The sequence below is a fragment of the Melitaea cinxia genome, chromosome 19, assembly GCF_905220565.1.
Source record: "Melitaea cinxia chromosome 19, ilMelCinx1.1, whole genome shotgun sequence".
In the NCBI taxonomy this organism is placed as follows: domain Eukaryota; kingdom Metazoa; phylum Arthropoda; class Insecta; order Lepidoptera; family Nymphalidae; genus Melitaea; species Melitaea cinxia.
The window spans coordinates 7,344,760-7,416,848 of NC_059412.1; the positions used below are offsets into that span (position 1 = coordinate 7,344,760).

The window sequence follows — 72,089 nt, forward strand, 5'->3', positions numbered from 1 at the left end:
CGAATTGCCGTTTCGTTATCCATCGTTTACGTCCACACACCTTCACTGACGAACGAACACTACGCGCGCGGCAACCTCGTTCGCGCGCGGCAGCAACACGCGGCATTCATGCGCGGCGGCCGTCCAAACACAGCGCGGAAATCGCGCGCGGCATGCCGCTCACGATTGCCGCGCTATGTTTGGACACGCCTTAAGCTTAATACTTACTAAAATAAATAAATAAAAACATATATTTCTTTGATCACACTGCTTTGTTATATATTAAAATAATAAAAGTTAGGAAATTCTTCTGATATAAACGAAAAAAAAAGACAATCTAAACCAAAACACGTACGAAAATTCTAAAACCTTTAGTTCAATAAATCTAACATTTGGTACATGTAATATTTTTGAATGTGTGGCCCTTACAAATAAAAAGTAAGCACTTGCTACAGTTTTTGGTACATTTTACATCCCTTTTACGATCGCATAAATAACACCTTCTTCTCTTTCGGCTATTTGTTTGGGTGTCATTGGGAGCAATCTCTTCTAGGTCTTCCTCTTGATGTTTCTTCAAAAAAATTTCCATTCTCTTTCTAAGGTCTAACGAAAAATTTGAAGTTTCCGTCATCATTCTGTTTTTGTAGTTGTTTGAGCTGGTAACGTGAGCTGAGATGGACTGGTTCGAAGGCGTTGCATGTAAATCCTCATTGGGTCCTATTAATACATAATCAAAAATCGTGCCGAAGGCTATAGGTTTCCCCCGGCCTAACGAGACCTTAGTCCCGTCCAGAACTTGGCCGAGAACATCAGATCATTCTGTCAGATGATCATCATCATGACATGGACATAGGCCTCCACAAGTTTACGCCAAAAATAACGTGAACTCATGTGTTTTGCCCATAGTCACCACGCTGGGCAGGCGGGTTGGTGACCGCAGTACTGGCTTTGTCGCACCGAAGACGCTGCTGCCCGTCTTCGGACTGTGTATTTCAAAGCCAGCAGTTGGATGGTTATCCCGCCATCGGTCGGCTTCTTAAGTTCCAAGGTGGTTGTGGAACTTTGTTATCCCTTAGTCGCCTCTTACGACACCCACGGGAAGAGAGGGGGTGGCTAAATTCTTTAGTGCCGTAGCCACACAGCACGATCAGATGATGACAACTAACAAAATATGGAAATAAATAAAAGTGAAATATTTATTCAGAAATGTTAATAACAAATAATAATATTATGGATTAATGAATTTTAACAGTTGGGCTGATATTATATAACTGAATATTTAAGAAATCTATACGTATTTAAGATATTTTAATATTTAATTTTTTGAGATGTGGGTAATTGTATTATTAAAACCGGGTGTTGTCGAGCTAGTTTTCTTGGGTTCAGGGGACTATTTATCGATAATCGGTTTCAGAGAAGACTGTATATCCATAGGGTATCTCGGGGGCTCGAAGACCAAAAAATGATAGGGGCTGGGCCCTTCACATCGAACGATGGGCGGAATGGGTAGGTAAGAAGGGTAAGGTGGACTGTATAATGGACTGAGGAAAGGTGTTGGAACTTACTTGGTGGTGCAGGTTGATGAGGCTTTTTTTTTTTTTTTTTTTTTTTTTTTTTTTTTTTTTTTTTTTTTTTTTTTTTTTTTTTTTTTTTTTTTTTTTTTTTTTTTTTTTTTTGGGCGGTAGGTGTAAAATAGTCAACACGTTTTATAAAAAGCTCTTCAAGTTTTTATTAAATTTAATTATATTGTTGCATTTTTAACACACATAATGCACTAAAACTTAACATACCTACCAGCAGTTATTTCATTATTAATTTTTTTTTGTACAAAACTAAGTAAACTGTGTGTACCTTTGTGTTATTTGATTCTTCTTCAATACGAATTACAAAATGGAGTCAATCCAGCACTCAACTGAAGAATTAACTCAACATTTTAACTTGAAGATGACAGAATTCCAACAAAGTCTACAGGCTTCAAATCTTACTTCAAGTCCAGCTTCAAATATAGCAGCACAATTCTCCACATTTCGCACATTTGTACTTTCTGCTCTTGATTCTCTTCAAAAACAAGTTGCAATTCTAACCAAGCAACAAGAATTTTTTGAGATACGAAGCAGGAGGAAAATTCTGTTAGTGCGTGGTATTCCAGAGAAGACGAAAGAAAACACAACTTGTATTGCCATTAAAACGTTGAGTGAACACCTTAGTATGCCAGATCTTTCTTCCAATGATGTGAGTCGCTGTCATCGCTTTGGAAAGTTAATTAAAGACAAGTCACGGGCCATACTTCTTAAATTTAAAGACATTTCTATAAGAAACCAAGTATGGTTCAACAAAGTTAAACTTAAAAATTCCGGTGTTACAATTTCTGAATTCCTGACTAAGGAGCGTCATGAGGCATTTCTGTGTGCAAGACAGCAGTTTGGAATATCAAAATGCTGGACCAAGGATGGTACCGTTATCGTCTCTGGGACTGATGGTACTCAACATCGAATTACTTCAAAGGCTGAACTGCACAATATTCCCGGGTTTGTTACTCAAGACCAAGCTGGTGCCTCTTCCCCCGTGAACTCTACACCTGATCAAAACCTCAAGCAAAGTAAAGCAGCTCAAGCTTGCAGGCCCAAAAGAGTTACGAAAAAATAAACAAGTAATTATGTCTGTCAATTACTCCTTCTGTATGTTAATTCACATCTTAAGACCTTAATATTTGCAGTTCGTTTTGGTATAAATTATGTAGTATTAATTAGGTTGATGTCTTTAATTAAGTTGATGTCTTTTGTTGTAATTGGGTATTTTTATTTTTTTCTTTTTTCATTTATATAATTACTCAGCTGTAAAATTTCTTTTAGCACACGTTCACTTACAATATTTTTATTTTTTATTAACTTAGAGCAAATCTACCCATCAATAAACATTAATTTTATTTGACACCCATCACATGTATGACAAATGACATTAACATTAAGGTTACTCAATCACTATTTGTTTTGCCTTGGATTCTTGCTTTTCCGCCTTAGTTAATATATTATTATAGTAGTGTATAGTATACCCAGATAAACTGTCTTATGGGTTATTAGGTTTAGAATTCTTCATGTCTCTTTGTTAATAGTTATTATTTCTTTTAATGTTCCTTTTTAAGTTTCACTTTGTTATTTTATAATATTGTTGGTAGTTGAATTTTTCCATGTTATTTTTGTACTATTTAGAATTAGTTGAATTTAGTACTTTTACTGCCGGTAGGTAACATAATGTTTTGTTTTTGATATTTTGGTATATTAACTTATAAAAGTATTTTTATTATTATTATTTTAATTTATTATATTTATATATATATATAAATTTATATACATTTATATTTTATTATTATATTATACTCTTTATAATGAATGATATTGATGAATGTATTAGTAATCTTAATGATGGCGTATCATCCCTTAGTGCATCCACTACAACAGAAGATAGCTTCCATAGTATGTCTTTGTCACTTGATTCACTTTTAGATTCTACCTTTTCTACTTCTTCCAAAAATTTTAACCTGGTTCACATAAACGCGCAAAGTATACCTTCTCACTATCACGATCTTTTAGCAAGCTTTAATGTCAAGAATATACATGCTATACTAATTTCCGAAACATTTCTGAAACCAAATTTGCCTTCTACCTCGTATGCTTTGCCAGGCTTTCACTTAATTCGAAACGATAGAACTGGAAAGGGTGGCGGAGGGGTTGCGATCTATTTGCGCAGCCACATTTCATTTTCCATTCTTGACAAATCTCCGTCACAGTACTCTGAATCTGCTGAACATATTTTTATTGAAATTCTTTTTGGTAATCTCAAAGTCTTACTTGGTGTTTATTATAGTCCTTCTATGCATATTAGCTACTTTGATACATTTGAGAGCTTGTTGGAAAGGTATACTTTATGTGTAGATCACACAATTATTATGGGTGACTTTAACACTTGTATATTAAGAAATGATCACCGTGCACATCGATTAAAAAATATTATTAACAGTGCGAACCTTTGTCTTCTCCCTACCAACGCAACACATTTTTTTCCGAACTGTGTGCCGTCGCAATTGGACTTGATGATTGTTTCGGCTCCGGAACGAGTGCACTTACATGGTCAATTTCCTGCTGAGGGTTTTTCGTATCATGACTTAGTATACTTATCTTATAAAATTCGTGCACCCAAACCAAAACCAACTGTTGTGATGCGAAGAAGTTTTAAGAACTTTAATACTGAGACTTTTCAGCGTGACTTGAGTGGTATTGACTGGACTCGTGTTTTAAGCGCTCCAGCCGTAAGTGATAAACTTAATATTTTTAATTCTCTTCTAACTCAATTATTTGATATTCATGCTCCTTTACGTCCAGTCAAACTTAAACATCTCCCTGCACCGTGGTTAACTGAAGATATTAAGGCACTTATGGTTAAACGCAACACATCCAAGTCGAAATTTAAGCTTAACCCTACTGAAGATAATCTCACTAGATACAAAAAGCTACGAAACCGATGCAATAGAATCTGTAGAGATGCACAACGCAATTTTATAAATAATTCCATTAACAACAAAAGTACTTCTGATGTTTGGAAGTTTCTGAACACATTAGGGATTGGGAGGCAACGTGATAATATTTGTAAATCAACTGATCTTGACACACTCAACAACTATTTCACCACTGTTGATGTTTTGACTCCTAGTGTTAGAGACAATACTATTGCTGAAATTTCTCTTCGGTCAAAAATAAATAATACTCCATTCCGTTTTCATTCTGTCGATATAGAGGATGTCTACAAGCATGTCCAGGCTATTAAATCGGATGCCATTGGTTGTGATGGAGTGAGCCGACGAATGATCACTTTATCTATAAACACAGTTCTTCCTATCATTTGCAATATTTTCAATCATTCTCTTTCATCTAATACTTTTCCTGAGTTATGGCGTCTTGCTCATGTCATTCCTATTCCTAAGCTTTCCAACCCCTCCTCACACACTCATTATAGCCCGATTTCCGTGCTACCATTCTTGTCCAAGGTTCTTGAAAGAATCGTTCATAAGCAACTAACGCACTACTTACATGAGAATAATATCCTCAGTCCTTTCCAGTCTGGTTTCCGCCCTGGGCACAGCACTGTTTCGGCTCTTGCTAAAATATGTGACGACATGAGGCTTGGGATTGATAAGCAGCAGGTCACAGTTATTGTTCTATTAGACTTTTCGAACGCATTTAACACTGTTGACCATGACATTCTCCTCGCAATTTTCGAAAACTTAAATTTCTCACCAGATGCTGTTAATTGGTTCCGTTCCTATCTTTATGATCGCGCACAAAGAATTCGAACCATTGACAAGCTCTCTTCATGCAGCCGTCTCAGAGCTGGAGTACCTCAGGGTGGTGTTCTTTCCCCTCTTCTGTTCTCCATATTTATTAATTCTTTAACTTATATTCTTTCTCTTCCTTTTCATTTATATGCTGATGACTTGCAGATCTATCTGACAACTCCTGTTGACGATATGGCTTCAGCAATTGGTCGTGTTAACCAGGAACTTGCAGTTATATGTTCTTGGTGTAAATCGTATGGACTGTCGATAAATCCTAATAAGTCGCAAATTTCCATAATAGGTAATTCTATACAGATATCCAAAATAGATGTTTCCTATCTTCCTCCTGTCTGTTTTGGTGGCTCGAAATTAGAATTTCATGATGGTATCAAAAATCTAGGCCTTATTCTAGACAGCACACTTTCTTGGAGACCTCAAGTTGCTGAGATCAGTCGCAAAATATATGCTGCAATCGGCACATTGAGAAAGTGGAAAAATTTCTTGCCTATCAAAACTAAAATATCACTTGCCCACACACTTCTTTTCCCTATTCTTGATTACGCTGATGTCTGCTACTCTGACCTGTCTGAAACTCTCCTTAATAAACTTGAACGCCTTCAAAACATGATCATCAGATTCATATTTGGTTTAAGAAAGTACGATCATATCTCAGATTATCGAGCACAGCTTAACTGGCTTAAAATAAGAGAACGCCGCAACTTACATCTTCTATCTTTTCTCTACTCTATCCTTTTCCATCCCACTACTCCCCCATACCTAAAAAAATGTTTTACTTTTCTTGGCTCGGACGTGCCCAGTACGTTGGGCCTTCGTTCTCAGGGTGACAACAGACTTAAGCATCCTATATCGCATAGTCAATGTTACAGCAAATCTTTTTGTGTTAAGGCCGTAAAACTGTGGAATGCCCTCCCGTGAGACATTCGCCAAGCAGAGTCCATTGATATTTTTAAACGACGTGTTAAAAAACATTTTCTATCTACATATCGTTAATAACATTTATTTATATGATATTTATATATTATTATTTGTAAATAATTATTGTTAATGTATATTTTATGTATCTAATTATTTTTTTTAATGCATATTTTTATGTAAATATATGTATGCCTCAATGTAATTATGTGTGTGTATGTTATGTTATATGTATGTATGTATGTATGTGTGTATATATGAGTTTCATACATTATATACTAAAATATTTACTTATTTATATGTTTTTTTCTTTTCTTTTTTTAATAATTATGTAAGTTTATCATATCGTAGTTTTTACCTATTTATAATTGATCTTTACTCCTTAATTTGTGCACACCTTAACCGCTGCTACTGTATCGTGTCCTGTACCCAAAGGTTATCTGGAAGAGATCGCTATTTGGCGATAAGATCGCCTTTGTACATCTTCTATTGTGTCTTTCTTTATATGGGTCTGTATTTTGGTGTACATTAAGAATAAATAAATAAAATAAATAAATGAGGCGGAGCAAGTCCTTGGACTCGATGGCGCGGGTAGGAAGTCGCACTCCTGAGTTGATGCTTCTTCCGATGTATTTAACTACACTTGTCGTAAATGCATATTCGCTATATTACGAGAGACCGGCCGATAATATTAATGAGCGGGGTGAAACGCGGGCGCGCGCCTTGTACTACAAGAATTAACTTGTCTCGTCGGCGTTTTTATTTGAACTGTAATCACTGCGCTCGCGTCGAATGAATAAGCGAACGAGTGTACGATTCATACGTCGCGCTTAGTGGCGCGAACATGCTACTTTCCATAAAATAAAACCGTTCACCGATGAAATATTCATTAGAGCCGAAACTATAACGCATGACCATCGTTGAGTTCTTCTAGCTTCTGATTAATTAGCACATGTCTAGTCTACAAAGGCATCTACGCCTCCTTTAGTACTATTATAAAACGTTATGATCTCTGGTTTACCACTAATTTGTTCGATAGTCTTGTCATGGTGCATTGTTGACATCATGACTACGCTTTTTTTTCAGACATATGAAGACTAGTGTTTTGTCGATGGTAAAACCAAGTAAAGAACGACCCTTCAGAACGCGTTCTATAGGGCAAAAAGTCTGGCGGAACCTCCCGTTTATTATTGCGCACTGTTCCAACATACATCTTTCAATCCATCTTTTTTCAGCTTGTCAACTAGTTCGATTGACGAAAACCAGTTATCACCAGTAATGTTTCTATTACTTCTCATTACAGGTTCAGCTAATTGCAAAGTTTGCGTAGGTATAGAAAGTTCGCCCTTTCTCCTCGTACCAGATTTTCTGGTGTAAATAAAGGCATTATACAAATAATGAGTTTTGGCGTCACATAAACACAATACCTTTAGGCCATGTCTAGCTGGCTTAGATTTCATATGTACTCGAAATAAGCATCTGCCTCTAAATGGACATAACATTTCATCTACAGTGAAATATCCGAACAACTACATATAACATTTTTGACAGTTTTCAATGAACTTTTTGAATATTTCAAAAAACAAAAGCAGCTCTGTTATTCTCTTTCTTTCCCCTCGTATCGATTTCATCAAACCGTAAAGCCGATAAAAGAAACAAAAATGCTCTCATTTCCATCAAATTTACATAGTATGTATGCGCTTTGTCGTCATTGTACTTCTCGCGAAATTCAGTGATTTTTTTTGTTAGAAGGAAGAACTATAATTTCTATCAGTTCATCGAGAAATAACAATTGCCAGGATTCAATCTTCGACATATTTGTTTTCTCACATGCCTCTCCTATGAGACCCGGAAGATGTACCATTATGTTATGTTGTCTTACACGTGATGAAGCGAGGGGATTTTCAGACCATTTGAATCGATTTTTACCTGCATAAAAACCAGAAGTCCGTGTTGTATCTTGTTACTCCTCGTTACTTGAACTCGATGGTTCCAACGTCCTCATCTCTCACCAGTTAGTCTGCTTTAGGACAAGACGGCTCTTCTGCTTCCTCGCAATTTTTGTTTCGCTGATTCTTTCCCCCTCGCTAATTTCTTCATCATCACAGGCAGTTAACGTGGCATTACGAACGGGTTCCCAGTCTGAACTATCGCTTCCATCCTCTAAAAGCCGTGCAATACGGTTGTTGTCCATAACGTTAATATTTCACTGAAAAAAAAACAAAAAAGACATTACAAAATGAATTTACAAAAATACAACCATTTCCGGAGTCGAGGGTCAATTTCGACCCCACATACATACGTACCTCCGCATCTAAGAAAGTTCAAGCGACGCACGTCCGTTACTCGCCACACCACGCGACGTAATGAGGTTGCCTAAATGCACGGGTTCACACGACGTCGGATTGTAAAGTTATTAAGTGAAATAGGTGTCGCTGAGGTAACTTATGACCCCCGAGACTACAGTTAAGGGTTAAGTAAAATATCTAAAAAGAAAGGTAGATATTACCCCATGATTTCGTTTGAACTTACCAGAAGGTTCACATCCTAATTCACAAGGTCTCGACATCTTGATATAATGCTAGCACAAAACAACACAATAGAATATTATAGAGCATCATTTTCGCAAAACAAACACGTTCATTTATCAACGTCTTTTGGCACTTCAAATTCAATACCGGCCACTTTGTTACTTCAGGCTGCGAATTGAAATTTCGAATCGGGGCGAAGTCCTAGCAGTTATACGGAGGAATACGAAGCATAACTCAATGCAAAAACTCTAGTGATCACAACCAAAAAGCCACAAAATTGAACAAGAACAAATAATCGTGCATTCGACTCAATAAACACTGCGCTGCTGCTGTGTAAGCTAACATACTATGGTATCGATCTCCACGCTGTAAGATGGTTTCACAGTTATCTGCAGAACAGGCAGCAGTATGTAGAATTGGTGAGAGCTGATGGGTCACGGTATCGGTCGGGAGTTCAGTCTGTAGGTCGTGGGGTCCCTCAGGGCTCTATACTGGGGCCGATCCTCTATGCGTTGTACAGTGCCGACATAGTAGAATGCATCACCTTTTGCAAATACCATCTCTATGCTGACGACCTGCAGCTGTGCTATTCGTTTTTGCCAGTTGATTATGACTCTGCTATTGATAAGGTAAATATCGACCTAAAGACAATCTCAAGGTGGTGCAAAACAAACTGTCTTGTCCTGAACCCCAAGAAATCCAAGCTCCTCGTAACTGGTTCTAGAAAAAAGATTGCTCTGTATGATAACATACCCATAAACATAATGATAGGTGGGGAAAGGGTGGAGCGTGTGGTCAACGTTAAGAGCCTGGGCCTGGTGCTCGATGGCGACCTCCGCTTTGAGAAACATATTATGGAGTGCGTCCGTAACTGCTTTTATAGATTGAAGCTTTTATATAACATTAGACCCTATATCAGCGAGAGACTAAGATTAACCTTGTGCGAGTCACTCATACTATCTAAGTTAAACTATTGTGATACCGTCTATGGTCCATGCTTGCTTGTTAGAACTTCAAAACTCATACAGCAATTGCAAAATGCTTGTGCACGGTATTGCTTTGGTTTGTCCTCGCGAGCTCATGTCACACCTGTATTAAATAATAGGAACATACTGAACATGGAGTCTCGCCGGAGGATGCACTTGTCTACAATGATGTTCGACTTACTGAGCACTGGCACACCGCAATATCTATTTGGCAAATTGGCGTGGACTAAGGTGCATGGAGGGTACCCCAGGCGTGCTTGTACTAGTGTTTTCGAGACGCCGGCGCACAGAACTGCTGCCTTTCGTGGATCGTTCAGGGTTGCGGCCTCCCGGTGCTGGAACGATTTACCGCCCCCAATGCGCGAACTAAAATCCAGAGTCACATTTAAACGTCTTATAAAGATACAGTTATTAACTTGGCAAAAAACCTAACTTACCTACGGGTCTACGCGACTTGCCGGGGCGGACTTTGTCTCGGTTTCCGGGGGGTTTGCACTCCTTGACTGGTCCCTACTACGCTCTATAACCTATGCCACGTCATGATATATAATTCTATTGTCCACGTCACGACCACGTTGCAAAAATACAACAAATTTTTTGTACAAAATATGTCGTCGTAACTCTTATTTGATGACAGTGACGTGACTTTTTCTCGCGTTAGCGGGTTGTCGCTCTGGACGTGTGCGTTTTTGGTGACAGCCTTGACAGAAGCTTGCACTCCGTATACGTTTTCTTATTTATGTATTTATTTATTTATTTATTTTATTGATTTAATGTTATTATTTATTTTATATATTACATATATATCTCTTTAATTATTTACTATAAGTATATTATTGACTTTGACTGTTAAATATGAGTGAGCATCTTTTGTGTGAGTCTAGTCAGGCTGTATGACTGTTATATTATTATATATTTCTTTTCTTTTTTTTCTGGAATATTTTTATTGTTACTTCTGTTATTTTTTTCTCATTATTAAGTTTTTTTTTTCTTTTTTTTTACGTGTCTATCTTTCGTTGATTTTTATTTTATATTCTCTTTTTTATTAAGCACATTATGTTCTTGTGGCGTTTGGCGTCTGAAGTCGCCGATGCAGGCTCTGACGGAAGAGCAGCGCCTTAGCAGTAACAATTTGCTGCTAAGCAATGCTGAGGCAGAGACCTGGTTGGCCTTCTAACTTAATTGTATTATTAAAATTTTAAATGATAATGGCCAATAAAGAACTTTTCTTTCTTTCTTTCTTTCTAATCACGATTACACGCTATGAGTTCTCGGAATTTTATAAAAAAATAATTCGTACACTCTTTGATATAATTTTTAACGGCTAACATTTGATTTTGATTTAAATTATTATCTGTTTTTATCTGTTCACATTTTATCGGAATCATAAAACAGATGGCACCACTTTATATGAAAATGAAGGTTACTATGTAACTGGCCACCCCCTGGTCTAATGTCTTTAAGACATTTAAACCTATAAATCTATCGTAGTATATTTCGGATCAAAATCAAATATTAGAAATTTATGTATGTATGCTCTTATTTTGTATTCTGTAATTATTTCTTTTGATAGGTCTGATATTTTATTAGTAGCAGTCAATGCTGACATGACACGCTCATGATGGACAACGCTCCCCTTCTTCTGACATTAATATCATCATAATCATTATAACAGCCTATACAGTCCACTGCTGGACATAGGCCTCCACAAGTTTACGTCAAAAATAACGTGAACTGATGTGTTTTGCCCATAGTCACCACGCTGGGCAGGCGGGTTGGTGACCGCAGTACTGGCTTTGTCGCACCGAAGACGCTGCTGCCCGTCTTCGGCCTGTGTATTTCAAAGCCAGCAGTTGGATGGTTATCCCGCCATCGGTCGGCTTCTTAAGTTCCAAGATGGTTGTGGAACCTTGTTATCCCTTAGTCGCCTCTTACGACACCCACATAAATATTAATAAATAAGATCAAATCTAAAATTTACATTAACAATGATAATTTCAAATATACTACCACCATAATTAGCACTTTTTTCAAATAATTGCGATACAGTTTGTTGTTTTATTTTCGCTAATTTTGAAAAGACAGAAATGGTTTCTAAACTTACGATATCCTCCTCTTGGTTAAACTAAAATATAAATATTTATTGTGTATAGAATATAATTGTGAATTTATTGTAAAGTTTGTTTAATATATGTGCTCCAAAAAATATTGCAAACAAAAAATGTTACCTGATTAACTACATCCTCTTTCTTTTCACAAAAGCTATTGCTATCAGAACGGCTAGTATTTGATTTTGATGGTGGTAGGAACTAGGAATGATACTGATAGTTTTCTTCTGCATTATTAGTGATAGCTTTCTTAATATTTGTCCTATTTTATGGAAAGTTGGGAATATGCATATGCATGCTGGTGTTTACTTTTTAAGTGGGTCGCTAAGTTAGTTGTATTTCCACTGCTTTTGTAACTTTTTTCTTTTAGTATTAATTTCATAGATTTGTTCAATTTGAGAATATCTAGATATCTTTTTACAAGAAAGACCGCAAGTTTGGAGCTGAGTACCCTGCCTATGGGTCTGTTTAAAAGAGAGACCTTGAGTTTGGGGCTGGCTATCTTGTCCATTGGTCTGTTTGGGAGAAAAACCTTGAGTTTTGGGCTGGTTACCCTGTTCATTGGTCTGTTTGGGGGAAAGACCTTGAGTTTGGGGCTGGTTACCCTCTCCATTGGTCTTGGGCTTAACGTGAGTATCCATTTTGATAGGAATAGACTGACCCGTGTGATACTTATACGGGGCAGCAATTAGTTTAAATTTTTAGTTGTGTTATTTATATCATATTCACCTTCAACTTCATCATTGCTTCATAATCTACGCGGGAACCTGGTTAATAATTAATCGGCGTGGAAGTTGATTGATATGGTGTAAATTTTTTAGGTCCATTTGAATAATTTTTATTGTTGTATTCGCGGAGCCTACAATTTTCAAGGTATGCCCGATTTTCTTACAGTATCTACAAAACGGTGCTTCCTTAGAAGAGGAAAGGGCATATTGATTATCATCATTATAATTATATTTTGAGCGGGGTTTATTGTTAAAATCGTTTCTTTTGAGGCATTCGATTTTTGTTTGAAATTATTACGAAAAGACAACTGTTGGATTTTTTCTTCTGATATGGCACAATTTATAGCATCATTGAGAGCCTTCAGATCCCTGCACCTTACAAGGTTAGAAATTCGGGGATGTGAACAGTGTGAAAGTATAAAGGTCCTCCATAGCTGCTAACCTACCCACCAGCTCCATTTCTTGGAATTAGAAATTGTGACCTCTGTTAATAGTTTCTGTAAGCAAGTTTCTACTATAAGGGTAAACTGGGTAACAGGTTCTAGGTTACCTTGCTTACAGTCTTATAGTTCTGAGAGTTATCTGTGTTTGTGCTATTGTTTTCAAGATCTGGTATTAATTATGATATCTCTTTGTCTGCAAATCTGTTTTCACATCGCACGTTTAAAACTTCTAACAATTCAACAGAAGCAGTCGTTTCTTTAGGGACATTTTTGCTTTGGGACTTGAATTCTTCAGTCAACGATAGACAAAAAATTAAGGTTCGCTCCCTGCAACCCGCGCACACATCTTGAACCAATTTTTTCCTGTTTTGACAAAACGCTGCAACATAAGTTTGCAGCGTTATGACAAAACAGGCAAATGGTGCACGCGCTTTTCCTTCGCTCGCATGTCGAGACTTGTCGCGATAGAATGCTGCAATTCGGCTTTAAGTGTTTTGCAAAATTACGAGATTTAAACTTTGGATTACAGTATAGTTGTTATGTAATATATTTTTCACTAACGGAGCTTCCCCCGGAGAATGTAGGTTGAACAGGTATTAGGTTTGGTCTGTCTTTATGTCTAACAGAGGAATATTTTAATAAATAAAATCATTGATGAATATGAACATGTAACAAATATGAAATCAAATTATTATATATTTTTGTTAGTATTTTCCTATTTTTTTCTATAAAAAGATAAATTAACCGAGTTACTTACGGTCACTTTTAGGAGTGTTAAAAACAAATTTTTTATGAGTATAATTCTTCAAATTACCAACAGCCTCTAAATCACTACTACGACCATATTCTCATCTTTACCAGGTTCTAATAAAGGCTGAAAGTCCAAAATTTCCAAATTTTGTATTTCAGATACAACAAGTGGCACTAGTTCCAGTAGGCCTCCCATATCACCGCCGAACTCCACTGTGAACCTGCTACATAATGCACCTAACATGGATGCTACTCGGTCCAGTGCTTCATCTGGAGGGATGTACAGTCCCTGGCCAAATTATTAGACGCACTGCAAGATATCATGTAAAATATTAATTACCGAGTGATATTGTACCGTTTTATTACACCGGCACACAAAAAAAATGAAGTGGAATGTGCATTTGACCGGACCTACTTACGGGTACGTATTTTGGTCCGCTGAATCCGAATTTGAGGTCAGTTTGACCTGTACACCCTCAGAATTTCGAGAAAACTTAAAAAAACCGTAAAAATGATGAAAATCGACAGTTTTAATGATGTAAAAAAATTTTTAGAACTAAACTAAGAGTGATTTTTGTGTATTTCGATCCGCTGAATATGTGTCGAAACTTTATTGAGACCATGGGCCGCTTTAAATGCAAAAAAATCGCAGAAAACCCTCGAAAATTCCAAAAAAAGGATTTTTTTTTGCTTTTTCACTTTTGTTTTTGACTTTTGAAGGCTTAATTGCTTGTGCCTGTAACCAGGGCACCTCCACGTGGTGACGGTGGGCAACAGAACCATCTGGCAGAGTCCCTGGGTAAACGGCGTGTGTGCCGTCATGGCAGGTACAAGTGATAAGTACTTTACGATGCAGGGAGTCGGAACCCCAGTATCGGCGTCTGGTCAGAGTGAGAAAGCAGGCTCGCAGGCGTCGTCATCAAGCGACTGCAGCTCTTTAGAAGTGGGCAACTTGGCTACTGGAGAGTATACTATTACAAGAAGTAATTCTCATCTGTGTAATAAAAATCCTGATTCATTTTGTTACATTTGTGGCGAATTCAATTTGGAAAGGAATCGAAGATCGTTATCTGATAAGATCAAACAAATTTATGAAGAATGTTTTGGTCTCCAAATTACTAATTTGGATTCAGCGTGGGTTCCACATAAGATTTGTAGTCGATGTAACATGATGTTAACCCGGTGGGAAAAAACAAGAAACAGGAAAACTTGAAATTCACAATACCAGTGATATGGTCTTCACCAACTGGTTTACAGAATTGTTATTTCTGTATGACAGATACTACCGGGTTTAACTGGAACACAAAAAACAAAATTGTATACGCCAATGTTTCATCAGCTATCAAGCCTCAAAAAATAGAAGTTGCCAAGGAAATTAATACGGTTGAAAAAATGGATGTAGAAGAAGACGAGACGCTTTCATCATTTTTACGGTTTTTTTAAGTTTTCTCGAAATTCTGAGGGTGTACAGGTCAAACTGACCTCAAATTCGGATTCAGCGGACCAAAATACGTACCCGTAAGTAGGTCCGGTCAAATGCACATTCCACTTCATTTTTTTTGTGTGCCGGTGTTATTTTAAACTGATTTGTTTTTTATTTTTATATTATCCAATCAGTTACCGATTTAATTGACATAAATAAAATAGTATTAATTTAGAAAAGCATAAGTTTATTTAGTTTAAAAAAAAAGTGAAATTAATTTTAGTAAAAGTCTATATTTAGTTGAGCCGCCTTTAGGCGCTATCAAAGCTTTAATTCTGCGCGGCATGCTATCAATGTAAAACTGTACTGTCCCTGCATTTGAGGATGATGATTCCACACATAAATAATCTTTTCTAGAAGCTCGGTTTTGTTGGTAATCACATCTTTAGCCACTTCTTTTTTCATCGGCTCCCACACATTTTTAATGGGGTTCATATCGGGGCTATTACCCGGCCAATCCAACAAAGGGATTTTTTTTTCTGCCAAAAAATCTTTAACAGACCGAGCAGTGTGGCAGGGAGCTCCATCTTACATGAAAGTGAATAGTTCCCCATTTGGAAACCATTCTCTGAGCTGCGGAATTAACAGATTTTGTAAGACTTATTTGTACTGATCTTGCCTCATTATTCCTTTGACGACGTACAGACGTCCAGTGCCTTTGCCGCTGATGAGTGACCAAATCATCACTTTGGTGGTATGTTTAACTGTCGGGACGACACAATCAGGATAAAACTTTTCTCTTTGACGACGACGCACATACTGAGCTTTATTCTGCAAAATTTCGAATGTGCTTTCGTCACTGAAGCAGACTAGTCAAAAATAGGAAAAAAATAAACTTCCATGTTTGTTTGCATTATTTAACTAAAAATGATATCATCATTCATCATTACAGCCTAAACAGTCCACTGCTGGACATAGGCCTCCACAAGTTTACGCCAAAAATAACATGAACTCATGTGTTTTGCCCATAGTCACCACGCTGGGCAGGCGGGTTGGTGGCCGTAGTACTGGCTTTGTCGCACCGAAGACGCTGCTGCCCGTCTTCAGCCTGATGATATGATATGAAAAATGATAACAATGTATCAATTTTTGGTTAAATTGCTGTATCTTACTGATCTTCAGAAGTTCACATCTTTGTCTTGATATTGTTTGGCACACTTCAGGAGCTTTGATTACGTTGCAGCTGTTAACTTGGGCTTCCTGGCGGGGCGACAGGCCTTGAAATCTAATTCTTTCAATTTTCTTCGAACTGTGCGCTCAGAAGAATTTACGCTAGCATACTGGAGTTGTGATTTTATTACCTTTATCTATATATATCTGTTTTCTAGACAAATTTTCTTCAAACATCTCGTTACGTGAGTATTGTATTATATTTAATTTAATGCAATTTTATTATATAACTATGTATATTAAAATAAAGCTCGCAATATAATATTTTAGATAAATCAAAATCTCAAAAATGTCCGTTTCCTCCTTTGCCTTTGTCGTTTTTATCGATAACTATCTACAAACAAACCGGTAACAACACTATCGCTCGGCGACAGTGACTTCTCGGAAATAGAATTTTGACGAAATAGGTCCCACCTAGTCAAAAGTTCTGAAGTAACATACATTAACCTTTTAACCGCGCGACTTTTTATCAGTTGTCGTGCTCCCACCGCCGGGCACATTGAATCGTAGATAAATACCTACAATAAATAGTGTTGTTGATAGGTAAATTTTTCGATGTCGATATTTCGTTATAATTATGATAGTTGTATTTATGAGCTTGGTTAACTAACAACTGCGTACATACTTAACTATTACTGTATACTCTATGAAAATATCCGACATTTTTGTAAGCAAATAAAACAGCGAGCGATTTATTAGTTGGTATTTAATTAAATTAACAAAATTATATCACAATAATCTCTTATTAATCGACTAGTAGACAAAGTTTTTTTTTAATTTTAAATTAGCCTTAAATCAAATTTATATCACAATAATCTCTTATTAATCGACTAGTAGTCAAAGTTTTTTATTTTAAATCAGTCTTAAAATTATATCACAATAATCTTTTATTAATCAACTAGTAGTCTAGACTACTAGTTTTTTTTTTTTTTTTAATTAGTCTTAAATCAAATTTATATCACAATAATCTCTTATTAATCGACTAGTTATTTTTTCCTTTTCTTATAAATCCTAACCTAGAATAAATCTTTGAATCACAATTGTTTTTTTCATCACAATTGGCTACTTGACAGTTTTCGGAAAATTAATTTAAAATTTTCCTAGGTTTATTTTATACCTCTTACAACTAATCATCTTTCCAAAAAAGCCTTATTTTATAGAGAAAATCAAAACTTTCATTCATTGATTTTAAATTCGCGCCAAAACTGTCAGTCACGTGACACTTGGGGGCTGTGACGTCATATTTCAAAAAACAAAACAATCTAATACGACGCTCTAATCGAGTACATTGCATTGCTCTAAATAAGCTCTAACGTGTATATTATTTTGAGTACAAATTTCAGATTTTATAAATAATACCTACTGAAATGACAAGTTATAAGACGTGTGGCGTCCCTATGTGCAAGAGTACGACAATTAAATGTCCTAATAAATTATTTATACACGTCCCAAAATGTCCTAAACGTCGAAAGCAGTGGATACAGTTAACACGCCGAGACCCGCAGTTTACATCTGATAAATCTGCGATTTTCTTTTGTGAAGACCATTTCGATGTAAGTATTAAGAAGAAATGAACTTAACCTGTTATCTTCAGAAAATAAACCTAACCTTTTTGTACCTAAATCAGTGACATGAATAAAAAGTAATTAAATATATTTTTGTGTCTTTTTACAGCTACCTAATGATATGGAAAATTACATTGAATACAGTGTTATGGGTTCTGTTGGTAAAATAAGAATGAAGCCAGATTGTTTGCCGTCAAAATTTCAGTGTCAACCAGACAGAATAAAACGTACTGCACCTCCACAGCCTCGATCAGCTGTAATCAAAAGACGACGTATGGACGTGATGCAAGAAATATTTACTAAGGAAACTGAAATACCATCAATATCAGGCATGACGAGCAATTGCGGTTAGTTCAGTGATTTAAAAATAGATTTGTTTTTCAAGTTTCATCTGTATTAATTACCTAGTTCTTAAGTTGTAGAGCACTTTGGCCATGTATACCTTTACATGTTAGAAATAATATATTTTGATTTTTTTAGATTTTCTTTCTGCTGCCACAAAGGATGACTGCAGTAATTTTCAAGATCAGGCAACACAAGTATGTCCTGAAACAACTGATAAATTAATCCAAGCATGTTTGTCTGCAAAGATTAGAAGCAAGTTTGTACAAACTTCTAATCAAGCTAAGGATAAGAATACTTCCCCTTTAAAGCCTGATATCATGAGCACTGCAACATCACCTTTTAAAATAAAGTCTCAAGTTAAATCTGCAAGCAATACAAACGTCAGGAGAAAATTACTGCTGAGTGAAAAGTTAGAAGTGTCATCATCAAACAGTTCATCGCCATCAAAATATTTACAATCGAATACTGACACTTCACCGTCGGTTCAGTCCTCACTTATAATGACAGCAACTAGCAGTGACCAAGAAACTCAAAGTGAATTATTGGAATTAAAAAGGAAAGTTGAAATAGAAAATCTATGCCGTGTGTCTATTGAAAATACTATAAGATTAATTAAGAATAATCCACGATATTATATAGGAATTTCGAAGGATTGTTATTTTTTAATTGACATTATATTAAAACATACAAAGCTTCCTGAAGAACACATATTATAATGTTTGAAAAAAATTAGATTAAATACACCATTTTCTGAGCTTGGAGATCAATTTAGTATGTCTCTATCTTATGCAAGTAAAATTTTCATGAAATCTGTAGTTCTTATTGCAAGTGTATTACATTCATTTATAATTAAACCAAATAAAAGGTCAGTAAAACGAAATTTACCAATGGCGTTTAGACATAAATACCATAATGTTTACTGCATTATTGACTGTTTTGAAATTGAAATACAGAAACCATCAAAATCTGTAGAGCAGGCTTTAACATGGTCAGAATATAAGAAAGCAAACACTGCCAAATACTTGATCAGTAGTACCCCTGATGGTATTATCAATTATATTTCACCTGGATACAGTGGCAGAATAACTGATGTTTTATTAGTACAGAACTGCAGCTTTTTAGATTGTTTAGAACCAGGTATGTCTATACTTGCAGATAGAGGATTTAAACATATAGAAGAACATTTACTGCAAAAAGGAATTCATTTAGAAAGACCTCCAAGTGTTTCATCTAATTGTAAATTATCAAAACAGGAGGTAATTAAAACAAAACAAATAGCGAGTTTAAGGATTCATATTGAGAGAATTATAAGACGTTTGCGAGAATTCTCTATGTTAAAACCTCATTCTTTAATTAATATGAAATTATTGAAATATTTGGACGAATGTGTTGTTATTGCATCTGCATTGATTAACCTACAGGATAGTATAATTAAAAATAAATGATTTTCAAAAATTAAATCTTTTTATTTGGTACTATTATATAATAGTGGATAAACATTTTTTTTCCAGAAAAATTCCAATTTACAGAGTAAATCTATTACATATTCAGAATTGTAATCTAGAGGCACAACATTGATCTCATTATTCGTTTCAAAATTCCATGATGCCACACAGAATAAACACTTTTTTAATCCAGTTAAGTACATCTGCAGTTGCACTTGTGCGAAGTACTTAGCAGTGACTTGGTTGTTCGAAACATATGTTTTTGAAGTTTTTTCATTTATTGGACATTTTATTTCTAATACAGTATCACCATTCAAAATTCCATCAGGCGATGCTGCTATCATAGGGTATTCTTGACATATGAACAGGCCACACTGAGAAATCTTACCAAGTTGTTCCGTTAATATATTTTTTACGAGATCTTCTAACTTTCTGCCCCTTTTCATAGCTACAGTATCAGGCACTTTTGCACCCATTAATATTGCAATTAATGAGCCATCTGATGTTTTACAGCGAGTCACATCAAATGCTTTTGATGCTGTAATTCTCGCATAGCGAAGCTCATACCATGCTGGACTTTTATGCTGCAGGTATGTTAGCCTTTCTGCTTCACTAACATTCTTTTCTGTAAACACTAAACGTATTTTGTTTATAAATTGATTACAGTCATTTTCTGAATTAAATTTGTGACTCAAATTGTGCAATGAGAGCAACTGAACTATGTCATCTTCATAATCAAGCTGATGTTTTAAAATTTGACAATTCTGCAATTTCCTTTTTTTACTTTCTGTTAAAAATTCACAGAATACACTTCCATCCTGTTGGATAAATAAAGAACTGTTATTGCTAGCCATTTCTTTGATTTTCATATATTTTAGAGTGCTGCCCACTTTAGACAGTTTCGATTTCTTCCAATAACATGCAACAGCTGTGCACGATGGCTCCTCACTTCTTCTATGAGTCCACATTAAAAAAGCCACTGCATGTTTGCAGCCACCTTTAGAGGCAGGGCAGTCAGCACACTGGACACTTTGTACTATTCCTTCTTTTTCATCGATGACCATGGACACTGAGTATGGTTGTTGACGAACTTTGTGTTCAGGACAAATTTTGCACTTTATTACACACAAGTTTGCCTTCCGCTTTAGTTGGACATACCCTATAGCGTCATCACCATAAGACTCTCGCGACGATCTGAAATTATAAACATAACCTACATGTAATATAAATTATTTCACAAAATATTAACTGAATATTATATATAACTATCGTCTTTTACCAATAAATTATATACTATTACTATTACTTTCTATAAATCAATACTTACACAGAAGTTTTTGCATTCCGAAACTCGGCAGAGCAAAAGTCAGGATTGCATGAAAAATAATTTGCGACCATAAATGAATCCAGTTTAGGCAAATTTGTACTATCAGCTTTTATATAGCCTGACTCCATTTCGTGGATTCTTCTTACGAGTAAAAATCAAAATATTTTTATGTATTTTCTCAGAAAATCGGGAACGATCAAACGATGTCAAACAAGTTTGTGAAATGTGACGTCACACGAGTGTTAATCATGGCTGCCCGCGTTTCGAACCGTGGCCGTCTTGCGTTTCGATTCACTTAGTTTATTTTCCAAAAATAAAATATTAACAATGCATTTTAATGCAAAAAAAATATTGTGTAATTACTTTTTACCCATAAGCTAGCTTATAACATATATTTTATATTTTATTGTTACAACTGTCAAATAGCCAATTAAACAGTTCTAGTAATAGTAGGTACATGATTCATAAAATTATTCGTTGTCTGTATTTATCAGACGTATTATAGTTGTCACAAAATTTATATACGTTTCTATAAATTTATTCCTGCGAGTCACATTAGTACCGAAGAGTTTTTCGGCTAATATTGTTGCCGTTTTTGAAATTAGATCAGTGCTGGCATCGTATTGTGTGCCTACAGATGATGTTTTTATTAGAGTTTGTGTTCCTCTTGATACAAATAAATCAGGCGTACTATCTGTACTGCGTAAGTCACCGTCATGTGGTACATAGTAACAATATTGAGATTGTGCTATCGGAGAAGGCAAACATACATCTATATTTTCAAGATTCATTTCGTTTTGACTATCATTAGTTGGATTCAAAATTGATTGACTACATTCCTGAGACTCGTCTTATTTTCCTTAAAAGCAATAAAGTAAATCATAAGTACCGAAATAAAAAATCAAAATGGCGTATCAATTGGCACAATTTACTTACTTTTCGATGTCATTTCGTTTTCTATCAAATTCAAATTTAATGTTGAACAAAAATGTGACGTTCAAAGTGTATTTATAACTAGGTTACAATTCACATAACACTTGCACTGAACAGTATAAAAAGACGTGGGCTCGGTGTGTTTGACACGGACAAAGTAAAGAAGCCAGGCAAGTTGCCTCAGTGAGGCAACCAATGAAAGAAAATTAGTGACAGGATGATGTACCTACTTAAGTGTCGATATTTAGTCTATAGTTTCTATCTATGGTACTCAGCAGCACATGTGTCAATGCAAAGATAAACATTACACGTTACACACATAAACCGCGTGTGTGATCTTTTATTCTTAGTCGCGCACACTTTACAACGCTGACTTTTGCCACTGGGAATTCTTACAGGAAAATGTACCAAAGCATCGTTATGTAGACTGCGAAGAGGATTGGACTGAGTACGAGAAGTGAATGCTCGTCTAGTATTTGCAATTAATCTTTTATTTTTTTTCTAAAAGTTGCCTTATCACATGTAATTGAAAATCTGCAAAACATTTTTTGTTATTATTATTTTTTAAGATTCTGAACAAATAAAAAGCATTAAGCATAAACTAATCGATGATGTGAAAGCCTAATTTTTTATGCCACTTCCTCGTTTTCCTTATACAGCCTAAGGTACTCATCATCATGTCGGCGGTGTCCACCGAACCCATATTTTTACTATAATCTATTACACATTGCGGTTTTAATTTAGGCACACCAGTAAATTTATCCAAACTATCTGACGGAACAATTTTGTCATCATGTATGGTAGACAGCATGATAACAGCTTTTTTGTCTTGTCATTTTAACGCTAAAAGAGGAGGAGATGAATATGCTTCTATTTCTCCACGCTTAAGTTTTTGAATTTTGGCATACCTTTCCTATTATTTTTAACGGTACCGCATGCATAAATGCCTCTTCGTTTTAAATACAGAAAAAGTCGCGGACTCGAATACCAATTACACTGCACAACAGCATGTCTGATGATTGGGTTATGTTACATGATATTAGTCCAATTGTTAATGACGTTTTCAAATCTGTAACTGAAATTTCTGTATCAGCTCTAGTTAAAAAAATATTACACATAGGTCTTTTTATAATAAAACACTATATATTTAAAGATAATCCTATTTTATTTAGTTTTTAAGTTGAAAAATACTTTCTTTTATTTGATTTCCTTTTTGAAGCTGAAGGTAGAGAGCTGTTCTGAATGCTCCAACAATAGTCAGCCATCATGTGTGCGTTCCAATAGCCTTGATAGCGTTCCACCATCGTACGAAGGTCCTGGTGGAATCGCTCGCCCTGTTCTTCACTTAGATCCCCAAGATTGGCGGGAAAATAGTCCAGGTGGTTGTGGAGAAAGTGTAACTTGATGCTCATGTTACATCCAAGCCTTTGAAAGTGACTCATTAGTTGTTCGACGTGTTGAGAACTGTCAGAACTTTTCTTATTTCCCAAAAAATTTTGAACAAGCCAAACAAACTCATTCCATGCCTTTTTCTCAATCTCTGTCATAATGTCCGTAAAATTTGAGTCTTTTATTAACGATCTTATCTGTGGACCGTCAAAAACGCCCGCTTTTATCTTTTCTGCACTCAGTTTTGGAAACTTTTTTGATAAAAAACGGAAACAATTTCCATTTTTGTCAAGACCTTTTACGAATTGTTTTATAAGCCCTAGTTTTATATGTAACGGAGGCAAAATTATACGATCCCTAGAAACTAAAGGTGGGTTTATCACGTTCTGTTGTCCTGGAACTAGCGCTTCCCGAGTAGGCCAATCTTTTTTAATCCAATGTTGATATTTAGCTCTACTATCCCACAAGCAAAGAAAACAGGGATACTTTGTGTAACCACCTTGTTGGCCTAAAAGAAAGTTTACCATTTTTAAATCAACACATATGAGCCAGTTGTGTTCCACATATTTTATTTTGTCCAAAACCAGAGCAATAGTTGTGTATTCTTCTTTTACTTTTGTAGAATGTGCAATAGGCAACGACCCTAATTTATTCCCATTGTGTAAGAGAACACATTTTAGACTCCGTTTCGATGAGTCTATGAATAGACGCCACTCACTAGAAACGTAATTTTGTAATCCCATTGCAGCCATTAAACCAGGTACATCTTTACAAAATACGAAGTCATCTTCTTCAGCAAAATATTTGAGGAGATTTTGTTCTCTTGTGCGGTAAAAAGAAATTTTAGTTTCTTTTGTTACTAAGTTTCTTTCTTTTAGCCTAGAAGCCAAAATTTCTGAAGCAGACTTTGACAGTCCCAGATCTCTGATAAGGTCGTTTAAATCACCTTGGTTAAGTGGTTTTGGCGTTTCCAGGTCACATTCAAAGTCACTATCACTACTGTCAGTTTTCGCCTCAAAATGCACAGGCTCCTCCTGTGGTACATCAGCTTGAGGTTCAGGTGATATCTTAGGGCTCAAAACACGTCGTGTGTGCCGACCGTATGCAAGGATATTCCCATTTGGCTCGATTTTTTCGGTTAATGCCAGTTATGTTCACCAAACAAAAATAACAGTCGTCGTGGTGGTTCACGGGTTCATTCCAGATCATAGCGGTTTCGTACCGAAATTTATTCCTTTTCTTATTTGTTCACAAACGTAGAAACTCAACACACGTTTTGCATACCTTTTGCGGAATCCAAGGCTTATTTTTCATTTCCAGCGGGTGACCAAAGTAGTTTTTGTAAGCCTCATTTACGAACGCTGTCACGTTTAAACGATATTCTTTAAACATATACTCTCCGCAAATGAAACAAAAATGATTCGGATCATTCACACAAACTCGACTTGACGATGCCATATCAAATTATATTAAGAAAACTTAATTAATTAATTATTATCAGCAAATTAACAGTGTAACACAGTGAATTTTTAGTGGAAGCTAGAACTCGTAAACAAGAACTGTCACAACACAAATGAGGGTATATTTAGAATCAGTGAAGTCAAATTAGTAAACATGTGATAAAATTCATTCATCAGACAAAAGTTGCAATTTTGTTGTGCAGTGTTATCGACGTGTAGCTCACGATTACTATGATAATAGCCTTGTAACAGTTCAGTGACTACTGTAGTGCTATTCTGTAAGAACATTTTCGTGTCTCGACAGCGGATTCCGCGGTGAGATATCAAATTCGTATTCATTAAAACTCGACAGTCCCGTAGCGCCACACTTGTGAGTGCGGCGACGAGTCGAACCCTGTTGCGTGAGAACGTTGACATTTAATAGTATGAATTCGGTATTCTGTAAGGCGATTAACCGCTTCACACGTCACAATTCGAGACTTGATTCGACACTTGACTTCATCCACATATTCTAAAATAAAGTCATAAGAAAAGAATATCGATAAAATAAACACAGCTCTAAATTGCCGCTCTTCGATTCGACACTCACTTCACATCGCTTGTGCGTACGGAATGTTTACAGAATTCCAAACCAAGGTGAAGTGGGTTCGCTTTCGAAGTGAGCGCTGTCACTCAGGTGAAGCTCGATATCGAAATTGTTATTTACAGAATAGCCCTGCTGATCCTGTAATACCTAAATTCGGTACCTCCACTATTTGTGTTTGTGACCCACAGTAAACAATAAAATCACTTATAAACCCAGATTCGACATCACACAAAACAAAAAGTTTGATTCCAAATCTGTTTCGCTTTTTTGGCAAATATTGCTTGATTACCAGACGACCTTTGAAAGGCACAATGCTTTCATCAATGCATAGTTTGCCTCCGGGGACCAATGTATGTTGAAATTTTGATCGTGCGTGGTCAATCATCATTTGTATTTTATACAATCTTGACAAATTACTAACATCCACGGGTACTTCAGAAAATGAAAGCATAGCCAGTATTGAGCAATACCTATCTCTAGTCATAATATTGTGAAATATGGGACTATTTAAAAGGGGGTCTACAGACCAATGTTCCTCAACAGTGATCCTTTTGTTTCTGGTAAAGAGCATCGTAAGTGCTAAAAAGATATAAATATCATGAACACTCACATCTTGCCACTTTGTTAAACGAGCGTATACCCTCAGATCCGTGTGCCTGACACAGTGTTGATGGTATTTGTTAGTAAAATTATATATTTTTTGTACTAAATCATTGCTACAAAAGTGTTCAAAAAAATTCACTTCCGAGGAGTCGCTGCTCAAAGGTACTGAAGGTGATACCCCTGAAATAAATTCGTCAAATTTTTCGATATCAGGTGCAGTTATATCTGATGTCCAATTAATGTTTTCATATTCCTCATGATCTGAAATGACAAATTAAAATAACATTAGGTCAAAATTACATTTCGAATCCCGCTGGAACGGTCGGAATTTTTGATATGATATTAAATATTATAATTATTTATGAATCACATAACGAATCGAACCCACAACCTCAAATGACCCTCATCAAATGACAGCTGGATAAATGATAATGGCAATGATGATTTATTATTTTTTCCATTATTAAAATACATAACTACTAGGAATAAGAGATGAACTCAGTTCAAGAATATACACAAGTAGTCGATAAGTGGTCAGACTTGGAATTTAAAGAGAATTTAAGATTGCCAAAATGTCTAACACTGCGGTTAATAGGTATTAATATTATTTAATAACTTTTTAATTTTTTCACAATATACGCTTTTATAAGTATTTTTATAAATATTTAATTTATTAAATTATATTATTTTAGACAATAGCAATGTTTTTTTTTATATTTTTAATTCATTATTCACACTTAGGTTAGAGTAATCTAGTATCTAATTAAGATATATTTATATAAAATACATACATAACACACACTATCCAATACAGGAGTGAGGTGTTGTTTCAGCTTCTTTTTAAAGGAATAATGGAAGGACTAACATTAAATGCACATCAAAGAACTTATAAACCATCAATTTATATTCATCAATTAAATAAGTTAGTATTATAAACCTGCCTACGCGAGTCTGACAGACTGATTTATCTAACCGTGCCGGTAATATAATAACAGAATAACATCACAATAAAAAAAACTGTCGATTCATCAAGAAGATACCTAAACCCAACAAAAGTCTTATTTATATTAACCATTACCTATTGAATAATGAGCAATTAACATAAGAGGTAATTGAAATAGGTACTTGCCTCATCATCACTTTCGCTTTCTTCGACAGATTCGAATAATTCCTCTTCGTCGTCACCTTCTAATATTCTTATTAACTCCTCAGTAGTCGTCATTATTAAAATGGGACTATTTTATCGACAGTGCACAAATACCAACTAACAACATTAATGGAAATTTCCACACGTTTGATCCGCTTGTGACGTAGGCAGTGGACGTACTAAAGTGACAGCCGCGTTACACTAACTAGAGAAATGGTCCGACACGGCAAGTCGGAGACGCGGGTTCGAACCCCGCTGGAGCGGTCAATTTTTGATATGATATTCAAAAATGTTTAGAATTCCTAATGTGGGTAACACAAAAATAAAAATCTTAGATATTAAAAATAGCACGGTGTCGTCTCCTGTCAAAGATTTTCATTGTAATATGAAACTTTGAATAGTTACGGGTTTCTGTAAAGAGCTCACTATAGACGGCGCCACGGTTCGCTTAAACCGAAAATTAAAAATTATCATATCGAAAATTTCGCTCGAGCGGGTGCATCGTTCCATAGCTTAATTGGCTAGAGCGCCGACACGGCAAGTCGGAGACGCGGGTTCGAACCCCGCTGGAGCGGTCAATTTTTGATATGATATTCAAAAATGTTTAGAATTCCTAATGTGGGTAACACAAAAATAAAAATCTTAGATATTAAAAATAGCACGGTGTCGTCTCCTGTCAAAGATTTTCATTGTAATATGAAACTTTGAATAGTTACGGGTTTCTGTAAAGAGCTCACTATAGACGGCGCCACGGTTCGCTTAAACCGAAAATTAAAAATTATCATAGAGAAATGGTGTTGCAAACATAGGCGTCTAGGGATGGGAACTAACGTCAAATGTTGTCGATAGTATCGTAGCTCGAGGGATATTTTTCTTATGAATAATAAGGAAAATAATTAATAACACTAGGTACCTAATATGTTAAATAAACTTTATTTCGTATGACATTGTTTATTTTATGCTGAATGATGCATTATACCTGATTATTTAAGTGTTTGTTATTTTGTTTTTAAAATGAGCATTGCATTGTATCCCATCCCTATGCGATATATTTATGCGACGCTCGCGACAGACACCGAAGAAAAGTCCAATCTTTCGATTACTTATTGTTGGTTTATATGAATAAAATATACAAAAAATTAGCTCCTTATTAAAATAGTTGTGATTATGACTTCCTTCAGAAGAATATAAATTCACTGTAATTTAATAATATCTGTTCAGTTTATAACTACGTCTTGAAGTGTTAACATTGCAATATTGTAACTTCCTAGTGCCTCAAAATTAAATCAAATATTTAAAAGTGAAGTGTTTTAATTAATAAACCCAACAGGTTATGGGCCCAGAGGCTTTAAAATCATACGATCTTGTCGAGGTGTTTTTTTTTTCTATCTACCTACATTTTAATCATCAAGAATGGAGAATTTAAAATCAAAGAGAAATATAGCACTATTTAATGGTGAAAAGTATAGCGTTTGGAAGTTTAGAATACGCGCGTTACTAAATGAAATGGACTTTTTAAATGTGGTTGATGAAGAACCGCCCAATACACCTTGCCAGGACTGGGAGAAAAATAACCGGATTGCAAAAGGTATTATTGTTGAATATCTTTCTGACTCGTTTCTTGGTTTCGCTAAAGAGGAGAGCTCAGCTCGACAAATTTTTATAAGTTTGAACGCAATCTATGAACGTAAAAGTCTAGCGACGCAGTTAGCATTGCGCAAGAAATTATTAAGCTTGAAATTACAAGGCGATACAGAATTAATAAAACATTTTACAATTTTTGATGATCTAGTCACGGAACTGTTAGCAACAGGAGCTTATTTAGACGAAACTGACAAGGTTTCTCACTTATTACTTACACTTCCTAATACCTACGACGGTATTATTACTGCTATAGAAACTCTGTCAGAGGACAATTTAACCTTGTCGTTTGTTAAAACGAGGTTATTGGACCATGAAATAAAGATAAAGAATGAAAGTAGTGACACAAGTAATAAAGTACTATATATAGAAAACAAAAGAAGAAAATTTGAAAACGAAAAACCGTTAAATAGTTACCAACAAAATTATAAATTTAAACCAAAAAGGAAGTTGTCAAAAACTACAAAGTGTCATCATTGTGGAAGAAAGGGTCATGTTAAAAAGGATTGCTATTATTATAAAAGACAACAGAAAAATACACGGACAGTTCAAGCAATTGATACAACACGAGGGTCGACGTCGCAAGCTAATAATTTTTCAGGTTTTGCATTTATGATGGGACGACAATTTTTGGGACAAAGTACACAAGAAAATAAATTAATATTTTTACTAGACTCTGGAGCATCGGATCACATTATTAACAGGGAAGATCTCTTTATAAATTCTATAAATTTACAGGTTCCGATTAAATTGTCTGTTGCTAAGCACAATGAATTTATTTCAGCTACCAAACGAGGAAATATTAATGTCATAAGTGATATGGATGTACAAGGAGTTCTGGAGGATGTGCTGTTCTGTCGTGAGGTGCCGTACAATTTATTATCCGTTTCAAAGATGCAGCGAGCTGGAATGACGGTCTTCTTTGGTAAAGATGGCGTGCAAATACTTAAAGATGGTAAAATCATAATGCGAGGTAAGAATGTAAATAATTTAATAGTTATAGAATTCTTATTACCTAAAATCTGTCAATTAATTTCAAAATTAAGTAATGACAAACACAGTTATGATTTATGGCATCAGCGCTTGGGCCATATTAGTAAAAATAAGTTTTTAAAATTAAAAGGTCATAGAATGGTCGATGACTTGATACAAATAGAATCTGTAATTCCTAATGATACTTTATGTGAGGCTTGTATTAGTGGTAAACAGTCAAGATTACCATTTAATAAAAGTAAAAATAATAGTTATGTTAATCGGCCATTGTTCATTGTTCATACGGATGTTTGCGGGCCTATCACTCCTTCTACCCTCAACAACAAAAATTATTTTGTATTATTTGTAGATCAATTTACTCATTACTGCGTAACGTACCTAATAACATATAAATCGGATGTGTTTTCGGTTTTTAAAGATTTTGTTACAAAAAGTGAAGCAAAATTTAATTATAAATTAGTAAATCTTTATAGTGATAACGGTAGAGAATATTTATCTACCGACATGAAAAATTATTGTATTGAGAAAGGAATTACTTACCACTTAACTGTACCACGAACACCACAGCAGAATGGTGTTTCAGAACGAATGGTTCGAACTATAACTGAAAAGGCTCGTAGTATATTAAATGGTGCGAAATTAGAAAAAGTTTTTTGGGGTGACGCGGTATTAACTGCTGTATATTTAATTAATATTACTCCAACAAAGGCTTTAAAAGAATTTCGCACACCATATGAGTTATGGCATAATAGGAAACCTACAATAAAATATTTAAAAGTATTTGGTTCCACCGCTTATGTCCATAACAAAACCAGTACATCGAAATTTGATGACAAATCTTGGAAAGGAATACTGGTAGGCTATGAACCAAATGGTTACAGAGTGTGGAATGTAGAATGCGAAAAATATGTTACTGTAAGGGATGTTATTGTTGATGAGACAACTTTTATGGAAACCAGGCCAGCTATAGGGCTTGAAAGGAATAGTAAAGAATATTCCTGTAATGAAACTGATGCATTGAAATCAGTGTTATTAAAGTCTCAGGAGCCTAGTAGCTCTAAATCAGATGCAAATAAATCTGATGAAATATATAACAGTCCCATAAAAATTCGCAAAGTTAATACTAAAAATGTAACTTCACAATTAAGTAACAATCAAAGTGAAAACTCAGTTGACACGCAGGAACTTAGAAGGAGTGATAGATTAAAAAATAAGCGCCCTATCCGTTATGATAAAATTGAAAATGATTATCTAATGTATGTAGGATGTAAAATACCTAATTCATATAGTGAAATAGAATCTCGTGATGATAAAATCTTATGGGAAAATGCTATCAAGGATGAGTTAAATTCACTTTTAATCAATAATACTTGGACTTTAGTTCCTAAACCGATAGGTAAAAATATTGTAGATTGCAAATGGATTTTTAATGTTAAAAATGATGAATTTGGAAAACCTTTAAGATATAAAGCTAGATTAGTGGCTAGAGGTTTTAGTCAAAAATATCTTTGCGATTATGATGAAACTTTTGCACCAGTTGCCAGAATAGCTAGTTTTCGTTTTATCGTTGCCTTCGCCAATCAATTTAGTTTATTAATTCACCATTTAGACGTAAAAACTGCATTTTTAAATGGTGAACTAAGTGAGGAAATATACATGAAAGTACCTGAAGGTATACAAAGTAAAGATAATTATGTATGTAAATTAAATAAAGCTTTATATGGTCTTAAGCAAGCGGCTAGATGCTGGTTTCAAGTTTTTGAACAATTTATTAAAGAAAAAGGTTTCCAAAATTCATTAGTAGACAGGTGTATATACATTTTAGACAATAAGAATATAAATAAAAACGTTTATTTAGTATTGTATGTTGATGATTTAGTGATAGCTTGTGGTGATATTATTATAATGAATGATGTAAAGAATTATTTAATGAAAAAATTTCAAATGACAGATTCACAAGATATCAAATTATTCCTTGGTATTAAAGTCACTAGAGAAAATGATAAAATAACTTTGGATCAGAGTTCTTACATAAAATCAATATTAAATAAATATGGTATGCAGGATTGTAACCCTATAGGTACTCCATTAGAAACTAAACTTAATTATGAAGCATTAAATTCAGATGTCGTATGTAATGCGCCGTGTAGAAATTTAGTAGGGAATTTAATGTATCTTATGGTATGTACTCGTCCTGATTTAAGTGCAAGTGTAAATATATTAAGTAGATATACCAATAAAAATAATGAGGAATTGTGGAAATGTCTAAAACGGGTATTAAGATACTTAAATGGCACAATTAATTTAAAACTGACATACCGAAAATGTAGCAACTATGATAATATACTAAGTGGTTGTGTAGATTCTGACTGGGGTGGCAATGATAATAGTGATAGAAAAAGCACTACAGGATACTTGTTTATGTTATTTGATCAATGTACGATTACCTGGAATACAAAGAGGCAAACATCAGTAGCTGCTTCTTCTACTGAAGCTGAATATATGGCTTTATATGAAGCTGTTAAAGAGGCATTGTGGCTCAAGTCACTGGCGAACAGCATTAATTTTTGTATTGAAAAACCTATACCGATTTATGAGGATAATAATGGGTGTATTTGTATTGCCAGTAATCCAAGTAATCATAAAAGATCAAAACATATTGATATAAAGTATCATTTTTCAAGAGAGCAAGTAGAAAGAAATATAATTAAAATAAATTATATTCCCACAGGTCAGCAGCTTGCAGATATCCTAACGAAGCCACTTCCAGCTGTGTCTTTTCAATATTTAAGACCTAAAATTGGTTTAGAATAATCCATTGATTTATATTGTTTAATTTATAATTACTGTTATAAATGATTTATGGTCTGGTCAGGTTTTCCCTGGTTTTCCTGATCCTTGGCAACAAATGTTGGACCATTGTAAATATATTTTACTCCCAGGGTAGCACTAGGAAGATAAGATTGATATAATATACAAAAATTGCATTGTAATAAATAAGGATTAATTTTTGAGGGGGCGTGTTGGTTTATATGAATAAAATATACAAAAATTAGCTCCTTATTAAAATAGTTGTGATTATGACTTCCTTCAGAAGAATATAAATTCACTGTAATTTCATAATATCTGTTCAGTTTATAACTACGTCTTGAAGTGTTAACATTGCAATATTGTAACTTCCTAGTGCCTCAAAATTAAATCAAATATTTAAAAGTGAAGTGTTTTAATTAATAAGCCCAACACTTATATTTGTTGCTTTTTTAATAAATATTGAGTTACGAGACATAATTTTAAGTAATTGTTATGGATAATATCTCTATTTAATAATGGTTTTAGTTATACCACGCAGTTAATAGGATGAAAATAGAACGAAAAAATCATATTTCTCTGTTGTAGAAATACGACACTCGCGGTAGGGGCACGGAAATATGTTTCGCATAAATGCGACACCCGCGGTTAAAAGGTTAAAAAAATACAGTCGAATTGAAAACCTCCTCGTTTGCCTGCTTCACGTACTTTAACAAAATGGTAGTCATATTGATGGACTGCCCGGTTTTACCAAGGAAACTTTGGCTGCTTTAAAATATAAAGTCAATGCCAACCTAGATAATAAAATTTACTATACTTTGGTTTTCGATGAAATGAAATTAAAGACAACTAATTTGACTGACTTCTAAATTTATGCAGCGTTTCGATGCGTATCGCAGCATGCTTAATTCGCTTCTATTATGTAAAAAATATCTCCCGTTAACACGGGAATTAAAAGTTAGGGGTGAGCTATCCACTAAAGCACTAATACTTTAATGCACTCATTTGTATGAATTTCATTTCGGCTTCCTCGCCGTATCGATGTCTGAATATGCTTGCTTCAGGTCACGACGGGTAGATTCGAGTCCTCGAACGGGGCTTGATAACCACTAGGACCGCTTCTATGTGACAGCTCTAGGATCCTACCGACTGCGCTAATTATGTCTTCTTTCTGGTTTCTTGTAAAAAACAAATGGGAATTAACACTTTCGTTTTTTCTCGGAATAAAATACTCTTTGAATTTAGTTATCACTTTTTCATAGTTGCGGGCCTCATCTTAAGCAAAGTCAAAAGTAGCATGTATGTCTTGAGCTTCCTCACCCAAGCAGTGCCATAACAATTCCGTCTGGTCCTCACTGGATTTACTTTTAGCACCTAACGCTAATCTATATATTTCCAATCTCTGCAGAATTTTTTTATACTCTTCCATGGACAGGTTTTTTAAGGCCCGTAGGGGTTTTTAATCCCTTTATTCCACTTGTTTTTGTAATTTCACTTTGTGCAGACTCCGCCATTTTTTACTCAATAGGGCCCGGAACACCGAAAGCATACAATTACTAGTTTGTTTCACGAACCTTTTCTTTTAAATTATGCAGCGCTATTTTATGATGTTTATTATTAAAACACCCACAGAAGTCTTCAACAGGTTTATTATAATATTGGAAATTACATTACAAGGATAACAAGTCGATGGGTGCTTTCTGTCATCGTCAACCAAAGTCTGGGGATATTACTGTCATAACGAAACTATAAACTACAAATAATACTCAATGATCGACTAGCTCATATATAACACAGGCAAAAAAAGAAGAATTTCTACTCTAACAATAGATAAGTATAAGCCATACATTAAAAACGGATACACAAGACAATATCCAGATAATAGCTTAAATGGGGACTTTGTGGTTTACGTAGAACATTTAGATAAAGAAATCAAACTTGGTTATATTGAATCCCTGGAACCTCTCCAAATATTTCAAAAATATCAAGGGGGTTCGTGAGAGAGCAAGAATGAATTCAAATAAAATTCGTTTCTTTTAAACAGGCAGCTTTAGCCAACAACTTCCTTAAATCTCGATGCTTATTAGAACATAATATAAGAGCATATATACCTGCATCCTCTGTGGAAAGGGTTCGTTATTAGCTATATTCCTAAAGAAACAGGAAACAAAGAATTGTTTAAAAAAAATGCTATGACAGAGACGTTGTTAGAATGCGTAGATTTATGAAACGCGAAAAATACAATTTAATCCCATTGTTAACCATAACAACATTTTCAGGTACTTCTCTACCTGAATATATTGTTACGTGTTAGGGTTCGAAGGATTTGGAGAGAAAGACCTGCTGACTCTTTTGGAGACTATTCACTAGCACTAGGTCCAACACAAAACACTAGGTTCAAACACTAAGCACTAACGATGTCTTAAGTCGTAGCCAATGTCGTAGGCTTCGCTGGTACCACTCTTGATCACTAGTTTTCACTTTGAAGTCGCCTCGAAGATCGCTCAAACTGAACTCGCTCGCTTCCCTGCGTCTATTTATATCGGCCGAGACGAGGCCCAGATTATTCTGGAAAGGTCGCGCATGTTCCCGGTTTTCGAGACTATACTTCTATATAGTTCCACAGTAGTTCCTCTAACGCCATCTAGTATTGAGTAGAGAGTTTCATGCGGTTTCTGTCTTTGTGTGGTTTCAATGGTTGCCGCTAGTTGGCGCTAGTTTCTTTGTGTGTTCGTAACAATATTTTATTGGACGGATGGAAATATAAAGTACACACTTATATAGCTCCGGTATTACAATGTTTTAAATGCTTAAATTCAATCACTCAGCTAAAATATGTCGTAGTGAACAGGTTTGTTCTAAATGCTCTGAAAATCATTCATATAAAGATTGTATTTCTGAAACGTTAAAGTGTATTAATTGCTCTGGAAATCATCTAGCTATTTCAAAAGATTGTCCAGTAAAATTAGCTAAAATATTAAAAAATAGGCAATCTTATGCAATGGCTACTATAAATAGAGATATTGTTAACTTTCCAGCTCTTCCTAAGAGTAGCATACAGAAATACACAGGAAAAGTTGACGTTGACTGCCACCCGAAACAGTGACGGAAAAAGTTGCCCGGCCATTTCGGAATACAATGTGCCGTTGACAAAGAAAATAGTAATAAATCTTTAGGGCTAGGACCAAATACAAATTTTGAAGCAGGTTGGAAAAAGATTTAAATAATAAACCAATTAGTTGTTCAACAATAAGGTAGTTTAATTTCAATTTTTACACTTACCCTCATGTAACAAAATATAAAAATAAGCCTACCTAGCTAACCCCAAAAACCATCACTTCAGAAATTACAGTCTAAACAAATACTAAGGTTGCTCAGTCGTAGAGAGAAGGTTCTTTAACATTTTTACTACATTTAAAAAAAACATGATGAGTATAATGAGCTTAACGAGTATACCACCAGAAATCAAATAACCTTGCAAACATAAGTATGGATAAAACTAAATAGTGATAAAATCTGTACCTCTTCTTCACTTATTCATTACCAATGACCTCAACTGTCAATTTGCTCTGGGCATCATCCGGGTGTTAAGGTTTCAACAGGAAGTTTCGATGAGCAGGATCTCCAGCCCTGGTGATCCACGGTAGACTCAGCTTTCAAAATATTGAAAATATACCTTCTGGTGTTTTATTTAAATTCCAAATTCAAACACCCGGGCATCGATGATTGAAGTTTAACGAAAATGACAGAATGAAATCGAAATATAATTTTAAGTTTGAGTTCTGTTTGTAACTCATTTAAGTTCCATCTTAATTTCAAGTTATAAATTTTTCATATTTAAATTTTCCTACATCATGGTAACCCAAGTGTATTTTCTTTTAAAGTAATAAATTTGTAGCCTACTTAAATATAAATTATTAGCAATAAATTAAATAATATCATATAAATTTACAACATATTATTTATCTTTTATGTATATTAATTATTTATTATATATCTTTAAATATCTATCATATTTCTATATTTAATATAAAATTATTATAAAATTAATTATTTACATACAAACACACCATACTCGTCATATTTTTATTATACACATATTTGGAATAAAAAATATATCGCTTGAACACGACGCGGCGCACGAGCGGCCGGCTCGATGCCCCTCAGTCCGGATCCGCACTCCCGCGTGAAGCCCGTGTCGCTTATAACCTATTGCTCTTATTATTAAATATTTTATAGTGCTTATAGCTTACGAACTGTACATCCTATCAATAACTTTTCTCCTTCTTTGACTATAGTGTTTTCTTGTGCATATTATAATAACTGCTTATTATTATTTGTGTGTGTTATTAAGAAACTTTAGTTTAATAAAGACAGACGATAGTGTGGAAATTGTGCTTCATTATTACCATCCCACTGCAAACACTATAACTGGTGACCCCGTAGAACACAAAGATGAGTAGTGATAGCGATTCTGCAGGTACCGTCACATCTAGAAAAAGTGAACATGTCACTATGCGTCGAACAAAAAAGAGTCATCTTAAGAGCGGCCGACACGACATATCGTATGACACAAATAAAATTAATTTTAAAGTTCCTCAATTTGCATCTGAGGATCCTGAACTTTGGTTTGCACTTCTAGAAAACCAATTTGAGAGCTACAATGTCACTGATGATTTAATTAAATTTGCCACTGTAATCAACAACTTAGATATTGCACATGCGAAGTCAGTAAAAGATATCATAATGAATCCGCCAGTCACAAATCGTTACGACAAGATCAAGAATGAAATTCTTCGACGTCTTTCGGCTTCCCGCGAACTCAAGGTCAAACAATTGTTAAACCAAGAAAAGCTAGGCGACAGGAAACCATCGCAGTTTCTCCGCCATCTTCAAGATTTGGCTGGCACCTCTGCCACTGACGACCTTATTAAGCAGATCTGGACTAACCAGTTGCCCATCAACCTCCAAACTGTGCTAGTATCCCAGCCAAGTCACTCTCTGGAACAACTCGCGGACTTAGCGGATCGTATTCACGAGCTTACTACACCATTTAATGTCGCATCTACGTCATCAAGTTCTGCGCAACCTTGCCAGCATAGCGAGATCGCAGAACTAAAGCAGATGGTGGAACGCTTAGCCTTGAGATTGGAGAAGCATACTCAAGGCAGACCTAATCATAACAGGAAAGCCGATAACTACCGTTCCAGACCACAGCAGCGAAACCGATCATCTTCGCGACAAAGATCACGGTCGAACTCCAGCTACCGGCGGTACCCTATATGCTGGTACCATTCGAAGTACGGCTCAAAAGCGCATCGATGCATACAGCCATGCGATTTTAATAAGCCGGAAAACTCCAAAGGCGGTCGCTAATGACGACAAACGGCTGCCCTTCTTCTACTGGTCGTCTTTTCGTCACCGACCGCATCTCAAATACCAAGTTCCTGGTGGACACTGGCAGTGATCTCTGCGTCTACCCTCATTCTTCTCTTCGGGAACGTCGAGCCAAGACCGGATTCCAACTCAGCGCAGCTAATGGAAGTACCATCGACACATTTGGTTTTATAGAACTTAATTTAAACTTAGGCTTAAGGCGTAGTTTTGCTTGGCGATTTATTGTAGCAAATGTCACCAAACCTATAATAGGCGTTGATTTCCTTAGCCATTATAATTTAATTGTAGATTGTCGAAATAAGCGCTTAGTTGATAATACTACAACGCTTTCAACAATTGCTTCTGTTGCTAATGCTGATGTTTTTTCCGTTAAGGTTTCTACAGGCGACACGCGCTTTCATGATGTGTTGAGTAAATTCCCGGAAATTACACGCCCTTCAGGCATACCGGTAATTCCGAAACACAACACGGTACATTACATTAGGACTACACCAGGACCTCCTATCTCATGTACCCCCCGTAGACTTGCACCTGATAAACTTAAAATTGCTAGGCAAGAATTTGAGCTTATGCTCAGAAATGGCACAGCGCGTCCTTCTGAGAGTCCCTGGGCTTCACCCCTACACCTCGCGCCTAAGAAGGATAACGGCTGGCGTCCTTGCGGTGATTATCGCATGCTTAATGCTCGGACTATCCCTGACCGTTACCCTATTAAGCATATACATGATTTTGCTCACTCTATTTCTGGTTGTACAGTCTTCTCAACAATCGACTTAATGAAGGCCTACAACCAGATTCCTGTTTTTAAGGAGGACATACACAAAACAGCCATCACTACACCCTTTGGTCTGTATGAATTTCCTTATATGACCTTCGGCTTAAGGAACGCAGGTCAGACGTTCCAGAGGTTTGTTGACGAAATGACAAGGGGTCTTGAATTTTGTTACGCCTATTTGGACGACTTTTTGGTATTTTCCAGGAACGAGGCTGAGCACAAAGCCCACCTGCACCAGCTCTTCAGCCGTATGAAGGAATATGGCGTCCTTGTCAACACCTCAAAATGTATTTTCGGAGCATCTGAGGTAACATTTTTAGGTTACCAAATCTCAGCGTCCGGCACCAGGCCCCTGAAGTCCAAGGTCCAGGCCATCAATGACTTCCCTGTCCCTAAAACAGTCAAGGAGCTAAGGAGATTTTTAGGTATGTTAAATTTTTATAGGCGGTTCTTACCTAATTCCGCTGCAATCCAAGCCCCTTTAAACGCCTTGCTTACTGGTTGCGTTAAGGCATCTCATCCTGTGGACTTGTCTGGCGACACACTGCTAGCTTTTAACAGGTGTAAGGAGAGTCTTGCTAATGCTGCATTACTTGCACACCCGGATTGTCAAGCCAAACTAGCTCTGGTGACAGACGCATCTGACCTGGCAATGGGTGCAGTTTTACAGCAGTTAAAGGATGACAACTGGCAGCCTCTTGCCTTCTTTTCTCGAAAGTTGAGCCCGTCTCAGCAAAAGTATTCTCCCTACGATCGTGAGCTCTTAGCCATATACGAAAGCATTAAATACTTTCGGCACATGCTAGAGGCAAGGCATTTCGTAGTGTTCACTGACCATAAGCCACTCTGTCATGCTTTCAGCGAACGAAAATCGAATTGTTCGCCTCGTCAGTATCGTCACCTCGATTACATCTCGCAGTTCACAACCGACATTAGACACATTTCTGGTAAAAACAATGTTGTCGCTGATCCACTGTCTCGCGTCGAGGAACTGCAGATGCCAGTCGACTTGGACTTACTGGCTGAATCTCAGGCTTCTGATCGAGAGCTGACTCAACTTCTAGGAGGTGAATCTTCGCTCCGCTTAAAAAGGTTGAGAATCCCTGGCTCTAAAGCGGAACTGTACTGTGACATCAGCACCACCTCACCTCGGCCCTTCGTTACTAAGCCTTTTAGGAAACAAATCTTCGACGGTCTCCATAGTCTTAGCCACCCAGGTGCCAACGCTACCGCTAAACTGGTCACTGCGCGATTTGTTTGGCCTGGAGTTCGCAAGGACTGTCGAGAATGGTCTCGAAAATGTTTGGCTTGTCAACGCGCTAAGATCCATCGTCACGTGTCTTCTCCAATGGGCACTTTCGATCTTCCTCGCGCTAGATTTGCGTTTATTCACGTGGACATTATCGGCCCTCTCCCTATCTCGCAGGGATATCGTTACTGTCTGACGGCTGTGGATCGTTTCACACGCTGGCCTGAAGCTATGCCTATGGCAGATATTACTGCTGAAACAGTTGGGAAGGCATTAATATCTTGGATATCCAGATTTGGATGTCCAACAGATATTGTCACTGATCGCGGTCGACAGTTTGAATCTTCACTTTTCCAATATCTTGGAAAAATGATTGGATTCAAACACCGCAGAACAACCGCATATCACCCAGCTTGTAACGGCCTAGTGGAACGATTCCATCGACAGTTAAAGGCGGCCCTAATGTGCCACGCTGATTGTAATTGGGTAGATACGTTACCCTTAGTGCTAATGGGCATTAGGAGCTCATTTAAAGATGACTTGCAAACGTCATCTGCCGAGTTGGTTTATGGTGAGCCGTTGCGTTTGCCTGGAGAATTTTTCCAAGCTACGGTTTCTCACTCCACCGATATATCGGATTTTACCACTCGGTTGCGCCAATTTGCAACGAGATTGCAACCTTCACCAGCATCTCATCACAGAAAAGGCAAAATTTTTATTTTTAAAGACCTTACCTCGTCTAGTCACGTATTTTTAAGAGACGATGCATTACGTGGTTCATTGCAGCCTCCATACTCCGGTCCTTACGAAGTACTAGAACGTGGTGATAAAATTTTTAAAATTTTGGTAAAGGGTAAAAGCGTCACTGTATCTATAGACCGCCTGAAGCCGGCCTACATATTAGTTATTGTGGCGACATCTATCGCGCGAAATACGAACGACTTCAAAACTACGTAATTAGAGACGTAATTACTGACGGAGGGGAGTGATGTGGCGACATCTATCGCGCGAAATACGAACGACTTCAAAACTACGTAATTAGAGACGTAATTACTGACGTATGCTACATCGCGCTATCAGAGTTTTCAAAGTGAATAACTATATATACAAGATCCCGTCAACAACCGTCGGGGCGTTAGCCCGCCAGACACAACACCCGTCTGGTCGGAGGATCCTCCCTTTTCGATGGCGGACGTGATTGTTTACACTACGTTTCACACGCTTCGCCAAACTGGTGACCCCGAGCATGAACATCAGCGCAGCCTTCGCAAGTTACGTCATCGTGACGTCATCATCACTACCTCAAGCTTTCAAGCAGCGAGTTATACAGCCAGCCAGCATCCACGGCTACTACGGGTATCCTGACCACCAGCATGCAGCGGACGCGCATTCCTGGTCATCACCCACAGCCTTCTCAGCGACTTTGGCACAGCACACTGCACTTCGGCCGGTCAGCAAGCAGAGACGCACTTCTCTCCTGGTCGACGCAGCAGCCAGCCACTACGCAGCACTGCACCACTCCGACTCACTGGAGCATATGCAGCATCACCGCAGACAGTTCCGACTCACCGTGAACTATGCGGCATCTGGTTCCGACTCACTGGAACATTCCACTGGCCCGGCAAGCATCACAAGATGAATGGACGACTTAACCTGCTATCGACCTCCGGTCTCGGAGGGGAGTGATGTGGCGACATCTATCGCGCGAAATACGAACGACTTCAAAACTACGTAATTAGAGACGTAATTACTGACGTATGCTACATCGCGCTATCAGAGTTTTCAAAGTGAATAACTATATATACAAGATCCCGTCAACAACCGTCGGGGCCAGTGCCCGCCAGACACAACTTCCGTCTGGCCGGAGGATCCTCCCTTTTCGATGCCCGACGTGATTCTTCACACCAAGTTCCTCTCACATTCCCCAAAAATTTATTCATTAGTTACATAAAAAAATAAAACACAAAAAAAGTAATAAAAACCCTGAAACAAAGAAAACACGTTGTCAAAATTGCGGAATCGAACCGATGCAAATTTAAAAAGAAATGGTTTGAAATCTTACCAGAATAGATTGCATAATTATGTGAAATTTCTCGTTCCCACCATCCCTGAAATCAGATAAAAATCTATTTCATAATGAACAAAACAAAGGAAGCTGTAACAAATGTAAATTACGAGTTAATATGACACCTATAAGCTATCACAAACCAAAGGCAAAAGGTCCCACCAAAATATCGAAATTAACTCACCATTATTGTTGAGATAAAAAAAAAATATTATTCCTCTACTTCAGAGACATAATTTTATAGTGCAGGCGAACCTGGCCAACAAAACACGAAAACGTGAAATCTTTCCCTCGCCATTCCCAATCATGGTCGAAGCGAAAATCCTTTAACCTGGCAGTGTTGCCACTCAAAATTAAAAATTTATCCAATACAGCAAACCGAAAAAAATTATATAAATATTTTTTTATTATTATTTATAAAAACAATTTAGACAAAAACCCTAAGCAATTAAATAAATATTTAAATATAAGAAAGAAAGAAAGAAAGAAAGAAAAGTTCTTTATTGGCCATTATCATTTAAAATATTAATATTACAATTAAGTTAGAAGGCCAACCAGGTCTCTGCCTCAGCATTGCTTAGCAGCAAATTGTTACTGCTAAGGCGCTGCTCTTCCGTCAGAGCCTGCATCGGCGACTTCAGACGCCAAACGCCACAAGAACATAATGTGCTTAACAAAAAATAATAATAAAAATCAACGAAAGATAGACACGTAAAAAAAAAAAAACTTAATAATGAGAAAAAAATAACAGAAGTAACAATAAAAATATTCCAGAAAAAAAGAAAAGAAATAAAATAAAAATAAAAATCAACGAAAGATAGACACGTAAAAAAAAAAAAAACTTAATAATGAGAAAAAAAAATAACAGAAGTAACAATAAAAATATTCCAGAAAAAAAGAAAAGAAATATATAATAATATAACAGTCATACAGCCTGACTAGACTCACACAAAAGATGCTCACTCATATTTAACAGTCAAAGTCAATAATATACTTATAGTAAATAATTAAAGAGATATATATGTAATATATAAAATAAATAATAACATTAAATCAATAAAATAAATAAATAAATAAATACATAAATAAGAAAACGTATACGGAGTGCAAGCTTCTGTCAAGGCTGTCACCAAAAACGCACACGTCCAGAGTGACAACCCGCTAACGCGAGAAAATGTCACGTCACTGTCATCAAATAAGAGTTACGACGACATATTTTGTACAAAAAATTGTTGTATTTTTGCAACGTGGTCGTGACGTGGACAATAGAATTATATGTCATGACGTGGCAGTGGTTATAGAGCGTAGTAGGGACCAGTCAAGGAGTGCAAACCCCCCGGAAACCGAGACAAAGTCCGCCCCGGCAAGTCGCGTAGACCCGTAGGTAAGTTAGGTTTTTTGCCAAGTTAATAACTGTATCTTTATAAGACGTTTAAATGTGACTCTGGATTTTAGATCGCGCATTGGGGGCGGTAAATCGTTCTAGCACCGGGAGGCCGCAAACCTGAACGATCCACGAAAGGCAGCAGTTCTGTGCGCCGGCGTCTCGAAAACACTAGTACAAGCACGCCTGGGGTACCCTCCATGCACCTTCATCATTACAGCCTATACAGTCCACTGCTGGACATAGGCCTCCACAAGTTTACGCCAAAATAAAACGTGAACTCATGTGTTTTGCCCATAGTCACCACGCTGGGCAGGCGGGTTGGTGACCGCAGAACTGGCTTTGTCGCACCGAAGACGCTGCTGCCCGTCTTCGGCCTGAGTATTTCAAAGCCAGCAGTTGGATGGTTATCCCGCCATCGGTCGGCTTCTTGAGTTCCACCAAAGTCCAAGTTAGCCACCCCCTCTCTTCCCGTGGGTGTCGTAAGAGGCGACTAAGGGATAACAAGGTTCCACAACCACCTTGGAACTCAAGATGCACCTTAGTCCACGCCAATTTGCCAAATAGATATTGCGGTGTGCCAGTGCTCAGTAAGTCGAACATCATTGTAGACAAGTGCATCCTCCGGCGAGACTCCATGTTCAGTATGTTCCTATTATTTAATACAGGTGTGACATGAGCTCGCGAGGACAAACCAAAGCAATACCGTGCACAAGCATTTTGCAATTGCTGTATGAGTTTTGAAGTTCTAACAAGCAAGCATGGACCATAGACGGTATCACAATAGTTTAACTTAGACAGTATGAGTGACTCGCACAAGGTTAGTCTTAGTCTCTCGCTGATATAGGGTCTAATGTTATATAGAAGCTTCAATCTATAAAAGCAGTTACGGGCGCACTCCATAATATGTTTCTCAAAGCGGAGGTCGCCATCGAGCACCAGGCCCAGGCTCTTAACGTTGACCACACGCTCCACCCTTTCCCCACCTATCATTATGTTTATGGGTATGTTATCATACAGAGCAATCTTTTTTCTAGAACCAGTTACGAGGAGCTTGGATTTCTTGGGGTTCAGGACAAGACAGTTTGTTTTGCACCACCTTGAGATTGTCTTTAGGTCGATATTTACCTTATCAATAGCAGAGTCATAATCAACTGGCAAAAACGAATAGCACAGCTGCAGGTCGTCAGCATAGAGATGGTATTTGCAAAAGGTGATGCATTCTACTATGTCGGCACTGTACAACGCATAGAGGATCGGCCCCAGTATAGAGCCCTGAGGGACCCCACGACCTACAGACTGAACTCCCGACCGATACCGCGACCCGTCAGCTCTAACCAATTCTACATACTGCTGCCTGTTCTGCAGATAACTGTGAAACCATCTTACAGCGTGGAGATCAATACCATAGTATGTTAGCTTAGACAGCAGCAGCGCAGTGTTTATTGAGTCGAATGCACGTGAAAAATCAAGCAATATGAGAAGGCTGACCATCCCCTGATCCTGGGCGGTAAGCAAATTATCGACGATGTCCGACAAGGCAGTTGCCGTGCTGTGTCCCTTACGAAAACCGGATTGTAACGATGGAAGTAGACTATTGCTCTCAATATAGTTGGTTAATTGGTCACAGACAATAAGCTCTAATACTTTTGACAAGCAAGGTACTAGACTGATGGGCCGCAAATCCTGCACAGAAGTAGGGTCATTAACTTTCGGTATGGGTTTGACCATAGCAAACTTGACCACTGCAAAATCATGGCCAGGAAATCGGACACATCACCAATATTTTTTATAAAAGGCGAGAAGGATCTCTTGAAAATTACTTAAAATTTAGCTCAAGATTATTTAAATATAATAATATAATTAGTTTGAGAATCATATTAATAACCAGTGTCTTTTGTTCGTCTTACCTCTTGCCGAGCTTAATAACTAACGAGGACGGGGCAGTCATTCAGTTATCACACGTAAGTTTACACCGGTGTGCACAGCTAACGCCGATATGCGCTTGCGTTTGCGATGTCATAGCGCTCATTATCGCTTGCGCACGTGCATTGCTGAGAATAGATTCGCTTACACTTAGTTATTACACTACTACCGTCTATTGTACGCTTGCCGAGAATGTAACAAAATTACAATTTAAATCATATGATTTTATATACTTAAAAGTCAAATCATTTTTGCGTTTTTCTTCATTTCTTTGCGCCTGTCTAATGGCGTGTATCGTGGGCTATGTAATTCTTATTTTAGATAAGCATAATCTCACAAACAATTATGTTTGGTACCTACATATTATATGTGCGGGGATTTCGGCTTCGAATAGTGTCTTTTTATTACGCTGTAAATACCTCAACTCGATTTGTTTAAGCTATGTATTACTATCTATCAATAATGGCTTCATTTGATCTTAATATATACTATCAAAATACACGAGGTCTACGCACAAAAACCCATCTTTTCAAGCGAAATCTATTGCTTAAATCTTATGATATTATCTCATTGACTGAAACTTGGTTGCATGATGGTATATATAACAGTGAATTATTTGATGACCGTTATATGGTTTGGCGTAGAGATAGAAATTATATTGCTAACCAAGAGAGATACGGAGGGGGTTTACTGCTGGCTGTACGTCGCGAAATCAGTGCGGTGGACCGCCCGGAGTGGTCCTCGTCGGCTGAAGACATGTGGGTAACCGTTACTCTTAAGAATGGTAACAAAACCTGTAAAATGCACGTATGCACAGTATACCTCTGTAGCGAAAATCATGGTAATTCTTATAACTCACAACTGTTTAATTTCACAGATAATCTTGAACAAATAATTAATTCACATCCAAGTGATTTATTTTTAATTACGGGTGACTTTAACCTTAGCAACGTTAGCTGGTTCCTTGAGTGTAGCACATACCCGCAATACTCCGGAGTAACAGGTGAGTCACAAACTTACTTTTTTGACACATTATCGGAATGTAATCTTAATCAATATAATCTTCACCGTAACATAAATAACAGGATTCTAGATTTAGTATTATGTAACAAAGGCTTGCGAGTTTCTTCCTGTGACGACCCACTAGTGCAAGAAGACCCTCACCATAAGTCCCTTGACATAATAATTGAAAGTGTTCATTACGAGCAACTCCCAACCAAGCCGAGACTGAAGTACTTTTTTGAGGCAGGCGACTATGTAAACATTAGGCAACACTTAAATGATCTGAACTGGGATAAACTCTTGCAAAAAAATTCGGTTGAAGAAGCTGTATTTAATTTTTATAATTGCTTAAATGAAGTGATTAATAAATATGTTCCCCACAAAGTTATAAAAGCTACTAACTTTCCACCATGGTACAATGCCTCTCTGAAAAAGGTACTCAAGGAAAAGTTTAAATTTCTTCAAAAGTACCGTATTTATGGTAACACTGAAGACTATGACTCCTTCTCCTTACTCCGTCACAGGGCTAAATCGTTGGAATCAAATTGTTATGCTACTTATATTAAGAAATGCGAGGACTCGATAACCAAAAACCCAAAGTTATTTTGGTCTTTCATAAAATCAAATAAACAAAGTTCTTGTAATATTCCTACCTCCGTGTCTTACGAAGGAGATACTGCTGATACAGGGGATGATATTTGTACATTATTTTCAAACTACTTTCAGTCCACATTTCTGTCACCTACCACCTCCAGCATTCGGTCTAATACTCATGCTCCGCCTCCTAACCATAGTAATGTAATCACAGACATAGAAATAACCCCCGAAACGATTAGTAAGCTACTAAAATCCTTGGATTTGACTAAAGGGGCCGGTCCCGATCATATGCCACCGTTATTTATTACGAGATGTTCGGACAGCCTAACTAAGCCCCTAGTAATACTATTTACACGCTCATTAAAAGAAGGTATCATTCCCAAAATCTGGAAATCCGCCTTTATATCCCCAATCTTCAAAAGTGGAAATAAGAGTGATGTGAAAAACTATAGGCCGATTTCCAAATTATGTATATTCGCAAAAATACTCGAAAGGATAGTTCATACTCAAGTCTATAGCTTTTTGTCATCTTCGTTTATCCCCGAGCAACATGGTTTCGTTAAGAGACGCTCAACAGCTTCCAATCTGCTGCTCTTTACAGACTATATTACATTGAGTATGGATTCAGGTGCACAGGTTGACTGTGTATTCACTGATTACAGTAAATGCTTTGATCGTATTGATCATCAAATACTCTTGAAAAAACTTTTAGATGCTGGTATTCACGGAAACTTATACAGGTGGTTTAAAGCTTACATTGAAATGAGGTCTCAAGCTGTTGTTCTCAATGGCTATATGTCTTCATGGAACTGGGTACCATCTGGAGTCCCACAAGGCTCGCTGCTGGGTCCATTGCTGTTCAATATTTTCATAAATGATATAGCTTCTTGCTTCAAGCATTCAAAATTCCTACTTTATGCTGACGACATGAAGATCTTTCAAAGTGTACGTATTGAAAAGGATTGTCATCTTCTACAGCAGGACCTCTTAAGATTCGAAAATTATTGTTTCATAAATAAATTAGATATAAACGTCGCAAAATGCTTTTCGATCACATTTTCACGTAAAATTAATAACATCAAATTTAAATATCTACTAAGACAGCAGGAGCTTAAAGTAGTAAATGAAATACGAGACTTGGGCGTTACTCATGACTCTAAGCTGACGTATGAGTACCATATAAACAATATTGTAAAAAAAGCGAATAAGTCAATGGGGTTCATTCTACGCCAAAGCACTCAATTTAATAGTATTAAGCTTGTCAAGATCCTTTATTGCTCATATGTGCGTAGCATACTCGAATACTGTTCACAGATTTGGAACCCACAATATGTTGTATACATCAATAGGTTAGAAACAATCCAGCGTAAATTCATGAGATATCTTCAGTTCAAGTCTAACAAGTTTGACGAATGTTACGAACATAGATGCAAAAGACATCATATCGACACCTCCGGCGCATAAGGTCGTATACAGAATATGGCAAGTTTACAGTATGGCCATTTAAAGTTTACTTTTGTCACTACTCGAAAACGAGAAGGAAATTTAAATTTTCTAAAACTCCTTAATTAAAAGTAATAATAAGATTCTGATTTCAGGAATTTATAAAACTCATATACGTAATTACGATAATGTAAAATATGGGTTTTCAATAAAAAGGGCGTTAAGACCTTATGCGTCGGAGGTGTCGATATATTACCGTTGCATGAAAGGCGTAAAATAGCAGACATTACATCGTTGACCAGGATAGCGCAAAGTGAATTAGATTCTCCCGATCTTCTTAGCAAAATTTACCTAAAACTACCTAAAAGATCATTAAGACATCCCCTCAACTATTTACATGTCCCTAGTTGCTCGGCAAACTATAGGCAAAACTCCTTTCTTTTGAGGTCCGCAGATCAAATCAATAAGCTGAATGACTTCCCCGACTTTGACCTATTCAACACTTCTGTAAAAACAATTAGAACGAAACTGGCAGGGCACTGGTTCGATATGGTATCATAAACCTCTTTTCCTTATTTAAAGTTCATTTAGAGAAAAAAAAAAAAAAAAAAAAAAATTAAAGTGTATGTAGTTATTTTCATGTTGGATTTTTTGAATTTTTTTTTTTTTTTTCAAATTTTTAATTGTAAATTTTTAAATTTTAAAAGCATTCAAAATAATAGATTTGTACTTGCGAAAGCAACTAAATGGTGCTTAGATATTTCCTTTTTTTTTAAAGCAATTGTTAAAATGTATCACTGTATGCTTTCCTAAAAAAACAAAATAAATAAATAAATAAATAAATAGCAGTTTTCCAACCACTTGGGAATTCTCCTTCTGTTATTGAGCGATTAACGATCGCAACTATGGTGCGCAATGTTTGTGGCAGTGTCAGCTGGAGCATGTCTAATGATATACCATCATGACCCTGAGCATTGGAATTGATCCTCATTATAGCCTTCAGAACCACCTCCTCACTTACCGGACTAAGAGAGAAAGTGGATGAGGAGTGACGATGATGCACAAAATAAGTGAGATCAGAAAAGTTAGTTTGATTATCACCCGGTACTGTGAGAAAATGGTTATTGATTGCATCAGGATCAGCAAGGTGTGAAGGTAAGTCAGCAGTTTTGTTTTTATTAGGTAAAACTGTATGCTTGAGGTTTTTCCACAGCTTTTTGGAGTTACCTATGTTGTTATTGATAAATTTATTAAAGTAACTCTTTTTCTCCTCTTCTATTGCCTTGGTTACTATGCTCTTCATTAGTTTATAGGATTCCTTAGTGTTCTCTGTCTTTTTTATTTTATACTTTTTATGATATTTGTTCCTAATGCGCATCATTGACCTAATAGTTTCGGTAATCCATGGATGGGGGGGATATTTTAATTTCAAGTTTATAATGGGGACATGCATGTCAAATATCTTGATTAAACAGTTGGTAAAAGACTCTACCATCTCGCTGACACTACCACACTGCTCAAGCGATTCCCAATCAGTTGAGCTTAGGTCACAACAAAACTGATCAAGAATGATATCTTTTAGTGGTCTTAATGTTCTGTAAGTTGGCTGATACTTTGGCTTTTTAATTTTGAATTCTGCTATTAGAAGGGCATGCGCACCCAGCTCTGGAATATGTTCTACATCAACCAAGCCCACAGGCATGTCAGAGCATATCAAATCTATCAGACTACTGCTACGGGAGGTAAAATGAGTTGGCTGAGTGATTATCTGTTGTAGTGAGAAACAATTCAAAAAATCACGAAATAATCTGAACCTACTGGTATTTGTCTCGAGAAGGTTAATGTTGAAGTCACCCATTAGAATTATTCCGTCATTTCGATGCAGAGCCGCTACGGAATCTGATAAGGCATCTAAAAAGATGCCAGGATCCTGCCAGGGAGGTCTGTACGCTGTACCTATAGTGATGGTTTGGTTTTGTATACGGGTCGTGATCCACATTTGTTCCACCTTGTCAGACGTAGGATATTTACAACAACGGGCATAGATTCCTTTGCGTATGTAGAACCCGACACCCCCACCTCGTCCTCCCTTAATATTGATTGATCTAGGGATGTGTCTCAGAGTGTAGCCCACCAACCTTGGAGCCCTACTCTCTTCACCAGACCTGAGCCAGGTCTCGTTAATAGCCACTATATCCGGTCTAAAATCTGTTATGGCAGCTATAAATTCATCCTGATTGGTCGATAGCGACCCCGCATTCAAAAATCCAACAGCTAGGTTTTTTTTGTTAGTCATTGTTTATAATAATTAGAGACATTAAACAATAAAAGATAGTTTACTGCAATGAACATAGATATATAGGTAACAATGAGAATTATAAACCAGTTGTTATTAGATACCATAGGTGTGGACTTGAATATTGTATGTAGCATGTATGTATAGTTAAAGTAGTGAATGTATGAGTTAAATACTGTTTGTGTGCAAGCAAATGTTAGGTAGTGAGTATAATAGTGGGAACTGCTATGAGTATACAGGGTGTCCCAGGAAAGACTGTCAAGCGGAAGTCCAGAGCTAGAACATCTCTTGGGGATTCCAAATCACCCCTATGTATATGATCCGATTTTTTATAGTTTAGGAGATATGATTTTTTTTCTAATTTTTCAATGTTTTTCGACCTTAGCGCTATTTTTGATCATAACTTCGTAAATAATTGAGATAAATGCCTGATTTTTTTTTAATAATTTAGTTAAACCTTGGGTCCTAACTAATACATACACAAATAAACCCTAAAAGTAAAATCATGCGCTTAAACATAATAGAAGTACTTAAAAAAAGAAAAGTGCAAAAAAAACATAACTTCGAAGATTAAAAAAAAAATAATAGCAACAAAATAATTTATTTAAAAGAATCTTAAAAACTTCCTTAGTTTATCTAGTTTCTACCATAAAAAATTCAGTAAGTTAACTTTATGGCATCATCCCCAAATTTTGGTTTAAATACGACAAGTCTGATATTTGAAAACTTAAGTTTAAAAAATTGTAATAAATTTGGTCGTGTTTACTGGGAGTATGGCTTTGAAAACAGATAAAAAACACTTCCTATCTGAATCTTTTGTATTCTAAGCAATAGTTAAACGGTATGATAGCCGCGCCAGTTGTTCGAAAAGTGACAAATATTCAAAAATGTTTAGAATTCCTAATGTGTGGGTAACACAAAAATAAAATCGTACATATTAAAAATAGCATGGTGTCGTCTCCTGTCAAAGATTTTCATTGTATATGAAAGTCTTTGACAGGAAACTTTTTTAATAGTTACGGGTCTCTGTAAAGAACTCACTATAGACGGCGCCACGGTTCGCTTAAACCGAAAATAAAAATCATCATATCAAAAATTTCGCTCTAGCGGGTACATCGTTCTATAGCTTAATTGGCTAGAGCGCCGACACGGTCAGTCGGAGACGCGGGTTCGAACCCCGCTGGAGCGGTCAATTTTTGATATGATATTCAAAAATGTTTAGAATTTCTAATGTGTGGGTAACACAAAAATAAAATCGTACATATTATGAGGATTATCGACAGCCCAGGAATGGTAATTGTGATGTTGAAAATCCCAGTTCGCTTAAAATGTGATTCTTCAGTCAATAAAATTGTTTTAAAAAAGTTTTCATTGACTGCTTGACGCCGCAACATTTCTTGGCAAAATCTAACCCGTCTGGGGTAATCTTCCGATTTCAATTGTTGGACTCTTTGAATGTGATATGGGTGATAGCCCTCACTCTGAAGTATGCGGTGTGTTACAGATTTTGTTATGGAGTGCGGAGTTCAATGGTTCTGACGCTTACACTGGGCTCTCTTTCTATTTTTTCAATAACTTCTTCTACCAATTCTGACTCTCTTATTAGTGGCAGATGCCCTGTGATTGTTCCTGGTACTCTGCTTTCTCGATAGGCATCGCGAACTTGCAAGATATTCCGATGATTAGGCCATCTTTCAGATGCACGATCACCTCTTCGTTCTACTTGTTCCTGAAACAACCTCGCAGCTTCCGCAGCATTCCCTCTTGCGTACCCGTAAAAGTAGTGCACTTGTTCATAGTTCTCACTTGTAAAATGGGCATTACAACGTCTTGTCATGATGAAGTAAACACCAGTTTTCACTTGCAACCAATAGATAAGTTTGCACTCAAAGTCCTTAGGGAAAGCCAATTCGACGAGAGTCCCAATAATACGAGTCCAAATCGAAATGCAATCAAAGTCCGGTGTGAAAGCCAATTATTATAGATTTAATGTGTAACTACCATTACCACTAACCAGAGAAGAGGAATCGCTATCGTACTGTAAGCACAAGGGTAAGCAGACGACTAGCAGAGCAGTGTGACGTATTCAGTTCCTATTATCACCACTAGTCACGGATTGCCCCTATCTCACTCTAACATTAGTTCATTGACTCTATTTGTCACTTTCCAAACAAGTGGCGCGGCTATCATACCGTTTAACTATTGTTTTTTATCTGTTTTCAAAGCCATACTCCCAGTAAACACGACCAAATTTATTACAATTTTTTAAACTTAAGTTTTCAAATATCAGACTTGTCGTATTTAAACCAAAATTTGGGGATGATGCCATAAAGTTAACTTACTGAATTTTTTATGGTAGAAACTAGATAAACTAAGGAAGTTTTTAAGATTCTTTTAAATAAATTATTTTGTTGCTATTATTTTTTTTTTAATCTTCGAAGTTATGTTTTTTTTGCACTTTTCTTTTTTTAAGTACTTCTATTATGTTTAAGCGCATGATTTTACTTTTAGGGTTTATTTGTGTATGTATTAGTTAGGACCCAAGGTTTAGCTAAATTATTTAAAAAAAATCAGGCATTTATCTCAATTATTTACGAAGTTATGATCAAAAATAGCGCTAAGGTCGAAAAACATTGAAAAATTAGAAAAAAAATCATATCTCCTAAACTATAAAAAATCGGATCATATACATAGGGGTGATTTGGAATCCCCAAGAGATGTTCTAGCTCTGGACTTCCGCTTGACAGTCTTTCCTGGGACACCCTGTATAGTGTAATAGAGACATTATATGAGTGAGCATCAGCTGAATCTGTTTGAAAAATTCTGTAAATGAACTTAAATACAATGTTTATAAGTAGATACTGTGTTTCATTTCCTATTCTAACTAATCTTTCAATTTTAGGTCGAACAGTTGACGCCAAACACCCGTGACAAGTCATCTTCCGAGCGAAACTGATGAACGGGGCCTCCATCCATCCGACGTGCGAAGATTCGCCCTCGCTTCGTCCAGCAGTAGCGCCACTCGAGCCGGCCGCACTCCTCGCGCACTCTGTGAAAGAGCACGCGGTTGCGGCGCGTCAGGCGCTCGTTGACGAAGACGCGCGCGCCCCCGTCCGCCGCCAGGCCGCGCCGCACGCGCGCCGCCTGCAGCAGCTCGTCCCGCAGGCCGCGGCGCGCCAGGCGCACCACGAGGCGGCGCGGGCGGCCCGGCGCCTGGCCCGGCGCCGGCGCAGCGCCCACGCGCTCCGCGAACACCACGTCGCGCGCCTCCAGCGCCACGCCCAGCCGCGCCGCCAGCACGGTCACCTCGTGCGTCGCGCTCACGCCCTTGTCCTCGGGCAGGTGCCCGATGTCGAGGTCGGACAGCAGCGCCTCCTGGTCCCGCTCGTTGAGCTCGAGTTTGAGCTCTTCGACCTTGCGCTCGAGTGCGACGACTTCCTCCGCGCAGCCGGCGTCCTGGCGCTTCTCGAGAGCGTCCAGCCTCTCTTCGACGCTACTCATGCGCTCGTTGAGATTCGAGAGAGACATCCGCAGCTGTACCAGCTCCTCCCGAAACTCCCTCATAGCGGCGATGCTTTCTGCGACCTCGCGTCGAAGGTCGACGACGACGGCCGCAGTCTCCACGACGACGTCCTTGGACGTCGCCCCGGGAGAGCTAGAGGGGCTCCCGCTCGCCTCCTCGATCCCCTTCACTGGCGTCTGGCTATTGTCGCCTTTCCGAAAGTTCCGCTTGCAAGCGGGGCAGGACCAGTCTCTGCAAGCCTGACCCCTGTCCGAAATACCGACACACGCCCTGTGGAATTTGTTCGGGCACAGGGAGCAGGTGACGGCACCTGTCGGCGAGAGAAATTTACCGCATCCCCCACAATTAACCATATTTGCACTGGTACTAATTAGTTCCACTATTTATAGCAATAAATGCGCAGACACTCAATTCACAGAGTACCCTCTATATAATATTATGCGAGTGGATATATATTATTATATCGCGAGTTTTCTTTGGGAAAGAACTCACCCAGAGTGTCACCCACAATGCCACAGTGTCACAGACACACAACACTCACAACCACGCGTTTCAAAGAGGGTAAAAGTACGTATTTTTATTTTAAATTGCGAGAAATCACAGATGTGAACTGTACCGTTTGACGTCTCAAATGTCAATCCAATATAAATATGAAACGATGTAAAAACAAAACCGTGCAAATACATAGCAACTCTCCAAGCACGCCATCTAGTGAGCCCGCAAGCTTCGCTAGATAAACCTCAATACCAGGATCTATAGGAACACTGCCGTTAGAACCAGATGTCGCTATGCACCACATTTTTACTATGTTACAATACCTCCCCTCCTATGAAAAGGTTCACCGGGTGAACCACGCTGCCCTCAGCGTTTCAAACCTGAACCAAAGAAATTCCAACTAAACTACCCGGAACACTTAAAAAAAATGCAAATACAACCGTATACTATATATACAGCAAAAGAAAAAAAACAATAATATTGCGGTGTATCAAAATGTGCTTAAGTAAGAGCACCTTGACATCACCTTCCAGCTCATTGTTAAATGCAATGAAGCTATCTCTACGGTGACTCACTCCATGCTACCAACCGCCTGAATACAATTGCCAAAAGACAATGTTTCAACTCGAATCATGTGCAGTAGTGCGCCCTTTCTAGCGACTAATCACAAGAAAATGTAAAAGTTTCTACTATTTATTAGAATTGGTTCTAAATATGAAATAGTAATTTTCCTGGAACTGATCATAACAAAGACCTAAAATCAGAATCTTGAAATAAAATTCAATAACCCAGGAACTAAACAAAACGGAAAATACACGGAAAAATCCAAAAAAAAAAATGTATCAATCAACCAAAATCTTAATACAGTAAATATCAGCATCACAAGTTATTTACTCTCTTTTGCTAGTCTTCCACGAACACTCAAATCTCAAGCATCCTAACCTTACTTACATCAACTTCATCAATCCCTATTCAAACCATGGTAATGTAACTGCTAACTCAGTACATCACTACACACTCAAAAAAATACTAATTGAATATCTTTGAAACTTAAATATCCAAACAGTAAAGACCACAAAATTGAAACGCTAAATATTTACTTCTATAAAGACGGTTTTATCGTGCTTTAAACAATTTATTACAAGTTCGGAAATAGATACAAGATAGTAACAACGCAACAGAAACAGAAACACGTTAACATTCGTTTACAATATAAGAAACAATCACATGCGCTCTAAACGACGGCGCGGGACCCACTGTATCTATGCGCCGTGCACCGCCGCGCGGTGCCGCGCCGTACGCGCCGCTACCCTTACCCCTCTCTAGCCGCCGCGCTCGGTCAGCTGCGTAGCAGCTGCGCGCGATCGCCGCGCTACTACCAGGTCCGCGCGTTACATCCTCCCCCTCTAACCCAGACGTTACGCCCTCGAAGTCGGGTTAGCCTTTCGCGGCCTTCCCCTCCTACGCTTTTCTCGAATCGGAGCTTGGATGCGACCAACGAACGGGGTTAACAAGGAGGCGTGATATTTACCCAAGGAAACACCATCGCTAATGCGCTCCAACACGTAAGTTGTAGCACTTACGACCTCTCGGACACGGTACGGTCCATCACGACGGGGTATAAATTTAGGCGTCTGCCCTCTACAAGCGTCGTTGGAGCCTTGGGTTTTCAAAAGTACGTAATCGCCAACCTTATAATCTGGCGCAGGCCGACGGTTCTCATCGGCGTACTTTTTCTGAGTTGCCTGGGCCTTCTCATGGACGTCTCTCGCGTCCATCAACACGACGGGCAACTTCTTAAGGAATGGCGTTATTGACGCGACTACATTCTCGTTCTCGACGATTGTCCGCATATCGGACACCACGTCGGCAGGCGCGCGCATCTCGCGCCCGAAATTCAAGTACGCGGGCGTATGACCCGTACTCACCGTAAGTGTGGAATTCATAGCGAAACGAATCGCTGTCAGATGTGCATCCCAGGTATTATGATCTTTACCTACCAGGATAGCCAACTGCGGCTTAAGGTCCCGGTTCTTGCGCTCGACAGGGTTGGACTGCGGGTGGTAATACGACGTTAGCGTTTGCTTTATGCCTAGGACGTGACAGGTTTGTTGCATTACCTCGCTGACAAACTGCACTCCATTATCGCTAACGAGCCTTCTAGGCACCCCGTAACGCAGGAACACTTCATTAACCAGGATCCTAGCACACTCTTCGCTGGTGGCGGCCCCTAGAGCAAACAACTCTACCCACCTGGTGCATGTATCCTCTACTACGAGGATCCACTTGTTGCCGGCTTCAGTTTCTGGCAACGGACCGAATAAATCGATCGCGACAACTTCAAATCTACGCGACGCGGCAGGCACCTGCAGTAGACCGGCAGGTTTCCGCGTGTCCACCTTGTATCGCTGACAAGCCGCGCAATTTTTAATATATTGGGCCACGTAGGACCTCATTCCGGGCCAATAATACTTACCGACGATGTGCTGCAGCGTCCTCTCTACGCCAAAATGACCAGCCGTAGGGGCGTCGTGGTACTCGGCTAGCACGGTCTCGCGCTCATGCTTCGGCACCACCAAGCAAGCATCGTCGTTATCTTCATTTTCTGGGCCATAACGGTATAGCACACCGTCAGCCAGCACATATCCCTTATCTGCCCACGCTCTCCCCCTAAAGGGATCGTCGGACTCCATAGCCTCGACGATCTTACGTAGCTCATCGTCCTTAATTTGGTTCTCTCGAACATCCTTGGGGCTGCGAGAGGGCAGATCAACAGCTGCTGTGAAACATAAGTCACAATCGACGCCCTCAGTACACGCGGGGCGCGATAACGTATCTGCAATTACATTAGACTTACCTGGAGTATACTCTATTTTGAGGTTGTACTCTTGGAGACTCAGAGCCCACCTGGCCAGTCGACCACTTGGCAACTTCAAGCTCATGAGCCACCTAAGCGGTTGGTGATCGGATCTAACTATTACTTCTGCCCCATCAACATACCCACGGAACTTGGATACAGCCCACACGACGGCTAGAGCTTCGCGTTCAGTCGTGCTGTAATTCCGTTCCGCCGCTGTGAGGAGGCGACTCGCGTATTCTACGGGACGTTCGTCGACGCCCTCCCCCTGGAGTAGAGCTGCTCCGAGAGCATAGCCACTGCTGTCAGTCCTGAGAACGAACGGCTTCGACTCATCAGCCTGACGCAGTATCGGCGCTGACACAAGAAGAGACTTAATAGTCTCAAAGGCGCTTTGCTGCTCGGGGCCCCACTTCCACACACTCGTCTTCTTCAACAAAGACGTAAGCGGCTTACTAACTTCGGCATAATTCGGAATGAAGCGCCTGAACCAGCTCGATGTCTGCAGGAAACACTTCAGATGCTTCACATTTTGAGGGGCTGGCATATCAGCTATAGCAGCCGTCTTATCTGGGTCTACATGTATACCACCTGGTACGATGACGTGACCGAGAAACTTCACGGAGTCCCTTGCAAAATGGCTCTTCTCGCGATTCACTCGTAGGTTGAACATGGCGAGGCGATCAAACACGGCCTCCAGGTCTGCGAGATGCTTCTCGAAGGTCTCGGATAACACTAGCAAATCATCTAAATATGCAACCAAAGTTATACCTGGCAAGTTGGATTTGAACCGATCGATCAGCCGCTGGAAAGTTGCACCTGAGTTGCGGAGACCCATGGGCATGCGCTTGAATCTGAAGGTGCCCAGTGGAGTCGTAAACGCAGTGATATCTCTATGATCGGGATCGACACTCACCTGAAAGTAGCCAGATTTTAAATCTAGCGAGGTCATGAACTTGGAGGTTTTCGCAGCGTGGAGGATGTCTTCTATTCTGGGGAGCGGGTAGCGATCAGCTTCTGTAACCGCGTTAAGCTTGCGGTAGTCAATACAGAGCCTGAAGCCACCACTCTTCTTCTTCACCAGAACGACATTGGAGGCCCACGGGGACTCACACTCCTCTATGACGTCGGCGCTGATCAGGTCTCGCAGCTCTTTCTCCAAAGCTTCCTTCTTGGAAGGCGACAGCCTATATGGTGGTGAAGCGATAGGTTCTTGGTTTTCACTCACCTTAATCCTATGCGTGGCGAAGTCGGTAGGAGGCCCTTCGGTAGCAAACCGGTCCGCCCTACGACATAAAAATGCATTGAGGGCGTCCCTGTGCTCTGGCGGCAGCTTCGTCCCCTCATCATCACGCAAGGTCGCATTGGAGATGTCCGCTCGCAGCAGATCTGCGCTATTCAAAACAAAAGATCGAACAAACGGGAACACAACATCGGGATTGTTCGAAAAATACCATGAATCTTGGGCTAAGTCTAGCACTAAGCCAGCTTCGCTAATGAAACTTCGTCCTAAAAGAGTTCGGGTGTTTTCACCGGGGAACACCACAAACTCGGTTGCTACTTTTTTACCTTCTAGGGTCACGGGCACCGTAGCGGTCAACACTGCCTTCAGCCGTCGGGAGCCGTCCGCAAGCCCAATGGTGCGTTCTGACTCCTGGAATTGTACCCCGCTCGAACGTAAGATGTCGTGTAACGTGGGACTAGCAATATTACACGTAGCCCCAGTATCGACTATCGCTACGCCTTCCTTATTTGCGACGACAACCGGCACCATCGGATGTGACCCCTTAGTCACACTCGTCGCGCACAGCGCGCGGTCTACGTCGGCGTCGGCTGCGGTGCCGACGACGATATTAAAATCTGAAGACTTCGTGGGTACATTTTTGTTGAGGCATGTCTCGCATCTAGATCTCACTACGCCCGGTTGGCCGCATCCATAGCAACGTATCGGATTATTATTATTTTTACTTACACTAATATTCGAACTTACAGTATTCGGTTTACCTTTTTTATTCTGTAAATTACGACAATTATCAACAATATGTCCATAAAATTTACAATATGAACAACGAACGCGCTTATCGCGTTTAGAATTCTCGTTCGAGTTAGGAGTGAGTTTCGCTCCGGTAGTAACGCTCGGACCGGTGGTAAGGGTAACGTTGCGATCGATCGTACGATTCGACTTCGGTTCGAAATATGGCGCGCTCGCGCCGGAAACGGAGTAGGTACCATCCGACAATACATGGACCTCCGCTACCGTGTCTTCGACACTCCTAACCTTATCTATAAATAAATCTACAGTCTCACCAACATCGTCTCTATGTAAACGCTTTCTTACACGTCGATGCAATAGTCCGTATAATATATCTATCTGCATACACACAGGCACTACGTAAGGCAACTTTGCTAATAACGACCGCACTTTACACATAAACACTTCAGCTCGCTCGGAGTCTTTTTGTTCTTCGGCGAAGATTTCACGTAAAATCTTGTAAGCCGGCCGCGGTGTCCCGTACATGGAACGCAGGCGCGCCACGGCGTCTGTCCAGGAGGTGGCACCGGTGCGAGCTCCGCGCCACCACACGGCGGCATCACCCACCAGCAGCATCGGGAGGCCGCGCAGCGCGTGCTCGTCGCTCACGTTGTTGCACTCTTTGTAGATAGTTACGGCGTCTAAAAATGCTTCCAGTACTTCTGCGTCACGTGAACTTCCATCAAACCTCGCCGTACACTTGCCGAAGTTGCCGCATCCGGCGGCGGCTGCACCAGCAGCACCGGCGCCGACAGGCGGGAGGTTGTTTGATGGGGAAGCTGCAGAGTTCCAGGGGCTGTTGCAGGGCAATGACCTCAGGGTTTCAGCCAGAGTCCTGTTGGTTTCCGCTTGCATTCTGGCGAAGGACTGCATGACATTCGCCAAGAGCCTCTCGGTGTCCACACTCGTAGATGCGCCGGCAGCGCCAGGGGCAGCGGGGGCGGGGGCGCCACGGGCGCGCGGCTCCGCCGTGGTGTCGTCGTAGACATCAGGGTCGCTTGCGTCGTCGCTAAACGGGTCGCCAGCTTGCCGTTGCTCATCGGCAGCGCGAGTAGACCTCGTTTTCGGCATGGCGGTAAGTGAGTAGGTACTTACTTCTCGTTTAGCTTGTTGTTCGTTATAGATCTGTATCTAGCCGTTGTGTTCGTCACGTGTTTTCGCGGCAAAACACAAGTAGTTCGCGTCATGTAAAAAGAACGCGTTTGAGTTCGAGGCCACTATAGTTGGGCGCCACTATAAAGACGGTTTTATCGTGCTTTAAACAATTTATTACAAGTTCGGAAATAGATACAAGATAGTAACAACGCAACAGAAACAGAAACACGTTAACATTCGTTTACAATATAAGAAACAATCACATGCGCTCTAAACGACGGCGCGGGACCCACTGTATCTATGCGCCGTGCACCGCCGCGCGGTGCCGCGCCGTACGCGCCGCTACCCTTACCCCTCTCTAGCCGCCGCGCTCGGTCAGCTGCGTAGCAGCTGCGCGCGATCGCCGCGCTACTACCAGGTCCGCGCGTTACACTTCTTAAAATCCGTAATATGCTAAGTACCTATAGGATGGTTGTCAGCAACTCTAACCAACTCATACACTAGAGGTGACAAAACTTTTACTACCCTGCACTTTTCATATTTAGGAGCCAACTTGGCTGTAAAAAATTTCTCAGCATCGCTTTATGTATAAGTCTTTTTCCACACAATATCGCCTACCGCATAACGTGCTGGTCTGCGCCGCAAATTATAATGCGTTGCATTCTCTGCATGAGCCTGGAACAAATTCTCTCTGACTTGACGAAATATGTCCTGTAAAATCCCAAAATTTCCAGCATAGTCCTCCCTTGGCATTCCTACCTCGTAATCCTTATCCGTGTCCTTATAAAATGAACCATTTAGTACCGGTTCTCTTCCATGGACAAGAAAAAACGGGGAGAAACCAGTGGACTCGTTTACCGCGCTGTTAATGGCAAATTGGACTTTATACAAGTTTTTATCCCAGGACCTGTGGTTGTCTTTCACAAAAGCAGCTACTGCAGTTATAACAGTCTTGTTATACCTCTCTACAAGATTTGCTTGTGGTGTATACAATGGTGTGTAATACAAATTCGGAATATTGTAACGTTTTATGAGATTACGGAATTCGGAACCCGTGAATTGCGATCCATTGTCCACAATTACGGTTTCCGGAACACTATGGTTCAGAAAAACAAAATTCTCAAGCGCCTTTACAACAGCGGCACCTGTGGCACGCCTTAACGGAAACAACATTGTATACTTTGAGAAGCAACAAGTTACTACAAAAAGAAACGTAAAACCTGATCTAGATCTGGGCAAAGGTCCTACCAGATCAGCAGAAATAACCTGAAACGGTCTACTACAGACTTTTGGTTTCCCTAATATCCAGATCTAATATCCAGATGTCGCTATGCACCACATTTTTACTATGTTACATGACGTTGATAAAAATAAAGAAGTAGCTCATGTACCACCAAAAACAGATAACTTTAATATCTCAGATGTTTTAAATAATACAAAACTCATGAATTCGATAGCAAAAGCATTAGTGGTATTAGGAAATTCTGAATCAATTAAGACCACATCTCATATTAAGGAAATTTTTATTAAAAAACTTATCTGAATAATGGATATTTTAAAATTAGTACAACATAATATACAAAGTATTAATAATAAAAAACCCTTGTTACAAATACTTATTTGAAAATGAGATAGATATATGTTTATTAAATGAAACATGGTTAAAAAATTCCCAATCATACTTTAACATGCCTGGGTATGATTTTATTTTTTAAATGCTGAAAATGAACATGGTGGTGTAGCCTTCATGGTAGTTGTCCCACCAACGACGAGAAAACGACTAACTATCGGCTATTTTCTCGCAAAAGAAACGTACAATAGATATACTTTCCGTGTGAACAAAAGAGATGCATATACAAACAGTTGATCGCTGACTGTTCACACTGCCGGCGAGCACTCGCTTCACTAGTTTGTCGCTGAGTGACAAGAGCTATGAAAGATAACACTCGCTCGGCGATACTCGCCAAGCGATTAGAACTCACGCCAGCATCCATATCTTTTAAAAAATTTAACAAATCCTCGTCATTATGAATTATTTTATCCGTCTCGACTAACTATCGGCTATTTTCTCGCTCAAGAAACGTACAATAGATATACTTTCCGTGTGAACAAAAGAGATGCATATACAAACAGTTGATCGCTGACTGTTCACACTGCCGGCGAGCACTCGCTTCACTAGTTTGTCGCTGAGTGACAAGAGCTATGAAAGATAACACTCGCTCGGCGATACTCGCCAAGCGATTAGAACTCACGCCAGCATCCATATCTTTTAAAAAATTTAACAAATCCTCGTCATTATGAATTATTTTATCCGTCTTCCTTTTTTTGGAGCTGTTATCGTATTGGCTGAATCTCTACTAACATCTGTATTAGCTGTTTCATCGAAACATGTCGAAATATCAGGATGTGGTGTAACATTTGTATCTCGTTCCAACTTTATGATTGTTATGGCGTCTTTCAATCCTGCGCTTTGGGCTTGCAAAGCTGCGTCTGCAGGTTGAAGCGTAGATAAGATTTTTTTTGGCAAAACCATAGCCATTCGGAATTCCAGATCAAGCATGACTTTTTTAAGACCGATACTCTTGGCGACGTCATCACCCTTGAATCTGCCATTTTTAATTTCTTTTAAAGTCTGCAAAATCAATGAATAATTATCGTATACAACTTTTGTAACTGCTAAATGTCCAGACCAGCGTTGTTCGAGGAGTCTGTCAATTCTTTTTCCACCATATAAGACAGCCATTTTTCCATGAAAAGATTCGTGTAACATGATGCATTGGTCAAAAAATAAACGAATGAAAGTCATTTCTGAGATAGTTCTGGTGACTATTAAGTGCAAACGATGGTTATAGCAGTGGACATAAGGATTTTTTCTACCCGATTTATTTTCTATTCTAGTCGCAACTCCTGAAACTTTCCCACTCATTACATTTGCGCCGTCATAGCATTGGCTAAGCATACAAAAGGGGTCAATGTTATTTTCCATAAGGGTATTTAACGTTAATTACGTGAAAGTGGCTGCATCAAGGTAGTCTTAACCATCAGCAACGACTCATTGACGATACCATTCCTTGACGTAACGTACTGCTAATGCAATATTTTCGCGGTTATTTTTATCTCTCGTCCCATCTTCCATTAGAGTGAACCATTTCACGTCAGCTTCATTAATATCTTTGACAATGGAATCTCTTACTGCTTACACCATTGCTTGAATTATTTGATTTTGAATTTCAGGTGAACGATATGTTGCGTTTTGTGGTATATGAGTGAGAACCTCGTTCAAATTTGGATCGTTCAAACATGTGTATTCAAATAAATTCTGAAATAATCCTTGTTCTTTTTCTTCTTCCAAAACATAATTTCCACGTAAAGCTAATTCGTTGACAATTAGAAATTGTATTACTTCAATCATAGACTTCACGTAATACCTTTTTTTTTACTTTTTAATTTATTAACGTTTCAAAACTGTTATATGTAGATATTCTTTGTAATTTCTGAATATGAGAAATTGATTTTTCATGTTTTGCAAAACCAGTTTTAGAATCAGTGGCATTTTTCCATTTTCTAAATCCTGTATAAGTGTACGAAGTTTGTTTGCTTCTATGAGGTTAAAATTACTGGTATGGATAACAAAAAGCAGCATCTTTCTCGACAGAATACTGCAATCTTTTATAACGCTTGAACCAATCGAAATCAAAGGTCCTCTTATGTTGTTTTGGATATGTGTCTAAAGCAACTTGTTTTATTGGTTCTTAGATTTGTGCAATATCAGAAGGAATACCATAGCTAACATTACCATTATATTATTTTGACCGACCTGTGGCCATGGAACTAGGAGTAGCGATAGTATTTTGTGCTTCCACCTGTTTTGAGCAGTGAGGTTCTTCGTGGTCAAATTGCTCTTCAATTCTTTGTTTTTTTTTCCAAAGAAAGCCCGTATATCCATCGCGACATCAATGAATCTTCAATTTATAGCAATAAAAATAACAATTGTATCGATTTTTGACTAAAACACTCTTTACCGTACACTTCACTTAACCAAACTACAAACAATTATAATCAATCTCTAGTTTATGTTTATTTTAGTTTAAAAGGGGATTCTCCGTACCATAGATTGCAATATGGGCTATACAATATTATACTCTCTGTATCACAGATATTATAATTAAATAGACCCATCGCTTCGTGTGATGGCACTACAAATGACATTTATACGCAGAAAAAAGAATTATTATAATATGAAATCCATGTTCCATGTCACAAACTGTGGAACATGTTTGGAAAAGTTTAGATATCTATCGATACAATTTTTTTATCTCAAACTGTGAATAAACAATTTAATTATAATAATATATCTTAGTTTTTGGTATTTTTAAAGATAGAGCATTGTGATTTCAAGGTAGGGCATTGACCCACAACCCCCCCCCCCCCTCCCAGCTACGGCCCTGAGGCCAAATGACAACATATCTGCCACTGATGTTACTTCAGTTAGTGCGACTGGTATGTTGGTGAGGCTCTATTAGGTAATCATTCATTTAAATGTAAATAAATATATGTATAATAAAGCTAACTGGGAATAATACACTCAACCGGCACGGAATCTTGGCCAAACTCATAACATGCGATAGCAAATTTTTAAGTGTGTCTAACTTTTTTCTCATTGTATATGTGGGTAGAAATAACGTTTACGTTATTCCTAAGAGGATAATAAACTGCGTTTAAGTGCATTTTGGTTTGGATTCTGAAGTTTAGTTGAATCGTGTAATTTATCCGACGAACTCTACGTTTTGAATTGTGTTGTGGAATTTGCAAGTGTTAAGTTGTCGAAGTTCTTTGGTTTTATTGTGATAAATAAACATCTAAAGGCGCCTAAGAATCCATAAAAATTCCTTAGTCACCAAGTCAGATAGCACAAGCAGTGGCATTACTCGAACAAGGGATAACCCATCGTGAAGTGGCTACTATCCTTAATGTACCGCGTTCTTCGATGCAATATGCACTAAAACGCTAGCAAGAGCCTCTGCACACGCAGATCAGGTAGTGGTGGTTTACGTTGCACGTCAGCTCATGACGACTGCTTTATTGTGTTAGAGATTTTAAGAAATCGCTTCCTTACTGCTGTCGAGATCCAGCAGCGGCTTCAAATCTCCAGGAACGTAAATGTTAGTGAGCGTACGGTGAGAAGATGTATAGAGGAAGTTAATTTAAGGGCAAGAAAACTACCCCGTGGCCCACAGCTTCTCCCACAGCATAGAGCACCTCGACTTCAATTTGCCCGCGAACATGCTAACGGTCTCATGAACAAAGGGCAAGGGTTTTGTTAACGGATGAGTGCAGGGTCGCTTTAAATGCATCTGATGGTTGACAACGTGTGTGGAGAAGGAAAGGTGAACGATATCTGGCGATTAGTACCACTCCAACAGTGAGTTTTGGTGGAGGCTCTATTATGGTATTGGGTGGCGTTAGTTCTGATGCATGTACAGAATTGGTCATCGTCAATAACGCTCTAACTGCAACACGATACGTCGAGGATATCCTTCAAGAACATGTTTTACCCTTTGGAGGGTTTATTGGATATGACCAATTCATTTGAATGCATGATAATGCACATCCTCACGTCGCTCATATCGTAAATGAGTACCTTCAAGAGGTTGGTATTCAAAAATCGCAGTGGCCAGCTCGCAGCCCCGACTTAAATCCAATGGAGCATATTTGAGATAAGCTAAAAAGGACAATTAAAACAGCATCGAACCCACCACAAACTCTTAACCAGCTTCAAGATGCTGCATTGATTGCCTGGCGCGACTTGTTGCAAGTGGACATCAAAACTGTCATCCAAAGCATGCCAGACCGAATGCAGGCAGTCATAAGAGCTAGAGAAGAAAACACGCGATATTAAAAAACTCACAAAAAATCAAACAGTTCAAACAGTTTTTAATTACTAGTGCTCAAAACTGCAGTGTTTAATTTTGTGTAAATGTGATTTTGCGCTTAAACTTCATTATAAACTAAAAAAACATTATTTATGTTTAATTACGTATTAAAGACGTTAATTGGATGAACAATGATCAAAATTGGCTTAAATTTGCAGTGTAAACTGAAAAAAATTAAAGTTATCACAAATTTTATACTTGGCCAAGTTTCCGTGCCGGTGAGTGTATTATTTCTCTCAGAAATTTATAGTTATTTTTTTTTAATTGGTACAATTTTATTTTAGTGTTACCCAACATATTAGGAAATTCTAAACATTTTTTAATATCATATAAAAAATCGACCGTTCCAGCGGGGATCGAACCTAATCCTCCTGTATCTCCGACCGACTATCAGAAATTTCAATCAAATGTTTAGAATTTCCTAATGTGTGGGTAACACAAAAAAAATCCTACAAACTAAAAATAGCATGGTGTCGTCTCCTGTCAAAGATTTTCATTGTAATATGAACATTTGAATAGTTACGGATTTCTGTAAAGAACTCACTATAGACGGCGCCACGGTCGCTTAGACCGAATATAAAATCATCATATCAAAAATTTCGAACTAGCGAATACATCGTTCCATAGCTTAATTGGCTAGAGCACCGACATAGTCAGTCGGAGATGCAGGTTCGATCGTCGCTGGAACGGTTGATTTTTGATATGATATTAAAAAAATTTTAGAATTTCCTAATGTGTGAGAAACACAAAAATAAAATCGTACAAATTAAAAAACAAATAGCATGGTGTTGTCTCCTGTCAAAGTCTTTCACTGTAGTATGAAACTTTGAAAAGTCAATGAATTAAATGAATTGAAAAATTTGTGCATCGTCAAATAAATCTATATTCTTGCATTCGCTTGATGCATCACCTTTCGATGACAATTATGTTCCGCGGCCACTGCAAAGCTATGACCTAATATTTGAGCTGCTAGCTTCACCTTCAGTTTTCTCATTTTCTGGAAATATATACAGGGTGGCCGATCACTTGACGTCATAAAAAAAAATTTAGGTCCGGTATGTTGTGGGGTATTCGAATCACCCCCATGTATGTTACGCGATTTTTTATAGTTTAGGAGTTATGAATTTTTTTCGATTTTATGAGAAATTTCGACTTGACCATCTTAAAAAATTTCTAAAAAAAAAAGCAAAAAATTTTTTAGGGTTTTATTTTTTGCAACTGAATTCACATAAGTTATACTTTTATGCATAAAATAATCAGCTTCGTCGCTTTGATGAAAGTTATGAAAATGTTGGTCTAAAGTCAAAAATCTACGTTCCGTGAATTAGGACTTAAATTTTCAACTTTAAATTAAAAATCTAAACAGGTGACCTTATGATTTCTTAGTTAGTCTTAAAAATGCGCCAGACTCTCAGCTTTCATAATAATAATAAAAAAAGCCGTACTTAATATGGAAAATTTGGCTAAAATCGGTCTTCAAAGACAGCAAGGTGGAGAATTCTTAAAATTAGCCTATTGATTAAAAAATTTTTTTATCATTCCTAAGGCTAATTAATAATTAGAAAATGCTGGAAACCTATTTTGTTGGTTGGATAAGAAAAGTTTTAGGCTTTTAAGTAAGAACGAGATCATAATGTTAAAATCATTTAATATTTTTAAAATTTATAATAAATGTTCAACGTGGCCACCTTCAGCAGCAATGAAATAACGAATGGTGACACAAGTAGCAGTAAACACAATGTGAGCACAACTGAGATCAGTATTTTTTTTTCGAATTGTGGAGTGCTGTTGGCCCTAGCGGCCTTTACAGCGTCACCGGTGAGAGGGGCCGGGCACTTAGGCAAGCCGGCCGCGAAGGAAGAATGGGAGCCCTCTGGGAGGGCTCGGGGGGGAAAGACGCCCGCCCTAAGGGTGTCTCCTAGCGAGATCGCACCTCGGCTTAGAGCGTCGTCGGAGTGGAGGAGGCACTATGCGGAGCGCTGAGACGGCTTACGGACGGTCCGCTACGCGCCTAGGCGCGTGCGAGCCGTCAGAACGCGGGGACCTCGCCCTCGCCGGCGGGGGCGGTGTGTGTGTGTCCTGTGTGTGGTGGTGTATATGGCGTTAAGCGCCGTGATCCTATCGTCAGGGTCGGTTAAGACGTGCATGGGACGCCTTTGTACGGTCTGTAAGTTTCCTCTACCTACGTATCTGCAAGCCTCTGCTACAAGAGGATTTGGGTGACTGCGCGCTCTCTCAAAATACGCTGTAGCGAGTATTTTGAGGTGCTTCGCGATTGAATCGATCTTAAAGTCGCGATGTAAGTCGACATTACGCACGTACCACGGCGAGTACGTGGCAGTGCGCAGAAACTTGTTCTGAATAATTTGGAGCCTATGGATGAGGGTTGGCGCCACATGAGCGAAGACGGGGCACGCGTAGGTCATAATAGGTCGTATGCAGGCCTTGTATAATGTCGTCTTATTTCTAAGAGACATTTTACTCCTCCCGCATAGCAGCGTGTGCAATCGACCTAGTACGAACGCTGCCCTGTTTCGGACCCGGTTGATGTGGGCTTTGAACGAAAGTTTACTGTCGAGAATGACACCTAGGTACTTTGTTTCCTTTAGCCAAGGAATCGGAGTGCCGAACAGGGTAATGGTCCCGGGTCGACCTTTCGTCCAGAAGACGCGTCTGGTGTGCTTAACAAAGTGCACTGCTGCACTCTTTTCGGGGTTTACTTCGATTCTCCATTTCCTAAACCACACGCCGAGGGCGGTGGCCGCGGATTGGAGTCGAGAAGTTATAGCCTCGACGGAGGTGCCGGTCGTGAAGATGGCCGTGTCATCGGCGAATAGGGCCAGCTTGGTGGCTTTATTTTTGGGAATCGGGATGTCATTCGTGTACAACGAATACAGAAGCGGTGAAAGCACCGAGCCCTGAGGGACTCCGGCGCGAATAGGACGGGGCGAAGACAGAGTGCCGTCAACCCGATATCTGAAAGTGCGATTTGACAAGAAGTCTCGTATGATGCGCACGAGATTATCTGGCAGTTCTAGTTGATAGAGCTTGTATATCAAGCCGTTATGCCAGACTTTGTCGAATGCCTTAGCGACATCGAAGAATAGAGCCCCCGTAGTGTGAGTACGGGATGTGGCGAAACCTTTGAGGATGTGCTCCGTTAAGCGGTGCACCTGGTGGACTGAGGAGTGATGGGCTCGAAACCCGAATTGCTCGTCAATGAGCGGAGTACGCATTTGTTGCGTGGCGGCCTTGAGGCGGGTGTGGATGATTTTCTCGTACACCTTACCGAGGGTGTTGAGAAGACTAATAGGTCGATAGCTCGAAGGGAGGTTCCTGGGTTTTCCAGGTTTCGGGATTCCTATCACGGTCGCCTCTTTCCACTGATCGGGGAACGAGCAACCGGCCAGAAGGGCGTTATAAATCATGACGAGCAGCATGATAAGCTGCTGAGGAAGGCGTTTGAGCGTCTTGTTGGTGATTCGGTCGGGACCCGGGGCTTTTTTCGCGTGGAGTTCCTTAATGATCGATTCAACTTCTTCCACCGTCGTCGGTGGAAGCGTTTCGTTGGATGGCGGTGAAGCCGCCCTACGTTCGACGAACCCATCCACCGTCGAGAGGTGTATGGGATCGCACGGCTCAGTGCTTGGGGAGCATTGGCTCTCCAGACTACTCGCAAGGCACTCGGCATTGTCCAGGTCGTCGAGGGCTGGTGGGAGATTCGGCCTAATGAGGGGAGGTGTAGAGGCTACGGTGACGCCACGGAGTCTCTTCGCCCACGACCAGTAAGCGGTGTGCGACGGGGTGAGTTCTCCTAGACGTCTACTGTAGTAGTCATCCCTGAGGTCGGCGAAGCGAGCTTTCACCTCCCTCTGTAGGGAACGGAGTTTCCTCCGATTGTCGTCAGTCGGGTAAGAGTCATGGGCTCTGGTTTGTGCGTTTTTACGCCTAATGAGGTCTCTTAACTCCTCTGGGAGCTGCCAACGCTCGCCCGGGCGGATTGGCATCTCCCGAGAGCAGTCATCGATCTTATTTTTAATAAAAGATGTTAATTTTGACGCGGCCGCTTTAGCTACGTCTACCGAATCGATTGTGTAACTGAGATCAGTAACTAATGAACTAGCTTTTATCGGTTGCGATCGGCCTCTTTGCCACCGAGAGTGAGGGAGATAGCAATATAGTTTCTTATTCTTTCAGCCCATTGTTATTGCAGATGAAATTTGCCGTTTTTTACGACGGTATAGAATGTGTATTGTTTCTGGAACTGGCCACGTTGAACATTTATTATAAATTTTAAAAATATTAAATGATTTTAACATTATGATCTCGTTCTTACTTAAAAGCCTAAAACTTTTCTTATCCAACCAACAAAATAGGTTTCCAGCATTTTCTAATCATTAATTAGCCTTAGGAATGATAAAAAAATTTTTTTAATCAATAGGCTAATTTTAAGAATTCTCCACCTTGCTGTCTTTGAAGACCGATTTTAGCCAAATTTTCCAAATTAAGTACGGCTTTTTTTTTATTATTATGAAAGCTGAGAGTCTGGCGCATTTTTAAGACTAACTAAGAAATCATAAGGTCACCTGTTTAGATTTTTAATTTAAAGTTGAAAATTTAAGTCCTAATTCACGGAACGTAGATTTTTGACTTTAGACCAACATTTTCATAACTTTCATCAAAGCGACGAAGCTGATTATTTTATGCATAAAAGTATAACTTATGTGAATTCAGTTGCAAAAAATAAAACCCTAAAAAATTTTTTGCTTTTTTTTTAGAAATTTTTTAAGATGGTCAAGTCGAAATTTCTCATAAAATCGAAAAAAATTCATAACTCCTAAACTATAAAAAATCGCGTAACATACATGGGGGTGATTCGGATACCCAACAACATACCGGACCTAAATTTTTTTTTATGACGTCAAGTGATCGGCCACCCTGTATGTTCATCGGTGATTTTCTGGAGATACCTTAGTTCGCCATACAATTTGTCTGCCTCATACACCAAACGAAAAAAATTCCACTTTACTAATTTGACATTTTTATCTCTCTCATCAAAGTACTCTATCTCTTTATTCAGCAGATTATTTCTTACTCCCTTGATCAAGTGGGGAACATCATAAAGGGGGATGATTTCTTTACGATTTATTATAAACATTTGTTTTTTTTTTCACTCTTTTCTTTTTCTCAATAAATCTGCTTTTATCTCTTGTTATTGTACTAACATTCAACATACTTTGATCACAAACAGTGGAAATTATTTTGAGCCCTGTATTTTGAATGTTTGTTATAACGTCCTTAACTCTTTATTTGGCAAAAAAAAAATAAACATTTTGAA

General features: G+C 38.5%; 5 protein-coding genes and 6 long non-coding RNA genes across 11 annotated transcripts; 6 read left to right on the forward strand and 5 right to left on the reverse strand.

Annotated features, from left to right (window-relative positions):
• Window positions 1-9,413: 9,413 nt before the first annotated feature.
• Window positions 9,414-10,393, reverse strand: LOC123662925. Its single transcript, XR_006744574.1, has 3 exons — window positions 10,196-10,393; window positions 9,940-10,124; window positions 9,414-9,492 (listed from the first exon to the last, which is right to left on the reverse strand). It is a non-coding gene; the product is annotated as an uncharacterized LOC123662925 (long non-coding RNA).
• An 822-nt stretch (window positions 10,394-11,215) lies between these two features.
• Window positions 11,216-14,152, forward strand: LOC123662926. The gene is made up of 2 exons (XR_006744575.1): window positions 11,216-11,285; window positions 13,947-14,152. It is a non-coding gene; the product is annotated as an uncharacterized LOC123662926 (long non-coding RNA).
• Window positions 14,153-17,491: 3,339 nt separating this feature from the next.
• On the forward strand, window positions 17,492-18,172 carry LOC123663015. The gene is made up of 2 exons (XR_006744600.1): window positions 17,492-17,993; window positions 18,115-18,172. It is a non-coding gene; the product is annotated as an uncharacterized LOC123663015 (long non-coding RNA).
• Window positions 18,173-18,177: 5 nt separating this feature from the next.
• Window positions 18,178-19,805, forward strand: LOC123662703. Its single transcript, XM_045597507.1, is given in 2 exon segments — window positions 18,178-18,352; window positions 18,486-19,805. Coding segments are annotated over 2 exon segments (1,485 nt in total). The 3' UTR covers window positions 19,796-19,805.
• Window positions 19,796-21,357, reverse strand: LOC123663014. The gene is made up of 2 exons (XM_045597761.1): window positions 21,123-21,357; window positions 19,796-20,989 (listed from the first exon to the last, which is right to left on the reverse strand). Exons 1-2 carry the CDS (start codon window positions 21,248-21,250, stop codon window positions 19,816-19,818), a joined length of 1,302 nt encoding a protein of 433 aa, XP_045453717.1. The 5' UTR covers window positions 21,251-21,357; the 3' UTR covers window positions 19,796-19,815.
• Window positions 21,358-37,137: 15,780 nt separating this feature from the next.
• On the forward strand, window positions 37,138-38,058 carry LOC123662704. The gene has a single exon (XM_045597508.1). It carries the CDS (start codon window positions 37,138-37,140, stop codon window positions 38,056-38,058), a length of 921 nt encoding a protein of 306 aa, XP_045453464.1.
• A 5,279-nt stretch (window positions 38,059-43,337) lies between these two features.
• Window positions 43,338-43,726, forward strand: LOC123662594. The gene is made up of 2 exons (XR_006744515.1): window positions 43,338-43,552; window positions 43,624-43,726. It is a non-coding gene; the product is annotated as an uncharacterized LOC123662594 (long non-coding RNA).
• On the reverse strand, window positions 43,653-44,167 carry LOC123662596. Its single transcript, XR_006744517.1, has 2 exons — window positions 44,093-44,167; window positions 43,653-43,758 (listed from the first exon to the last, which is right to left on the reverse strand). It is a non-coding gene; the product is annotated as an uncharacterized LOC123662596 (long non-coding RNA).
• Window positions 44,087-44,668, forward strand: LOC123662595. The gene is made up of 2 exons (XR_006744516.1): window positions 44,087-44,142; window positions 44,590-44,668. It is a non-coding gene; the product is annotated as an uncharacterized LOC123662595 (long non-coding RNA).
• A 4,636-nt stretch (window positions 44,669-49,304) lies between these two features.
• On the reverse strand, window positions 49,305-50,816 carry LOC123662705. The gene has a single exon (XM_045597509.1). The coding sequence runs from the start codon at window positions 50,814-50,816 to the stop codon at window positions 49,305-49,307; it is 1,512 nt and encodes a 503-aa protein (XP_045453465.1).
• A 10,584-nt stretch (window positions 50,817-61,400) lies between these two features.
• Window positions 61,401-61,991, reverse strand: LOC123662706. The gene has a single exon (XM_045597510.1). It carries the CDS (start codon window positions 61,989-61,991, stop codon window positions 61,401-61,403), a length of 591 nt encoding a protein of 196 aa, XP_045453466.1.
• Between the last annotated feature and the right edge of the window lie 10,098 nt (window positions 61,992-72,089).

What these genes read in the sequence shown, in the direction of transcription:
- LOC123663014 (XM_045597761.1), bottom strand. Translation starts at nt 21,250, where the DNA reads ATGGAGTCAGGCTATATAAAAGCTGATAGTACAAATTTGCCTAAACTG. An exon ending in CGGAATGCAAAAACTTCTGT is followed by an intron (nt 20,990 to 21,122) that starts GTAAGTATTGAT and finishes TTATAATTTCAG; the next exon opens with ATCGTCGCGAGAGTCTTATG.
- LOC123662704 (XM_045597508.1), top strand. Translation starts at nt 37,138, where the DNA reads ATGAGTAGTGATAGCGATTCTGCAGGTACCGTCACATCTAGAAAAAGT.
- LOC123662705 (XM_045597509.1), bottom strand. Translation starts at nt 50,816, where the DNA reads ATGACTAACAAAAAAAACCTAGCTGTTGGATTTTTGAATGCGGGGTCG.
- LOC123662706 (XM_045597510.1), bottom strand. Translation starts at nt 61,991, where the DNA reads ATGTTGTTTCCGTTAAGGCGTGCCACAGGTGCCGCTGTTGTAAAGGCG.